This window comes from Carassius auratus, chromosome 40 (genome assembly GCF_003368295.1).
Source record: "Carassius auratus strain Wakin chromosome 40, ASM336829v1, whole genome shotgun sequence".
Lineage (NCBI taxonomy): Eukaryota > Metazoa > Chordata > Actinopteri > Cypriniformes > Cyprinidae > Carassius > Carassius auratus.
In genome coordinates, this window is record NC_039282.1 from 18180131 (window position 1) to 18252049 (window position 71919).

At 38.3% G+C, this 71919-nt stretch overlaps 4 protein-coding genes and 1 long non-coding RNA gene across 11 annotated transcripts in view; 3 read left to right on the top strand and 2 right to left on the bottom strand.

Moving 5' to 3' along the window:
* The first annotated feature begins 9087 nt into the window (after nucleotides 1–9087).
* Nucleotides 9088–21543, top strand: LOC113058755 (mannan-binding lectin serine protease 1-like). Of its 3 annotated transcripts, XM_026226944.1 has the most exons (12): nucleotides 9088–9243; nucleotides 9815–10037; nucleotides 12562–12739; nucleotides 12822–12953; nucleotides 14085–14281; nucleotides 15263–15410; nucleotides 15517–15635; nucleotides 15744–15822; nucleotides 17708–17827; nucleotides 17917–17988; nucleotides 18144–18215; nucleotides 19722–21543. In XM_026226944.1, exons 1-12 carry the CDS (start codon nucleotides 9230–9232, stop codon nucleotides 20597–20599), a joined length of 2232 nt encoding a protein of 743 aa, XP_026082729.1. In that variant the 5' UTR covers nucleotides 9088–9229; the 3' UTR covers nucleotides 20600–21543. The 3 variants fall into 3 exon arrangements, with proteins under 3 accessions (XP_026082729.1, XP_026082730.1, XP_026082731.1); XM_026226945.1 differs by lacking the exon at nucleotides 18144–18215; XM_026226946.1 differs by lacking the exons at nucleotides 17708–17827; nucleotides 17917–17988; nucleotides 18144–18215; nucleotides 19722–21543 and adding an exon at nucleotides 15926–16173.
* A 253-nt stretch (nucleotides 21544–21796) lies between these two features.
* On the bottom strand, nucleotides 21797–29049 carry LOC113059036 (osteocrin-like). Its single transcript, XM_026227273.1, has 5 exons — nucleotides 28834–29049; nucleotides 26698–26796; nucleotides 26094–26314; nucleotides 22350–22465; nucleotides 21797–22213 (listed from the first exon to the last, which is right to left on the bottom strand). Exons 2-4 carry the CDS (start codon nucleotides 26794–26796, stop codon nucleotides 22381–22383), a joined length of 405 nt encoding a protein of 134 aa, XP_026083058.1. The 5' UTR covers nucleotides 28834–29049; the 3' UTR covers nucleotides 21797–22213; nucleotides 22350–22380.
* LOC113059037 (uncharacterized) lies at nucleotides 26227–41001 on the top strand. Of its 2 annotated transcripts, none has more exons than XR_003278052.1 (3): nucleotides 26227–26346; nucleotides 26662–26749; nucleotides 40805–41001. It is a non-coding gene; the product is annotated as an uncharacterized LOC113059037 (long non-coding RNA). The 2 variants fall into 2 exon arrangements; XR_003278053.1 differs by lacking the exon at nucleotides 40805–41001 and adding an exon at nucleotides 38425–38779.
* Nucleotides 41002–50358: 9357 nt separating this feature from the next.
* On the top strand, nucleotides 50359–52242 carry LOC113059038 (geminin coiled-coil domain-containing protein 1-like). The gene is made up of 3 exons (XM_026227274.1): nucleotides 50359–50658; nucleotides 50761–50877; nucleotides 51187–52242. Exons 1-3 carry the CDS (start codon nucleotides 50359–50361, stop codon nucleotides 51985–51987), a joined length of 1218 nt encoding a protein of 405 aa, XP_026083059.1. The 3' UTR covers nucleotides 51988–52242.
* Nucleotides 52243–58240: 5998 nt separating this feature from the next.
* LOC113058759 (GTPase IMAP family member 8-like) overlaps nucleotides 58241–71919 on the bottom strand; it is a 17921-nt gene continuing 4242 nt past the window's right edge. For 3 of the 4 annotated variants that reach the window (XM_026226953.1, XM_026226954.1, XM_026226952.1), the window contains 5 exons: nucleotides 71297–71437; nucleotides 66789–67454; nucleotides 60425–61129; nucleotides 59678–60346; nucleotides 58243–59586 (listed from right to left, as the gene is read on the bottom strand). In XM_026226953.1, the coding sequence (XP_026082738.1) occupies nucleotides 59513–59586; nucleotides 59678–60346; nucleotides 60425–61129; nucleotides 66789–67454; nucleotides 71297–71327 (2145 nt within the window). In that variant the 5' untranslated portion in view covers nucleotides 71328–71437 and the 3' untranslated portion in view covers nucleotides 58243–59512. Of the gene's footprint in view, nucleotides 59587–59677; nucleotides 60347–60424; nucleotides 61130–66788; nucleotides 67455–71296; nucleotides 71438–71919 lie in introns of all 4 variants that reach the window. The other variant, XM_026226955.1, reaches the window with a different exon arrangement.

The window sequence follows — 71919 nt, forward strand, 5'->3', positions numbered from 1 at the left end:
GATGATTAATGTCAAAATTTCAGTTAAAGGGGAGTATCCCTTCAACTTTGATTAAGTTGCCATAAAAACAACATCGCCGCAAAGTGGTGATTATTATTTACAACTAGACATGTACATTTTCTGTAGAAAATGTGAGTGGTGCTTGCCAGAGCAAAACTCAGCACTATGTGGTCGCAGAGGTGTTCTGGGTGGTTGCTAGGTTGTTGCCAGGCAGTTGCTAGGGTGTTGCTATGTGCCATGCCATAAAAATGAATTTGATAAAATGTTGATATTTGCATTCGCCAGAGAATAACTCAAATTATGCACAGTGATGTCCAGGACACAATAAAAATTGGAGAAAAGAATGTTTATTATTATTTTTATTTATTTATTATTATTTTATATATTTTAATAATGTTATGATATATGCTTTAGAACACTTTAGAAATTGCTAGTAGATTTCACAAAGAAATGGCAAGTAAAAGATTTAATTAAATCTGACACTTTGAAGTAGAAAGAATGAAATACAATTTTCTTCCAATAATCTTTGTTTTATTTACAACTTCAAAAAAAATAACAGTGTAAAAATTATATAAAATAATATTCAATGTTTTAATGTCACTCTACAGCCTTGATATTAAAGTGATAGTTCATCAAAAAAAAAAAAAAATATGAGATAATTTACTCATTATTCCGTGGAACACAAAGAAGATATCAAAACTACATATAGTCTTAATCAAACTCATAACCTCATAACTCATTCTTTGTTATAAAAAAACAATATATATATATATATATATATATATATATATATATATATATATATATATATATATATATATATATATATATATATATATATATATTGTTTTTTTATAACAAAGAATGATTACAGATTCTTTTCTGGGTGAACTATTGCTTCAAGTGTTTTAAAACTCTGAATACCTTTTAACATGGCAAACTTTGTCAAATCCATTATTTCATGCCCAAAAGCACTTGACAGCATCTTATAAACAACTTTTTTTCAAACATGCATGCTAACACATATACGCTCTTTTTTTTCTGAATCTATTAAACGCTGTTTCTTGAAGGGAGGTGTGTTCCCTGAAACATGGGGAGATTAATTTAGTTCCCCGTCAAACTCAAAAGCATTCTTCAGATCTGCTCATGTTCTCGCATCCCGGAGCAGTTTCATGTCTCTTTTGGGGATTCAGAACTGATTCAAATTTGAGTTGGATTCCTCTCTCTTGAGAGCCAAAACTGCCAGTATCAGAATAATTGGATGCAGGTGTGAAGAGAGCGCAGGCCTCTGAGTCTTTTTGGGGGAGCAACCAACGTAAGAGAGACCCCAAGAGGAAAACATCCAAACTTAGAATTTAAAAAAAGTCAGAAACAAACTCAGAGAATGACACACTGCTGTGTGAATGATGAGAAAAGGCCTTTGGCTGTGTGAGTTCTCATGGAAAAACACATAAGTGTCTTAGAGTGTTAAACCGATCTTTCGCCATGCTTTAATAATGCGAACAGATAAGCATTGTCTGTCTCATACACAACACATGCAAATACACAAAGTGCAATCACGAGAATCTAAATCTATGATGGGTTAGTAATGATGTCTACAGAGAGCTGAAAACTCAATCAGAGCCTCAGCAGGTGTGTGTGTGTGTGTGTGCATATTTGCATGTGTAGTCTTTACAAATGCGACCAGGTTGGTCTGCCTGCGTTTTTCTCCATCATTAGCAGCTCTCGGGGGGCAGTGGCCTGCGGGTTGTGTGTGCTGATGACATAGCACCCCTTGCGCTTTCTCCTAATGGGATACGTTCCTCATAACTCATTAAATCTCTTTTTCTCTCTGTGAAGGGTGTGTGTATTTATTTCTGTAAACTAGCCTTTGAAATCTCTGAGATGAGCTTGACACCCCCGCTCTATAGGGCTTTTCACACTTGAAATAGTTAACCCTGGGTCATTCTAAACCCTGGTAAATGGAATCACGGGTTATCTTGCTTTATGTTTTACAGTGCCTATAATGTTAAAAGTTAATCCTGGGTATTCATAAACTGCCATTGTGATTGAAATGATAAAAATGACATACATTTCATTTCTCTAGCCTGCCCATCTATGGTATTTCCCCAGCAAATCAAGACTCGTTTCAAGTCTTGTCAAATGAAACATTTTCATTAGCTGTATTTACATACCATTTGCATATCCATTATCGCAGCTTACTTAAAAGCATTGTGGGTAATAGACAGCAGCAGCGCCAGGCTGGAGATCCTCATTTCCGCACAGTATGTGTTAAGGAATGGTATACGCTTAACCGATAAAAATTTAGACCATTTTTACAGGGATCCACTGAAGTGACTTGTTTATTTGTATTTCTCTTGGAATCAATTACTGACGTAGCCAATGAAGCCTCTTTCTGACACAATATATATTGACACACAATTTAAAATGCAAAATCTTGAATTGACAATTAATGTGATCTCACAATTTTTTTGCACCTATAAAAACCTATTGTTTTATTTGTGGAATACCTGAACTGAATTTAACATCAAATGTACATTGTTCAGCACACACACTTACATGATCTCAATATATAAAGCCAATCACAGACCAACAAGAGGCTTATCCTGGATCTGCCTGAAGATGATTGTCTCTGATCGCTACAGTGATGAGTGGACCGGGGTTGCTGGTGAAAAGCATTATGGGAGCAGATAGAGATCAGGCAGGACGTGCCTCATGACTTTATCTGAAGGAGCACAAGGATAAGATCATCAGATATTCTTTCTCCTAATACTTATCATCATTATCTTCCTCTATGCCTTTTTCCCCGAGGCCTCGGACAGTGATGTGAGGTGCTGCTGTGCTTGACCTAGACAGAATTATGGGATTCAGCAAAGAGGCTGAAAAGGGTAATAGAGGTGAACATCTCCACTGGGGCACACTGAGACTTTTATTAGCCAAACACACAAATGACAAAGAGAGAAAACTGAATCTGTTGACTTCCAACTTTTAGTTGATGAATGGTGTTCATCTCAGCTGGAGACGGCACGTTTTTTTTTTTTTTTTTCAATAAGCCTACATTTTGGAAATATATTTAATATATATAAAAATCGAGAGTGAAATAAAAAAAATAAAGGATTAACCCCTTGTATTATGTTGTAGATCTCCTTGTCCTGAATTGATGTTTTGGGTTTTTGGAAATAATGGTAAAATGAGAAGTCATATTTTGTCACTTTTTCCTATTTAGGATCATGAACATGCAAGCTATTTTTCAATATATGTATATATATATATATAATATCTAAAATAAATTTTATTGTATTTTATGTCAGTTTCTCAAACTCCTAAGGGTGTTTTATTTACATTAATGCATTTATGCTTTTATCTGAATAAGTTTGCCCTACACTGATGGTCTTCATGCAGTAAATGTATGTTAATTTCCCTTGGAATCAAGCCCATGGCGTGGCCACTGCTTGAGCTTGAGGAAAGTACACAGAATAAGTGCTTTTCCACACTTCTAATGTATACAATGTTAAATTAAATTACATTAATGCATTTAACAGTGAATTCAGGCTATCAATTTTTACCTATCATGTGTTTTAAAATTAAAATATAATGCAATGTTAAAATGTTGAAAAAAAAAAATTCTACATTTGTTCTAATGCTTTTTATAAAAACGACATTATGTGAAAATATTTTAAAAAATAGTTTTAACTTAATTTTTTTATTCTTATTTGTATTATTATTATTATTATTATTATTATTATTATTTATATATACTGTTTTACATTATTTCTTTCATATTATACTTTTTGGTCAATTATATTGAATCTAACTAGGATACCATAAAAATTGTACCCAGAATTTAAGCGTAAATTAAGCAAACAAAGGACTGACAGAAAGAGAGTGACATTTATGTAAACAAGTGTTGGATGATGTCACGTTTTCCTGAAGGGTGAAAAAGAGGCAGGCAAGGAGAAGTGTGGAAGATAAATGACAGAAGAGGTAAAAGGTGGGAGGGGGTGAAGGGTGAGGGATGAGGTTCCTCTGTTCAGTCTCCATTGTTGTGGTGCTGTTTGTGTGAAGGAGGCATTACCCTCACAAACGAGACAAAGTCCTTTAATTCAGCCATTCAAGCAGACAATGCAGCCACTGCTTCAGGAGCCTGCTGATAGAATGCCTCTTTAACCCTGAAGCTTCCTACACACACACACACACACACGTAATCAAAACATACACAAACATTATACATCATACTTACAAACAAATCACATCGCCCACTCATATCATATTTATATATCATAAATTAATGTCTCACACATTATCAATATTTGATTCCAGAATGTTTGTATTTGTGTGTTTGAGTAGGCTACCATATGCTAATCATCCATTTGATCATCTTTATTCTCCAAAGCTGTGGTAATGAATGCCTAAAACCAGATATTGAAAAAACCCAGCATTTTCATCATGGCCAAGAACAAACCCATCATCTTTCACAACTAAAAAGTTCTTGTGACTGTTGACGAGAAAACACTTCACCTGTACATTCACAGCCACTGACACACACACACACACACACACACGGATTGGGCTGAAAGATCAACTGGCTGATAGTGTTTGACAGGCCTAAATATGTGACTAATGTGTGATTCATTTCATAAAGTCAGTCATGACTCAAAATGAGAAGAATATTGAGCAGAACTGTTTACCGTGTGTGTGTTTGCCTGCTGTAGAGTCATTTATCTTGGATAGTTATTGATTAAAGTATTAAGCTTCTGATGGAAACAGGGTCAGTTTAATGTGTGGTAAAATAGATTAAAGATCTCTAGACCTGCACACATACAGCTCATTAGATGCAATTAAACTTTAGCACTGTAATAAGAGTAATTAGCTTTCAATGGAGTTATTGGAAATAAAGTTTTCTAAAAGTGCCCCAGGTCGGACTAAAAGAGATAAAGTAATACAAAGACATATTATAAACACAATGAAAGACAGGTGTGCATATGTAGAGGTGGACATTTAAAAAAAAAAACTCTAACATGCGTGTTAGCCAATCAGAGGACTTGATGACGAATTCTTCTCCTTGACATGAGTTAGGGGCGGGGCTACATGTTCAATGGCAGTACCTGAGGAACCTGCTATAATTTTTGTTTTATTTTATTGCAGACACAGGTCCATATAACACAACATATAGTATAAAAAAGAGATACAAAAATACATAAAAATTCCATAATAGCCTTTAGAATATACAGGCTATTACACCAGTGTCGTCTAAGCCTGGGATTGTATCTATAACAGCTTTTGAGAGGACTGATTAGGGCTTCGATTATATGGTTCACTGAATTGTCCAGTCACAAGATTATGGGGTTAGTATTGTTGCATTATTCCAAATAAATAGATTATGATCCATAAATAAATATAACGAGATTCACAAAAATATATCAAATTCACAAATAAATGTAAAGAGTTTCACAAAAAAATATAAAACTCACAAATAAATAAAATGAGATTTGCAAATAAAAAAAAATATATTTACAAATGTGTTTAATGTAACAAACACAACTCTACCTGGCATTTATTTGTGAACCGCTGTGAACCGCTGTCTAATCCACAAATAAGTGGACTCCACCCACCATCTACTTAACCCAATCAGACAACGCCCATGTTGCACTGACCAATCGCAGCACGCTCTCTCTCCAACCAATCACGTTTTGCCTAACAACCAGGGCGGGATCAGACACATGAACGCGAGTCACTCGCTACTGTCTCTTCAACATGGCCGATCAAGAGGAGTAAAGACAGGTGAGTGATGCTAACACAGTAATTAACTGAAGTTTTACCAGGTTCTTGATATGTCATCATTTGTCATAACTAGTGAGGTAGTTTGACAATTTAAACCATGATTTAATAAGTTATTATTTGCTCTCAAGCAAAATTTCGAGGACTGTCGCATTTGTCTGCCACATACATCATCAAGGGTGTCTTAATTCTAAAATGGACCATTATTCATTGTGAGGTGTAAATTGTTGTAATTTCTTTACTTTTGAATTTCTTTACTTGTGGCCTACAAAATGCGACCTCCTTGAGGAAGCAGCCCTCGAAACAGTCAGCGGATTTATTTTACATTTAGAATTACTGAATTAGTTTATTAGATTAAATAAACTATTACTTAATATTGAGTGCAAGATGAAGAATATGTGAAGCTGCGGGTAGATTCGATGTGCGCCTGTAGTAAGGTTGCCAACTGCCCTAATTATACAGACATACGTTTGGGGTAAGATCTTCCACTGCATATTACGTGAGACTCGGTTTTATTCCCCCTTGTCACCCCCCGCAGTGGCATCGTCTCAGATACTACGAGTATGTGTGAACTGAGGGTCTGATTGGTATGTCTGATTGGTATGTCGGTAAAACTTCAGTTAATTACTGTGTTAGCATCACTCACCTGTCTTTACTCCTCTTGATCGGCCATGTTGAAGAGACAGTAGCGAGTGACTCGCGTTCATGTGTCTGATCCCGCCCTGGTTGTTAGGCAAAACGTGATTGGTTGGAGAGAGAGTGTGCTGCGATTGGTCAGTGCAACATGGGCGTTGTCTGATTGGGTTAAGTAGATGGTGGGTGGAGTCCACTTATTTGTGGATTTATCTGCACGTCGACGCTAGAAGTGTTTCAAATCCACAAATGCAAAGGAAGCGATCCACAAATGCGTGCAGTGATTTACAAATGCACAGACAGCGGTTCACAAATAAATGCCAGGTAGAGTTGTGTTTGTTACATTAAACACATTTGTAAATATATATTTTTTTATTTGCAAATCTCATTTTATTTATTTGTGTGTTTTATATTTTTTTGTTAAACTCTTTACATTTATTTGTGAATTTGATATATTTTTGTGAATCTCGTTACATTTATTTATGGATCATAATCTATTTATTTGGAATAATGCAACAATTCTAACCCCATACAAGATGGCACTCTATTAGACACAAACAAATGACAGGCACTATGCCACCTAGGGACACGGAGCAGCAACCTAATTGCATCATTGTATGCTACCTTTAGTATACAATGATATAGCTATAGATTAGCTATATATTAGCACAGGTTTCATTAGGGTTGAAGCTAAACTCTTCAGAACACCAGCCCTCCAGGACTGAGTTTGGGCAACCCTGGTTTAGCAGAAATCGCTTTAATATGCTAGCTCCTACAATTAGAGTATGACTCTTAAGCCCAGTCCTAGACCTAAATGTAAATCTGAGCTGTTTCAACTGAAAGAAACTTGCACTGACTGATCTCAGTAGCCTACATGTCAGTGTCTTTGTTTTGTCTTAAGATGCACACCAGTAAAGCTTTCTTAGGCATGTTTATATAAATTACTTAAATGTCCTAATTGAACTATGAAACCGGGCTTTAGTGTCTGGCATTTTATTTCATGTCTTATTTCAAGGGTGGCTAATTGCATGACAAATCAAGTTTCTTATGATCTTTATGTACCAGACGATCTCCCATGTTTTAGTTTTGTGAAGTCCTTACCTTGGTCTGTTTTGTTAGCATTATTGGCCAATTCTAAACTTGGAAAAAAAAATTCTGTCTTCCTACTTTGTCATGTTTTCTTTTTCAATGTTTCAAACATGTTTTTTTTTAACCATCGTGCTATTTTCTTATAAACATTTATGAGAAGTAGGCTAATCTCACAGTGACCAGTAGTTCGCTCATGAATATTAATCTTGCAATGCTGTGTTGTGTAATAACTTTCCTAAAGCATCCAGTCACGATAACTAATTAAACTTCATGAGTCAAGCAGTCAGCACAGTAAACGGAAGCTTGCAGAAGTGGTCAACACTTCCCTCTAGAGGTCAAAAGGCTAACTGCACTCCATTCCATTGTATTGACGCTGTCACCCATCCACTGCAATTACAATCTTACAGTGACAGCTGCCATTTAGAAGACATTCTTTATCTAGAGTGACAGTGCTATTACTCTATCCTCCTAAAGCACATGGGGTTAAGTGCCTTGCTAGTAATGCTGGATTTTGATCTTAGTTACTCACTTATAATGACCTGTGACTGGACCTTCACCCATCAATGATTAGGCAACACACAACCAAGTGATCTAATTTTACAAAGTTCATATTTACAAAGATCATTTTGCCTTTTGTACCCTTTGCTCTTTTGCGTTTTCAGTGTCTCTCATAAACTCTCATTGCTTTTCTCACACAGCTCATTACCCACCCATCGACTATAACAGTGTTGTTCTAACAGTCCAATTACCTCTCTCTCGCTATATCTCACACTGAGAGAGAAAACAGCAGGATATGGATCTTTCTGGAATTAAAGAACTTCTGGTTTAAACACATTAATCAGCTCCCATCATCTACAGTGATAATCTATTAGAAATCTGGATTAGACACAAACATACACGGAGGTGACCTCAAACAAGGACAGAAGTTAGCTGCCATTGAACACATGACAAAAATTTTTATTTGAGAGCTAAAAAATAATTGAGGGCTGTTATGAGGTTTATAGTTTAGATTATATATGTGTGTTGTAATATATGTAAGTTTTTCTAACTGTAATCTTGGCTGACTAGCATAAATATCTTGAAATCATATGAAATATGATTATAATATAATCTAAGCATGTCAACATATGGCTTGAGGCTCTGGAGGCCCCTACCAATACTGGCCACACAGGCCCAGTGTATACTCCAGCTCTGGTCCTAATTAGAAAGTGACACAAAACCATGATAAATATAGAAAATGAATGCAGATATACGTCATCCAAATCCATCACATACAACAGTTTAATTAATCTACACGCGTCTGTTGTTGATAAGACAGATCTGAACATGAACGCTTTCTGTTCATAATATATTATTTTGTGAGGATCACATACTGAGACGGGAACATGTTTGGCTGTTTTTTATTTGTTCAAATGCATAGATATAATTTATCCTGCCATGATGTCTTTCTCTTTCTGCAAATCGCTAAGTTGTTAAAAACGCCATCCACGTGTTGTTGTTATTGATGTTTATATTGAAATGTGGCGTCTCTTTTGTAGCTGCGTGAGAAAACAAACTTCCACCCCGCCACGAATCCCGACTCACACACACACACACACACACACACACACACACACACACAGAGTCCGTGGGGGAGAACTCATTGTAAACATGCAATGTGACTTGTGGAGAAAAACTAGAGTTCAGACGGGAACGCAGCACCTTTCCAACGTACGGAGAGAAATAAGTCATGGAGCTTACACGGTGAGAACTTTCTTACACTTCTTCAACATTTCTTCTTCAGTAGGGTATAGCCTGCAGATTCAAATTAAGTGGTCTAAGACGTAGCGAAAATAAAATCAGTCACTGCTGATAATCTTCAGCAAACAGCTCGGAATGAATGATTAACCATGACGTATTTAGTCAGCGTGGGGACTATTCCTTTTAGGGGGTCGACGTCATTTAAGAGTAAAGTTATTTATGTCAGAATTTTCCCGCTGAAATTGTGTGTGTTTTTTGTATTTTAAGAACTTACAGTACTGATGCTGTGGTTACCACTTATTTATGTTTGCTTGCGAATATTGAGCGCATTTGAACAACTTGTCATCTATATCTTTGGTTATCAAGGCTTTACTGAACACTAATTATTCCCCCTTCACCTAAACCCCCCCCCCCCCCCACCATACGCAGATTCTTACAGGAATTAGCCTAATTCGATTTGACGGAATTAAGCTCACTTAATGGAATATTTGACACATTTTGTTTAATCTTAATGCTTAATGTTTCAAATGTTGAATTTTATGTTATGGTTTAAATAAAATGCCTTTATACACAGTGTCATTGTGATCTTGGCCCAGTGTGTATGGCCCTCGTGGACTCAATTCATCCACCTCACAGACATGTATGGGACCATCAAGTCTCCAAACTTTCCTGAATCCTATCCAAAAGAGATTGATCTACAGTGGAATATAACTGTGCCAGAAGGATATCAAATCCGACTCTATTTTATGCATTTCGACATTGAGCCCTCATACTTGTGTGAATATGACTACTTGAAGGTAAGTCAATATTTACAGATTTTCTCAATCTCCCTCAACTACTTGTGTAGTACTAGTTGTACTACTTATAAATGTTACAAAATAACATTAACCGTACCAGATTTTCAAAAGCAAGTGATAAAATGCTGTCTGGTATAGATCTTAATTAAATGTCATATTAAATTTAATGTGAGGCTGTGAAGGAAGGTCTTACACTCTGTAAAATGGCAAACACCATAATGATGATTATGCCATTTTCATGAATCACAACTTTTTTTTTAAAAAGTAGAGTAGAATCTTTGTCTACTGAACTTTTTTTTTTTTCTTCAGAAAGCAAGACTTGGACCTTTGTGAATGTCTAAAACACATACAGTAATAGTACTTTGCCACATATATGTTTGTGTTTCAAAAGTTTAAATGACCCATGGTGGTGTTGATTTCAAAAGATTTCTTAATTTCCGACAGATAAAAAGAGCAGCTCGATCTGTCTAGACGCACTATCAGACCTTTTATAATAAGCATCTTATTTCCAGTCTCAGGATCTCATTGTTTAAATGGGTAAGAACGGGTGAGAATAGGGTTTGACGGACAGGTCTGTGGCAGATGCCCTGGTACCCTGGGTGGATGGAGTTAACAGCATGTATTACACAGGAGCCAGTGTGTTACCCCCTCACCACAGGGGGGCATATTCATATTCAAATACCCTCAGTGGGTGCCACAGCAACCTGCTATGGTAACAAGCCATGCAGTGGACCAAAAACCGGATGGCTGACAAAAAAGGACACAGACAAAAATCAGATACACATAATGACCGTTACACGTTAGGGATTTAATGTATAGGGTTTTTATGCATTCTGTGTGAGATTGCAACAAAATGCAGCATGTCCTGAACTTGAACTCTTTTGTACTTTTACATGCGTTAATAAACTACCTGCTTTTGCCACCATTTAGCTTGAGGTGTGTCTGGTGAAATACTGTGTTGTTAGGATTCTTGCATCGGCTTAAGCTTGTCTTCCACTTATATTTGTTTTTAATTGCTCTATCTCTTGAATTCTTTGTGTGTGTGTGTGTGTGTGTGTGTGTGTGTGTGAGGATGTTCGTGTATTGTGCTCAGGAATTAATTGCCTATGGACATCTTTGGTAACCGTAGGTTACCCTGCGTTCAGTGACATGGGTAAAGTAAACACTCAAGCTGCGAGCCAGATAAGAGACAAATTTAGGGCTGTTTGTGTGAATATGTGTGTGTTTGTGGGAGCACAATGAAGACTTGGCTGTGGTCTTGGTCTGCAGTGTTTGTGTGAAAGTCTTTTGCTTGATTGACAGTTTGCCTGTCTGCTGAGTGTAATTGTGTTCATGTGGTTGCCAGTTTTTGTGTACTTTGTGCAGATATTTCTTAAATTATGGGTTTGGCAGCATTCTTTTGGGTAATTTGTGTGGGTATGTCCAAAGCAAGAAGCTGGGAGTGTTTAAATTGTGTGGCTTTTTATATGTTCATGCAGGTACATTTAGAATATGAGAACAATTTCTGTCCTCTGATTGTGTCATTTAGGCCTACTCACCCTCATGTTTGATTTACTTCTGTAGAAAAGGGAAAATGCTGTGTAAAAAACAGCATGAACATTCTGTACAACATATCCTTTTGTGTATAAAGAAAGACACAAAGTCATACCAGTTTGTAACAGCATGAAGGTGATTAAATGAATTTTAATTTGTGGGTGATCTATTCATTTAAATTGCATAGTTGCACAGAAACCTATATTTTTGTACCTATATTGTTTAAGTATATTTACAGAATCTTTCAAAAGTTGATGTTGGTAAGATGTTTTTGGAAGAAGTCTCAATAAAACTGGATTAATTTACCGTATTTTCAGACTATAAGTCACACTTATTATCATAGTTTGGCTGGTCCTGCAACTTATAGTCAGGTGCGATTTAATTATCAAAATTAATTTGTCAAATGACCAAGAGAAATGAACCAATAGAAAACATTACCGTCTCCAGCCGCGAGAGGGCGCTCTATGCTGCTCTGTGCTCCTGTAGTCTACACTGAAAACACAGAGCGCCCTCTCGTGGCTGTAGATGGTAATGTTTTCTCTTGGTTCTAAATAAATGCGACTTATAGTCCAGTGCGACTTATATATGTTTTTTTCCTCATCATGACGTATTTTTGGACTGATGCGATTTATACTCAGGTGCGACTTATAGTCCGAAAAATATGGGTAATTAAAATTGTAGTAAAAATAAAAATCATTGTTTTCTATTTGACTATATTTCCAAATGTAATTTTTTTTTCCATGATCCAAAGCTGGATTTTCAGCATCATTACTCCAGTCTTCAGTGACACACGATCCTTTAGAAATCATCGTAATATGTTGATTTGCTGCTCAAGAAACATTTCTTATCATTATCAGTGTTGAAAACAGTTGTGCTGCTTTATATTTTTTTGAAAACTGTGATAGATTTCTTTCAGGAGTCTTTGTTGAATAGAAAGTTCAAAAGAACAGCTTTAATTTGAAATAAAAGTCTTTTGTGTTAATTCACAAAGGTATACTCAGACACTGAAGAGCTGGCCGTGTTTTGTGGAAAAGAGAATACAGACACAGAACAGGTCCCCGCTGGTGATGTCATCATGTCCCCCAGGAACGTGCTCAGTGTGGCCTTCCGTTCAGACTTTTCCAATGAGGAACGCTACTCTGGCTTCGAGGCTCACTTTAGTGCGATTGGTGAGTGTTTGGAGTAACAAAACCATTACATTTTCCCTCATCCTATTTCTCTTTATTCTATTCTCTATTCTTCTTTCTGCAGATGTAGATGAATGCAGAGACCGGAATGATGAAGATCTTGCCTGTGATCATTTCTGTCATAACTACATTAGCGGTTTCTACTGTTCTTGTCGTTACGGGTTCCTGCTTCATTCTGACAACAGAACTTGCAAAGGTAACATTTCAGAATAAAAAAGTTGCTATATTTTCTATGTTTGTCCAGAAAAACCTGTTGGATGTTCCTCCATAACAGGAACTTGCCTGTTCAATACATGTTGTAATTCACCTCAGCCAAAAAAAAATAAAAAATAGGGCACTGCCAATGGTGCCTTCAGACTATTTTCACTAAAATAGAAGTTTGACCCATTTTCTTTTTCTTCTTGGTGCCAAAAGGTGGAATAGTTTAAACATTATTTATATGTGGCTTGATGAGGAAAATCCTTTAAATCTCCTAATACTCCTGAAAATGTTGGTTAGTTAAGTTCATGTCAAAACTAAAGAGATCAGTCCTTTTGTATGTGTGTGTGTGTGTGTGTGCACGTGCATGTGTAAGTGTGTGAATGTGCACAATCCTGTCACCTAACACACTTATAAGTGCACACTAGCTTTATACTTAGATTTAACATCAATATAAAACACAGACTTATTTGATTACAAGTATGAAAACCAAAGGCAGTATAGCTGTGTAGGTGGGCACTTGTCAAACATTTGCTCTAAATTGCATAGATTTTTGTAATAAATCTCGTACCATTGGATTATCCAGGATTAGTTGCTGGAATTCCTAATTATAAAGCAGTACTTTAGGAAAAACCTTGCAGCAGGTTGATTTAAAACCACATTATGTAAGTCAACTAATTACAAATATACACACATTTATATAAAGTTGGCTCACGTAGAATTAAGCAATTTTATCTTGATTTATGTTGCTGTAATGTGTTGTAGTAGTAGTTCATGTGTGTGTTGGAGTGTGTCTGTTTTATGTCTAGCCTTTGCCCCCTCCTCAGCTGATTGTAGCTAAGCAACAACGACTAAATATTTACATTGTGGTGGTCGGTGAGATGTGGATAAACTTGTGAACTTCAAACACCCGATTACAACGGGAGCAAGTATAGCAGCTTTCATGCATTTCAGTGCAGTGCAAACATGTAATTCTTATGTTTGAGAAATTTGTAGCTGAGTATTTAATGAGTAGAAAAAAATCATTGTTCAGTAATTTTATGATCATGTGTGTGCACGCCACTTTTGGTTGCTGAACTGAATGATAGTGAATTATATATATGTGTGTGTATGTTTGCAATCATTGCAGTGGAGTGTAATGAAAGCGTGTACACAGAGCGCTCTGGAGTGATCACCAGTGCTGATTTCCCTAAACCGTACCCCAAAAGCTCTGACTGCATGTACCGCATTGAGCTGGAGGAGGGTTTTCAAATCACTCTGGAGTTTGATGACACCTTTGACATTGAAGACCACCCTGAAGTCACCTGCCCCTATGACTTTATCAAAGTGAGAACCCTACTGCATATCTGTGATTTTTTTTTGTTGTTGTATTTTTTTATTTTTTATAAACACATATACGGTTTAGCCATCATCATCATATAGAAATATTAACAGAAAATTCTTGAAATTAGTTAATATATTTAGTTTTATTATTAACATAATATAATATGTCACTTAACATTACCTTTACCTCAGGAAAGCCATTCAATGTCCATAGCTTGTTAGTTAGTTTTTTTTTATAATAGCATTTTTTTTTTTAATAACTAATAATATGCCTTATGGTCTATTTAAATGTTTACATACAACTTTATTTGATTATTGAATATTAAATAAATTTGATCAATTAATAGATTACTACATAAATGTTTTTGCTGCCGGTTTTTGGTTAAATATTTTTTTTATTTTCAGTGTTTCGTAAAAAAAAAAAATCATAATAATTTTATATTATGATAAATAGTTAATATGCTTTTAAAACACTGTTCATGAAGCTTTAAAACCTTTGTGAATCATTTGTTTCAATCCAGTGATTTCGGAGTGTGAATTAAACCACCAAATTGGCATCATTTCAGTAAATCAATTGAAATTTCAATGGTGAACACATGAATTGTTGTCTATATGGTGTTTTCTATATGTCTATATATTTTCATGACACAACTGTATTATACAAAGGAAGAATTACAGTTCAGTCTTTTATTGACCTTGATTAACCAAGCATTCCATAAAACAAACACTTTAACACATTAATAAAATAATGCATATTATACAGATTTAATGGTATTAGATTAGATTAAATTGCATTCAAGAGAGTTTTAATAAAACTTTTGAAGTTGGTTTGACCCCTTTGGAAATGCAAATGATGTTAAACACCAACTGCTTCAATTAAGTCAGTGTTTCAAAAAGCTTAATTTCTCTTATCACTTATGATAAATATTGACAGATTTAGTTTAAAAGATAAACTTTGTGATGATAATGATGCTTTATCCTCAGATTAATGCAGGAGACAAGGAGTTTGGCCCGCTTTGTGGTGAGCAGTCACCAGGGAAGATCCAGACAGGAAGTAACGCAGTCAGCGTCCTGTTTCACAGTGACAACTCTGGAGAGAATCTCGGCTGGAAACTCACTTACACCTCCACTGGTCAGAGACTGACTGATGCATATTCCTGCTAAAAAATTAAATACATCATTTTTATTTCTTTGTGTATATGGTGCATTGGCAGAGATGCAAATGTTGTTATCTTCAGGTTCTGAATGCTCTCCTCTTGCGGCGCCCCTCAATGGACACCTGGAGCCTCTGCAGTCTAATTACGTCTTCAAAGATCACATTATGCTGACCTGTGACCCTGGATACTCGCTGAGACAGGTCTGGGAAAGGTTGCCATTCACTTGTGCTGATAAAGCCAGTGACTGACGCGAGCCAGTTGAAACAAATCAGTACTGTTTTTCATCACACTCACATTCTCTCTTACAGGGTGATAAAGAATTTGAGCACTATCAGATTGAGTGTCAGAGGGATGGGAAATGGAGCAGTGACGTCCTGCTGTGTAAAAGTAAGTCTTTTAACAGAGACTCTAATTCTGTTTTCCTCCTGTCTTTTTTCTCACTTGCCCTTTCTTTCTCTTTTCTTATTCTGCTCCTCCTTGCTGTCGCCAGAGAAGGAATTTCAAAGGAGGCATCGTTCCCTACCAAGCATTTTAACCAATCAGATACTGAGTTAAAATCTGAAGGGACTGCCTGGTAGTCAGTCACCTTTCACTGCGAACTACAACCCCCATAGTACATTGTGTATGTAGAGATTGAAATATACTCTATCGATAAAGCTTTTTCATTAAATTTATAAAATGGGACAGTAACGACATTAATATTGTTACAAAATATTTCAAATAAATGCTGTTTTTTACTGTTTGTTTCATTTACTCACCCCCACTTGTTCCAAACATGTATGTATTTATTTCTTCTGTTGAACACAAAGAAGATATTCTGGAAAATGGTGGGAAAATGGTCTAACATTTTTCAAAATATCTTCTTTTGTCAAATCTGAAAGTGAACTACTCCTTTAATGCCCAGGCTTAATGTTTATGTTATATTACTGTAACTAGCACAGCTTTGTGTTTCTTTTTCATACTCCAAAGCATGCAGGTATTCTTCACGCATATTTTAAGTATCTCTTGGCAAAGATAAAATCTTAAATGTCTGTATTTGTGCTAACTTTGCTTCCCAGTTTACTTCTCATATTAAGCCTAGTCCTGGACTAGATCTGTATTTTGTTTAGGTTCATTCAGGCCTAGCCTTATAGCTGTTCTTATTCAGAATTTATTGTAGTTTGAGGCTTGGATCTGTTGCGAAAAAAAGACAAAAATGCATTTAATAATAATAATAAAAATAAATAAATAAATTGATGAATGCAGAGTTAAATAAATAACACTCAATTCAGCTGTCTATGAGTATGTAAGATGCATTTTTATTTATAAGCACAAATTTTGAAAATTTCACAGCATCAAAAGCAATCTGTCAATTTTTTATTAAATATTTTATATTGCATTTTGTTACTACAGCTAATACAAACCGTCTATGATAAACATTATGAATATAACATTTTATCCTTCATGCCCAAGTCTAGTTTTGTTGTTCTGCCAGTGAAAGTGGTTGTAAAGGCCACATTGAGTTTATGTATCAGAGAATGTCCCCATCTACTGGTTATTAATGTCGTTTCATAAATAGGGCTTCTATAAAATAAGCCAGAGAGCATCTACATGTATGGATGTGAATGTGATCTTTCATCAGATATTTTTTATATATATATTTATACATCCCTTAATCAGTAGTGCACAGTCTTGTCACTATTCGGTTCATTTTAAGACAGAAATACATACACATAAATGCACTTAGACTTTCAGACAGGACAGACTACCAAACTGCCTCACCTGTTGGGAACGGACAACACATGTTGAAGAGTGGACACTTACTGTTTGGTATGACTGTGATCTTCACTATTTAAATGGTTCAAGTGGTTCATCCCTTCCATTAACAATCCTATCATTATATGCATGGCATGTCCTACTGTAAATTCCACCAATCACATTTGAGAATTCCTGTAATTATAATTCATGATTAATTCTTAACATCCTGTGAATCATACAGTTTTCATCTCATCTTCTTCGAATAAATCCTCCCATCTAATTCATTAAATAAATAGTGGCATGCTGGCATTCTGTCAAAACTGTACTTTTTGTTACTTTTATATAAAATATAATTTCTATATTTCTATATTTTCTATATTTATATATCTTTTTTTTTTTTAAGAAAATAAAACATCCAAGAACTAAAGAAAAGAATGAAATTAAAATATGAATCAAACCAAAATCGTCATCCAACGAATCCAAAAATAAATACTATAGCTCTCTAACTCAGTTTCTTTCTCGTTATCTCCTTTAGTGGTCGACTGTGGTCCAGTGGATGTAGTTTTGGGTGAGGTGGTTTTTGAGAGCTCTGGAAACAGTACTGTGTTTGGATCCAGAATCCAGTACAGCTGCAGAGACTCTCGCCAGCTCAACAGTGAGTATTTCACTGTCAGACACTGATGCATTTAAGTCAAGTTATAATAATAGATGTCACTGTGGATTTGACTTTGATTGTCCTTACAGACACTTACACCTGTCATCAGAGCGGGGAATGGGTGAGTGAGGATGGGACACCACTGCCCTCCTGTCTAGCAGGTATGGTGTGTTACTCATTTTAAAATCTCTCGTGCATTAATTAATGACTTTTCTGTTATGTTTAATCACTTTATTATAAACAGACTTCATGTTCATAGTTTTGGATGGTTCTAACCTACATGACAGTATCTGCAACTGTTGTTTCTGTACTGTAGGAGATTTAGAAAGAACCTTAAGTACCAATCCCGAATCTCAACTTCCTACTCCTCTAGCAAACACTTCTCTTGGTAAGACTCAAACTTAGAATGTAAAGCTTTCTAATAGACTGAAAAAAAAAAAAAAATGATTTTCATTCAAAATCATTACACAGTTCATAACTGACTCGACTGAGACTTGACTGGGAACAAATATTGTGAGTTACACATTAGGTTCATGAGACATCATTCTGTTTACTGTTTATTGACAAGTAAAGATGCAACTTTGTTTTACTATATATATATATATATATATATATATATATATATATATATATATATATATATATATATATATATATATATATATATAATACATATTAAATATATATTAAAGGCAGGGTAGGTAAAAAAAAAAATATAAAAAACTTTTTTTCCAAATTTGTTTAAACTTTATTTATATATCAATACATAATTAAAATGTAAGTACTCTGAAAAAGAAAGTATAAAAATCGAGTGTCTGTAGACCTCTCACGACTGTTTTAAAGACAGCTCATTATTTCCATTCACTCCACCCCCTCCCTTCTGGGCTCCTTCCAAAGCCACGCTATAGCTATCATCTTGAGCTAGGCCTATAGATTATTTATCGTCTCTACTACGGCTCGCTAAGTAATGTTATGTTAGCTATATTATGCAGCTACGTGTGCTAATGACACATGCTTCATGAAAAAATAAACAAAAAAATATGTATGATCAAAATACAAAAATAAAGATTTACCTGTCCAGCAGAAATAAAGCCATCAAGGAGTCACTTTTCAGCCCCTTGAGTTCCCTCAGTTCTCGCATCGCTGGAAAGCCACGCCGATATTAACTCACGTTTTATTTCTTTGTTTATCCAAAGACTTTTTGTTCATTGCCTTTTCTTGTACTGTTACTGTCTTCCTTTTTTTGCCTGGTTTGCCTTCACTAACTGCATAGGCCGGTACTGTGAATTTTGCTTGCTGTTTCTCTACAATTGTTTTGGTATTCCTAGGATCCGTGCCTCTTGAATTCCTCAAATCAAACGTACGCGCGCAAGTGGGCAGTTCATGTGTGGCAAAAGTGTGGTTGCCATGGTTGCGAGAGAGTGACAGTCGCCTAAGCCAATCCTATGTTTCGTCCCGAATGGAAATAATGAGCTGTGTTTAATACAGATTAAACGGTCTAGAGTCACTCGATTTTTATACTCTTTTTATCAGAGTACTTACATTTTAATTATGCATTGATATATATATAGAAAGTTTAAACGAATTTGGAAGAAAGTTGTTTATACATTTTTTACCTACCCTGCATTTAAACTAAACACTACTTTTCGAAGGTTTGAGGTCAATAAATACTAAACTTTGCCTTCATCAAAGTACAACAACTGTTTTTATCCAGTTATTCCATAAATTTGTCAACTAAAAAATAAATATGTCTAATAAAATGTTAAAATTTAGCAGCCTTATCTTTTTTTTTTTTTTTTGGTCTGAGACCCTGGGGGTCTCTGTTTTTGTTAACTCACTTGTATTGTTTCTAAGATTCTTACTCATATCCAACTTGCACATGTCTTTGTTTCAGCATGTGGTGAGCAGTCACAGCTCTTCCCAGCCCAGCAGAAGCGAATCGTTGGTGGGAGAACAGCATCTCCAGGTCTGTTTCCCTGGCAGGTTCTGCTCTCAGTAGAGGACATGTCCCGGGTCCCCAAGGTCTGCTTGTTTGGCAGCGGTGCTCTCCTCTCCTCAACCTGGGTTCTCACAGCCGCTCATGTGCTCAGATCTCACCGCCTTGATCTTTCCGTTGTACCTGTTGCTTCTGAACACATTCGTGTGCACTTGGGCCTCACAGATGTACGGGATAAGCACTTGGCCACCAACCGGTCCGTAGCAAAAGTCATCCTCCATCCTCATTTTGATCCTAAAAACTACAACAATGACATTGCTCTGGTTAAACTCAGCCAGGAGGTGGCGCTGTCTGCGTTAATACGGCCCGTCTGTCTACCAAGGCCTGGTGTAGAAGGTCATGCCCTAATGCCTCTGCCCAACACATTGGGTATAGTTGCCGGTTGGGGCATTAACATGGCCAATGCTTCTGCCTCCTCCAGTGGCTTGACTTCCGATTCCAGCACTGTTTCCGAGCTGCTCCAGTATGTGAAGCTCCCGGTTGTGCCGCAGGATGAATGTGAAGCCAGTTATGTGTCACGCTCTGTCAACTACAACATCACCAGCAATATGTTTTGCGCTGGCTTTTATGAAGGCGGTCAGGACACCTGTTTGGGGGACAGTGGGGGAGCGTTTGTCACCCAGGACGCCCGCAGTGGCAGATGGGTGGCACAAGGACTGGTGTCCTGGGGTGGGCCAGAGGAGTGTGGCAGTCAGAGGATGTATGGGGTGTACACTCGGGTGACAAACTACGTCCACTGGCTACACAGGCACATGGATGTGGACCGCTGGTGGTGAAGAAGTCTGAAAAGTGCGCTGGAGCTGGAAGTCTCTCCTTATTATTATTATTTTTTAATTTTGTCATTTTATTTTGCCATTCTTATAATTGAACTCAATGTAAGGCAAGAGTTACACCCAGAAGTGTTCATTCTTGTATTTGGTCAGATTTCTTTATTATGGACTTTTTTTTTAATTCAAACATTTATGCTAGCAGTTTATGAATTTATTTGTAGTACAGATTATATGAACTTGAAACTTAAAATTGTATCATCCTTGAGTACTGGTTAGGGACTTTAGCCTATCAAGACAGCATCCATATTACACTAATGTTCAAAAGTTTGGGGTCTGTAAGAGTTTTAATATTTTTTTAAACAAATTAATACTTTTATTCAGCAAGGACACATTAAACTTATCAAAAGAGACAGTAAAGACATTTATAATGTTATCCATAAAAATAGTAAGCAACACCATTTTCAAGACTGATAAATGTTTCTTGAGCATCAAATTCAGCATATTAGAATGATTTTTGGAGGATCATGTGATACTGAAGACTGGAGCTGAAGCTTCACCATCAAAGGAATAAATTACATTTAAAAATATATTCAAATATAAAACAGTTATTTGCAATTGTAAGGATACTTTGAATTATTACTGTTTTACTGTATTTTTGCACTTTCAAAAACATTGACGTTTCTTACCAGTTTTTTAAAGGACACCATATTGTACAAAAAAATAAGCAAAAAAAAACAAAAAACATTATACATCTTTCTAATGATATAATTCATTTAAACCTGATGAAATTTGTAGTTTTATACACATACATAATATATCATCACAAGTTTAAAATGATATAATTAATAAAAATGGTTACACTGCTAATAAAAGCCACTAAACATTTATATATGAAATGAACACATTCGCATGTATTGATATAATTTGAATGAAATAAATGTTTTAAGAAACTTGGTTCTTGATGTATTTTTCTAATGCTGTGTGTCAGCTTTATTAGTAGCTAGTGTTTGTCTTTGTCAACTTATTAAACACAAACTAGAGTCCACTTTTAGTATCATTGTCTTCTTCTATTCCGTAAGAAAATATTTACTCAAAAAAAGAAGAAAAAAAAGAAGAAAAAAAAAAGCCTAGGTATGTTCACTAATTAAATCTCATTTATTCTGCAAATATTTTTCCAGCTCACATAAGTTCAAATAACACAGACAGATCATAGATTTTCATTTGTTTTATTGTCAAGGCTGAACAGCCTCCGGTCAAAGTGAGAACATGACATTAGTTATGTATTTTACAGCAAGCGAGAAGTCATGAGGCACTGGAGTAAATATTGTGATGTGTAAAAGAGGCCATGAGCAGATTCCTCTCTGATTGGCTAATGCTTCTGACATCATAAACGGAACTCATTTCATGAAAGCAATACAGTTTAGCCGTTGAATTTATAAGATGAGTTAGAACTGGAAATAAACCGTTTGAATGGGTCTAAATCAGAAATCAGTGAGAAAGAACAGCTCTGGGGCAGCGATGTTTAAAAGTGTGTTGAGGACGCTGAGATTGTTCATTGGTTAGTGAGATGTGTTGGCTGGTGTGCTTATCATGCATATCATCTACCTTCGATATTACCCTCTGTGGAACAAAGAACAAACAACATATGTGTGGTTTTGATTACAATGTGCAGTATATTCGTCATATTTTCATTTTGTAACACATTTTACATAACAGGTGAGAATAAATAACCGTGACTACCGTTAATCTTACGCACCTGTGTATCGGGGCGTGGTCAGAGGCGGAGTCTATCCTCGGCTGCTGGGAAGACGGCCTACACCAATCCGGTCAATCGGATTGCTGACTCGTCGCCTTGGCAACTCAACGGCCTTCCTGTGGGACATAACGCAAAGTAATCAGCCATTTCATTAAGAATTACTGCTTAGTCGATTACTCATAATTGTGGATTACCAGTTTCCCTTTTTCCTTCACAATAATACAGAGTGGAAAGACAGGTCAGTCAAGCGAAGTTAAGGCAAGTATCACGAATACATGATTGGAAAAAATCTCGACGTGATTTTCCAGAAACAGTTGAACATGTTTCAATAAAGTGCAAAGGATTTGATAATGAAAGATTACAACTTACAGAAGCACTTTTCACAGAATCAGTTTTCACTTCAGAAGTTGTTAAACAAAGATTGCAATTGAAAAAGTGTATAAAAGCCTATACTGTTGAAATATTGCAAAGATTTAAAACTGGAGACGCTTTTTGTTTTGTTTTTTAAGTCTTCCCTTAAAGGGGGGGGGGGGGGGTTACAATGGCGTTTCATGTATTCAGAGTTGTTCACAGTGTTAAAGAGATGGATTTTCATGCTAAACATGGCAAAAGTAAAAAAAAAAAAAAAAAAAATTCTGTGCCGAAAATCTTACTTCCGGGTTGGTACCAGTTTCGGTATTTTTTTTTTTTTTTCGATTGTGGATTTAAAGGGGGTTGAAATGCTATTTCATGCATACTGAGTTTTTTACACTGTTAAAGAGTTGGATTCCCATGCTAAACATGGACAAAGTTTCAAAAATTAAGTTGTACGTTTGAAGGAGTATTTCTGTTCCAAAAATACTCCTTCCGGTTTGTCACAAGTTTCGGAAAGTTTTTTTTCGAGTATGGCTCTGTGTGACGTTAGATGGAGCGGAATTTCCTTATATGGGTCCTGAGGGCACTTCTGCCGGAAGAGCGCGCGCTCCCTTATAGCAGAGCAGACACATTCACTGATCAGAGCGAGAGCGTCGTGAAATGTCACAAAAGAAGTGTGTTTTTGGTTGCCAGGGCAAGACAACCCTGCACAGATTACCAAAAAACAGCATTAAGGGACCAGTGGACGGAGTTTATTTGTACATAGCATCAACGAACCTGCAGACGGTGGGTAAAACTGCTTGAAATATCTCTGCCTTCTTGTTAGTGCGTCCGCCTCCCATGCCGAGACCCGGTTCGAGCCCTGCTCGGAGCGAGCCGTTGCTGCTGCTGCTCTCGTTGCCCATGGTTTCTTTTGGATGTTTTTTTCCTCACGGTAATGTCACAGCTTCCAAACGCTTTCAACGCAAAAGCCTACTGGAGCTCGTGATTCTTTAGTTCCGCCCACACGTCACGCCTCCAGCCGGTTGTGTTTTTCCGGGAAAAATCGGTACAGACTATCTTTCTCTTATGAATATAATAAAACTAAATACTTTTTGGAGTTGTGAAGGATGCAGTACTACTCTATAGGTACTCAAGATTAACAGGATGTTGAGTGAAAACGAGCATTTCACCCCCCCTTTAATGACATAGACGAGAGTGGAACTCCTTATATGAGCATTTATCTAGCGAAAGTGCGCCCATGCACACGTTGACCAAAGGAGAGCGAGACTGCGCTTCCTCTAGAAATCGTCGCCAGCGCTGCATAGGATTTGTTCGAGAATGTCTCCAAGTAACAGCGTTTTTGGATGTGAGGGAAAGTTTACCGCGTTCAGATTCCCAAAGAACCCAGCGTTACATGAACAGTGGATGCAGTTTGTTTTTCTGGGGCAGCAACGGAGTGTATCAAGTGCCTTTGTGTGTTCTGGTCATTTGAGTGACGAATGTTTTATAAACAAGCCCAGGTCGACGCTGGATTTGCACATTATTAAAACGAGCCGTCCCTGTGATAAAAGACCCAATTCATGTAAGTACAATTGCATCAGATTTCTGTATTTTGTTGGAAATCAGCACATAAGTGAATACATGTTAATGGAAACAACACAAAATATCAGTATTATAGCCCGCACGCCTCCAGGAGCTCGGCTTTTTCCGGAGGGAATCGGAAAGCTTTATTTAAAATAAAAAATAAAAATGATAAAACTAAAAACATTTTGGATACATGAAGGATGCAATACTACTCTATAGGTACTCAAGATTAACATGAGATTAGGTGAAACTATTTATGTTATGTAAGGTCGATGCTCCAGACTCCATCCCAGTAGGTGGTGGTATATGCACCTAAAGCTGGTTTGCCAACCACCATAAAAACGATAAAAAGAGGAAGTATCATGAGTGGGCATGGCCATTTGTTACTTGAATGTGCGAGGCTTCCAGTTTCATCCACTTCCATTTTTTTTTTTATCTGTACAATACACCTGGTTATGCTACTTTATATTTCTAAGAAACTGATATTTCTAAAATGATATTAATGTATTGCCATAATTGTAAACACACTGGTTTGTAGCACAAATATTTTTACCATTTACTGCACTTCCTTATTCTTCTAGCTGGTTATCAATAGCAGCCAATTAAGTGAAATCAAATAGGCCTACTATATACAAAGTATGGATGACTTGCAATGCACTCAACTTGACCTTTCATTTCCAAAGTGATGAATCAAAATAAACATATTTTTGTAACATTTCATCTTAGTGAAAAAAAAGTAAAAAATAAATGAATAAAATCCTCAACAGTATTGAATAAATGGCTTGATCAGTCACGTGCATGATAAGGTTCAAGACACCCCCCACCCCCACCACCCTACAGGTTTTCTAGTAAGGTGGGTGTATACTTAAGTATTTTTAAGTAGTATTCCAGTTTACCAGTACTACTAGTAATAGACTGTTAGCATTGCTATCTACAGTCAAAGGTTTTTCTTAAATCCATATTTGTTCTACAGTAATGTCTTGATTTGTATCTCATAACAGAAGATTTGGGGGTTGAGATTTGATAATGCATGGCGTGGTGCTTTCGCTGCTGTTCTTGGCTTCTGTCCTGATCTTATCAAGTGCTGAGGATCATTTAGATAGAGCCTTGTCGGAGCCTCAGGCCATGCTGAGTTACACTGCATGTTCTGTCCAGCAGGGAGATCAAATCATTCACAGAGATAAAACAGTTTTGATCATTGACTGGAAGTCCGATGGTACAGTCATCAGCAGCACAGTTGGACTGTCCATTCCCATAAATCAGCATCAGACACTTATTATGTCAAACAAAACCTCAATCCACACCACAGTGACTCCACCCAAGAAATAGAAGTAACTTTAACTGTGGGCTACAGACAAAACATTAATTGCACTTAGTGAACTGTAAAAGCACAAACAGGTTCACGCAAAGCTATCAAGCTGTGCATCACAGACTTCTGCCAATAAAAACTGTATATGATCGAGCCAAAGCTACCTACGGTTCATCATCTGTTCGGGATCATAGCACATAAAAAATGTGTTTTTGTATGATTTTCAGACTTAAAAAATTAAATTTACAGTGCTATGATTCATTTGAGACAATATGCATGACATATACAGTATGAACAATTATTGTTAAAGAACACCAATAAGGTATCCAAAGTATCTAATTAAAAATGTACTACAAAGTGTAAAATATGGTTTCATTATTATTAATTAAATATTTTAATAATAAAAATAATATTGTATTATTTATTTCAATTATTTTGCAGTCTAAGGAGGGAATTATTTTTATTTCTGTTTCCATACAAAAAGATGATAGTTTCCTTTTACTCCTGTCTCTTACCTCTGCTTGTTGCTTTTGGGATCCATATTGCTGATTGACAGGCGATCAAGAGGCGTGTTGGATCCAGGAAAGCTCCGTTTCCTCTTGGTCTCAATGACATCGTTCTCCAGTCGGACCAGCTGGTCGTGCAGGAGGAGTTTAGCGTTCACGGCTCCTGATGTCTTCTGCTCGGTTTGGCCTCGCTGGACACTGCGGCCCTCCACAACAGATGATTCCACATACTAGATGACCAAGAAATGGAAATACTAATCATGTAAGACACAATAATAAAGTTTTATTTCACATGGAGAAACAGGGAGACTGGGTGACCACGTGGGTCAGTTGTCAGACAGGTAGCTTATGTTCAGGAGAAGGTGATGTTTGCGTTCTCCTGGGGAGACTTTCTAGGGAAATCCCTACTGTATTTACTGAGCACTCAGACTGATGACAGTTTATCATCTCTCACTTGTACCAGTTAGTCTCATCACCTACATGAAGTCTGTTTTTGTGTTTCTGAAGACAGGCAGGGGGAATTTCCCTCACAAAACAAATAATATAACCTAATTCTCTCTCTCTCTCTCATATACAGTATGTATATTTATATATCAGCGAGACCTGGACTCACCTCTGATCTTTCTTGGGGTACGTGAAGGCCTTCTGCACTGCAGTGGAACAAGGTCAGTGTCAGCAGACCGGAGAGCATCACACATCCACAGCCCATCATCTACAATACAATTAAAAGACAATTAACAAGGTGATTATTGACAACCAATATTATATAAAACTATGAAAAAGTTTGGGGACTTGAGTCTCCTATGCTCAGCAAGGCTGAATTTATTTGATCAAATATACAGTAAACGGTAATATTGTGAAATAGTTGTACAATTTAAAACAGCTGTTTTCTATTTTAACAGGCTAAAAAAAAAAAAAAAAAAAAAAAATCCTGCGATGGTAAAGCTGAATTTTTAGCAGCCATTGCTCCAGATCCTTCAGAAATCATTCTAATATGCTACAACGATTACAATGATTAAAGTTTTTATTTCTCTGTGTCAGTGCATTGTAAATTGAGCGTGCATACACACACACACACACACGCACACACACTTCAGCTTCAGCACCGTGTTGAATTACTGTGATACAGGGCGGTGTTTACATTCATCTAGACTCCATCTGTGAAAATACACTCTGACTGGGCGGTCCGGCAGCCGTGAGAGTGTGAGAATGCTTCTAACACACACCCTCTACACAAACACATGAACTCAGCCCAAACACACACTCTGACCTGCACCCCTACCTGTCTGTCCCCAAAACACACTCTTAACCACAATCACACAAAAACATCCTTACGGCGTGACTGCGTGTTACTGTAGTTTCGCATCACTTAAGTAAACGTTTTATAGTGATGATCAATTTATTAACAGCAAGTATAATATTAGAAGACCAATGTCTTAGCCATTTCACTTATTTAGATATTTGACCACAGTATTCAGATTATGATGCTGCACTGAATCTTACATTTTGACTGCCGCTTACTGGAGAAGTGCTAAATTGCAACTATAGAAATTACATGATATTTGTGACACTGTCCTTTAAACATTTATTTTTAAATGACTTATATATAAATTAAATAAATGCAAAGTCCAGTGACTTGTAAGAACCTCTACCACATAGTAATAGGTAAACTAACAGATAGATAGATAGATAGATAGATAGATAGATAGATAGATAGATAGATAGATAGATAGATAGATAGATAGATAGTGCTTAACAGTGTCTGCTAAATGCATAAATCTATATGTAGATACTTTGTAAAAAATATTTTTCTAAGTTAGAAATAAAATAAAGATTGTTAGAGTATGTTTTAGCATGCAAGAAAATATGATTTATTTCTACTTTAAAGTGTTACTTACCATGTGTTTGTAATTAATTGTGAAGTTTGCTAGAAATGTTTTAGTGAACATTGTTTCTAAATAAATTATTTTTTCAGCATATAGATAAACATAGCTTAGATAGACAAATATCAAAACAATTTGTGAAATTCTGACCTTGAATCCTCTAATCCATGGATTTCATAACCCATTTTTAGTTTTGTCCTTTTATTAATTGTTCACTGTATTTTTTTAAACGAGTATAACAAATTTTCGCACCAAATATGAACACCTGCCACAGTATTCCTCCTAAAATTTTTTTGAATCTCTTCTGCAGGATTGTAGATTATTTTACAAAAATGCCCAATAATGCATTTCCACCTATCATTCGACCCAGAGTGTCCCGTCCTTGGCATTTGAGATGCAGCCCCTGTCCTGCCCCACGACTGGGAAAATGCATTGTCCAGCAACATGGGCTAACTTTAGCATTTTCCGTCCCCAAAAATAAACAACTCCAGTCATCTCCCATTGCCCACACACACTTCACTGGACACCCTGCACACACACAAACTCGCTCTCTCAAAGACACTCAACAGTTCTCTGATACCAGACATGATTTCACACCTCTGTGTCACTATTGCAGTAATGCAACATCAACAGGATGTTTCCGATACTGGCTCATCTGTAACCCTGGAGCTCAAACAAATTCACGGTTGCTTATCAAACAGCAGATTCTGGACCAATAACCAGCATTATTCAACTGCGACTCCTAACAAACATCTTCAAATACATCTCCAACACCTGTCTGCTCACCTTTCCACCCAAACACACACACACACACTCACACAGCCCTGTAGGAACATGCGGGTTGGTCTTTCTCCAAGGCTCCTTACCCTTAATCTGATTCGGTTTCAGTCACACGGGGATGGACAGATGGACACTGTGCAGTTCCTGGAATTTCTCACGTTCTCTGCCTTTGCTGGTTCCTGCTGTTGTCTTTCCCGGTTTTATAGGCTCTCGCCGGGAATCTCCACTCCAATCGGTGGTCGCGGTTGCTCTGACATCATTTCTGCAGGTTTTCCACTGTGGCTCGCCCTGAAGTCGCTCTCCCCAACTCTCTCATCTTCATTATGATTACCAACTAATAGCAACCCGAGGGAGCAGCTGGACACGTTTGAATGTGCGTGTCACTTCTGTCTCTTTCTGTCCGTCTTTCTTGGCTTACACTTGCACAACCAAAAGTTCCCGGAAGGTCAGCTTCTAACTGAGAACCTTCTGTGTTTCCACAGGTTAGAGAGAGAGTGTGTGTGTAGGAGGACAGGGTTTATAGGTAGTTTATCTCTCTTTGGCATACAATCCTATCTCTTGTGTATAAACTACACTGTATCTGGCCACATGAGTGTGTGTATTGATGGTCCTCGATGACCTGCATCTTGTAATTCACTCAACTTTTCTCTTGGAGTGAGAAAGTTAGGTGGTGTTAGGTTGTGAACAGTTCCCCAGCAGACTGCCTGTTCTCACACTATATTTATCTGCACACACAGAGCTCATCTCTCTTTACTCCCACTGTTAAATAAAGAGCAGACCACGCAGGCCTGTCTACCACACCAAAATTTCCACAGAGACCCTACGATGATCCCTCTCTCGCTCTCTCTCTCTCCCTCGCTAAGATGTTTTGGAAAATCAGAGGACACCAAAGAGGGGAAGCCAGGAGACGTGCATGTGTGCGTGTACTGATATAATCAGTGTCTTTGTCTTTACCAGAGAAAAAATGTATTGCTCTTTCATCGCTTAAGAGGCGCAATGGGGTTCCAACAATTCCTTAGAAGACGTAAAAATAGACAAAAATGTTAATAAGACAATAAAAAATAGACAACAGTTGTCTTTTCACAACAACTGACATTATACAGTCAGTGCAGAGCTTAAATGGTTCACATAGCTCTGATTATTTGGTCTTGGTATAATTTGATGAAAAATCTTTGATGGTATACTTTGAAATCTTGAAAACTGAGGATAGTATGGGACTTCAAACTCGGATATCTTTTGAAAATCTGAAGAAATTTGTGAGATTAAAAGGTATTTTCTCAGAATAATAACCTGGATCAAGTTATGGTATTTTTTACTACAAAGGACAAGGTCAAAAAATGTTTTCATTCCATACCAACTTTAAAGCAAATGTGTCCAATTGATGCACATCTAATTTCATTGCTGTCTAGAAGAACCAATTAAAGTAACAGTAGCAATGTTTATAATCTGTGAAAGAATTATTCTTTTAAAAATATATATTTTCAATTAATCATTTAATCCAGTTTGTGAAACCTGAATGATTCACCAATTAATTCACAAATCAGACTGTATCAGTTTTCAAACTTACTATTCAGTTATTTGGTTTCAGCCCATTAGAAGGGAAAAAGATCACCAAGTTAAATCTGGTCTGTTTGGAACACAAAGCTATTGTACAGCTTTAGATGTCTAGCACACACATTTTATAACACCTTTATGATGCTTTTAATGCTTTTGAAAGCTCCTGTCTCCAACTGAATTAAAAAAGTTTGTGTTTTAGAGAAGTAAATAAAAAGTCATGGTTTGGAATGGGATTATGGTGAGTAAATATGTTTTTGTTTTATGGGTGAATTATCTTGTTTTCTTTAGTTAAAACCTAAGTCTTATGGACATGATACAGAAAAAAAACAAGATGAAGAGCAAAATCTGTTATGGTATGAGAAAAGTGAAGAGTAAGAATTGAAAGAAAGAAACAGGATGAAACGAGAGAGCAAGAGAGAGGAAACCTGTTTCTACACTTATTGAGATGTGGATCTGCAGTGTTCCGTTACCCAAAATCCTTAGGGTGAGGCCAGATCTGTGTGTATAGCGACCAGACTCAACACAACCCCATTTAACTTTAATCAGACATGAAGATGCGTGAGATCGAATCTGTTTTTGATCGCTTATCTTCAAGTCCATCAGTTGGCAAGCTTCTCGCTGAGACTCTTGCATCCAGGTGGATGTGAAATGAAAAACACCTCTTTAATTGCACGCATTTGCTATTGTGTGTGTGTGTGTGCAGCTGAATATCTCTTGTGGCTCTGCCATTTAATGCTGTGTGGTGTCGGAAGCGTCTCCATGACGATGCTCTTTTAAAAGAGGAAGACTGTCATGTCTGGCCCGAGCTTTCAGGATCCCCATGCTCTCTTGAACATGATAGCTTTCACAGTGATCCAGGCGTCGCATGAGAGTCCAAGTGATTTTGGGAGTTTTGAAAGTACGCTAAATAAGATAATTCTCGGGTGCACCAACATACACAAGCATACATCAGTCTACATCTCAAGATCTGAACAATGATCCCAAAATGATGGTCATATAACAAAATCTATAATCAAACATAGACAATAAAGTGAGGAGTTTGTTACTTTTATATGTTTAGCTTCATATAGATAATGTTTTAATATTTGGTTACATTTTTCTTACTAACTAAAATGTACTAAAATAATATATGATAAAACACCAACTAAATATGAAGGATTTTTAAATGTATATTAAACAACAACAATGTACAAAAATGAATACTGGCATACTTATACATTTTGTGTCACCAATAGTGAAAATGCAATGCAATGGCCCAATGGCCCATAATGAAACATTTTGAAATATATGATATTATTCATAATCAAGTCAGGATTTTGCATAATAAATAAAATGTTTAAATATTCATTTTAACTTTGCACTTTCACATAATTAAAATAATTATTTTTTGTATAAAAAAAGTAAAATAAAAGCTTATATATAAATATTAATACTGGAGTACGGTAGATGAATAAATGTACATTATGTGTCACCAAAAATGAAGAGGAGATGGACCATAAGGAAAAATGTTAATAAAACATACTGTTGGCCAAAATATGACAAGAACAAATAATACAGCATGATCTAGAAAATATGTTTTATATATCCAATGAAGTCAGGAACTTTTTTAAATGTTAATGTTTAAAGTAATATACAGTACAGACCAAAAGTTTGGACACACCTTCTCATTCAAAGAGTTTTCTTTATTTTCATGACTATGAAAATTGTAGATTCACACTGAAGGCAGCAAACTATGAATTAACACGTGGAATTATATATGGAATTATATACATAACAAAAGAGTGTGAAACAACTGAAAATATGTCATATTCTAGGTTCTTCAAAGTAGCCACCTTTTGCTTTGATTACTGCTTTGCACACTCTTGGCATTCTCTTGATGAGCTTCAAGAGGTAGTCACCTGAAATGGTCTTCCAACAGTCTTAAAGGAGTTCCCCGAGAGATGCTTAGCACTTGTTGGCCCTTTTGCCTTCTGTCTGCGGTCCAGCTCACCCCTAAACCATCTCGATTGGGTTCAGGTCCGGTGACTGTGGAGTCCAGGTCATCTGGCGCAGCACCCCATCACTCTCCTTCTTGCTCAAATAGACCTTGATGCCTTCAGTGTGACTCTACAATTTTCATAATTGGTCAGTACTGAATATAAAATGTTTGAATATTCGTTTTATTTTATCACTTTATTATCAAAAGAAAATGTAATTTTATTGAACTGAAATGAATTTTTATTTTAGTTAGATTAAAATGAATTAATATGACAAGGGATATGTTCATCTATACATAAAAATAACGACTAAAGTAAAAATAAATTTGTAAAAATGAATACTGGTGTCTGTGCACAAATGCACATTATGTATCGCCGTTTCGAAGATGTTGCATTTGTGAACTCAGTTTGACTTTTGTACATTCATGGGACATGTGCGTGTGAGAAGACTCTGATGCTGGCAAAGCGGCACCCTGTCCCATCTCATACTTGGCCTACATAGTGTCCATTCAGAGCCACGAAGGGTTTGCTCACTGTGAAAACACACCTGGCCTAATAATGACCCTACTAATACAACAATAATGTTCAGGTAATGTCAGAATAATGTCGGAAAAAACAGCCAATCCCCCTGCTAGTCATTAATGGGACCCTCTCCGATGATGTCATCCATCCCAACTGCTGTAGCAAAGAAAGGACTTCCGTGTGCTCCAAGGAGACGGGGGTCATGGGGTCAACCACTTAGTGTTCGCGTGAAAGGAAGGCTAAGAGTATCCAAACTGGTCACCGGAGTGATGTTCCCGCACACAAACACACTCACGGTAGCCCGAGCTGGAAAAAGTGAGCATGTTACGTGCTACGCTGAGCATGTAAAGGTGGCTACATCTCCCAGCTTCTGCCTCCCAGCTCTTTGCTGTGTTGTTTTAGTGGTCTGATCCTAATCTCCTTTAAAATGTCAATTTTCACGTAATCAAAACACCATCTATATTTAGTTTCCTGCAGGTAGGGTCATTATGTTTTATGTGCTATGCTTGATAGCCTAGCCGGACACACTCATTCGAACATAACCTCAGCTTTAAAAACTATTAAGAGCTTGTCTTTTGGATGCACTCTGTAGCAACCTTTAAGAAAGGTCTCGGTGGTATATTTGAGTCACTTTTGAGGCAAATTTCTTGTAAAGTTCACTGTAATTGTGGCAACTGACAGGATGTTAGTGCTAATGCAGCTAGCTAGTTTCTATGGTAATTCCGCCCATGTGTTTACAATCACAGATATTTTTTTTCCTTGATTTCAGTTGGTGTTTTCAAAAATCCTGGAATGCATCAATGGGATTCTCTCTTAAAAATGCTCTGTTTTCTTGGTGATCTTTTAAAATACAGATGATAGCGGTGTGTGCGCGAAAGGATTAAAAGAAGCGCGCAGCTGTGCCGAGTGACTCTGGGAAGGAAACCTGATCGGATGAGAAGTCCGGACAGAAGAAGAAAAAGGGTGCAGAAAATGAGAGAAAGAAGGCTCTTTTTTTCAGTCTGCAGATACAGCGAGATAGTTTTCTCAGGCTGTTGTTTTAGCCACTGAGAGAAAAACCATGTGTGTGTTTTTCCATTTTTGTGTGAGAAGACCCTGAGAAGCAGAGAAATTCCCACTCTCCACTTAATACCTTTGTATGATGGGACTTGTCATTTGGCCGGCTGCAGGATTCTGTGCACCTGTCCGAAGCTTAAGCTTAAGAAACGTCATTCTGTAGAGCAATGGTGCTCAACTGCTGGCACGCAGGTCTGGTCTGTAAGGGTCATGGACAGAAGAACAAAACCGGTTGGAAAGGTTGCCCATTATTGCATTATGACCTCCTCCTCAAAAACCATTAACAAAACTACACAAGATAAAAGACAATACAAGCTAGATTAAACTTGAAACGAGGTTAAAGAGTCCAGGAGCATAGGAAGTGAAAAAAAAAGAAACTGTGCATATTTTTTTTTATTATCAGTGTCAAGGTTAAATGTGTTAAAATAGACTACCATTATTTTTTTTAGGAGATGACTTCGATTAAGCAAAGATGTATTAAATTGATCAAAAGTTGGCAGTAAAGGCATTTACTGTATAATGTTACAAATGATAATAAATAAAAATGAATTGTTTGCAGCACAACTGTTTTCATCATTGAAAATAATAGTAAAAGTGTCTTGAGCAGCAAATCAGCATATTAGAATTATTTATGAAAGATCATGTGACACTGAAGACACTGAAAATGTGGCATGGAAGGCCAGGTTTCTTTGACAGGGGCCTTCAACTCATCATTTGCATTTTTGGTCAATAGCTCATAAATTCTCTTTGGGGTTCAGGTCTGGTGAGTTTGCTGGCCAGCCAAGCACACCAACACCATGGTCATTTAACCAACTTTTGGTGCTTTTGGCAGTGTGGGCAGGTGCCAAATCCTGCTGGGAAAAGAAATCAGCATCTTTAAAAGCTGGTCAGCAGAAAGAAGCATGAATTGCTCCAAAATTTCTTGGTAAACGGGTGCAGTGACCAACACCAGCAGATGACATTGAACCCCAAATCATCACAGACTGTGGAAACTTAACACTTGACTTCAAAAAACGCGGGCTATGAGCTTCTCCAACCTTCCACCAGACTCCAGAACCTTGGTTTCCAGATGAAATACAAAACTGGCTCTCATCTGAAAAGAGGACTTTGGACCACTGGGCAACAGTCCAGTTCTTCTTCTCCTTAGCTCAGGCAAGACACCTCTGATGTTGTCTGTGGTTCAGGAGAGGCTTAACAAGAGGAATACGACAACTATAGCCAAATTCCTGGACACGTCTGTGTGTGGTGGCTCTTGATGCCTTGACCCCAGCTCAACCCTTTCCTTGTAAAGTTCACTCAAATTCATGAATTGATTTTGCTTGACAATCCTCATAAGGCGGTTCTCTCGGTTGGTTGTGCATCTCTTTTTTCCACACTTTTTCCTTCCACTCAACTTTCTGTTAAAATGCTTGGATACAGCACTCTGTGAACAGCCAGCTTCTTTGGCAATGAATATTTGTGGCTTACCCTCCTTGTGAAGGGTGTCAATGATTGTCTTCTGGAAAACTGTCAGGTCAACAGTCTTCCATGATTGTGTAGCCTAGTGAACCAAACTGAGAAACCATTCTGAAGGCTCAGGAAACCTTTGCAGGTGTTTTGAGTTGATTAGCTGATTGGCATGTCACCATATTCTAATTGGTTGAGATAGTGAATTGGTGGGTTTTTGTGAAATGTGAGCCAAAATAATCACAATTAAAATAACCAAAGACTTAAACTACTTCAGTCAGTGTGCATTGAATTTATTTAATACACAAGTTTCACAATTTGAGTTTAATTACTTTATTGAGATGCACCTGTATGCACGGAAATTATAGATTGCATTGACTGAAACCAGTTGATGTAGAGACTGAGATGCTTAAAAATAATAACACACACTAGCATTGATTATTCATTAAACATACTTGGTGTTAGGAGGAATACTAATACTGATGCATGCCTTGCTAACAGTTATAAAGGACAGAAAGCAAAATAAAAAAAGAAGAAACAGAATGAAGGATAAGTGTGGTGGCAGTCTCAATAATAGTACAGCCTTTCAGAAGAACAGACAAAGTGAGAGTGAAGCCATATGTCATTGCCAGAAATGGAAAAATAAGCAAGCGATTATCGTGACACACTTTTCCCCAATCTGAACTCATAATCACTTGCTCCAAACCACTGGGGACTGAGTCCACCTCACAGAGAGAAACTGAATGAGAGAAATGATGATGACACTCGTCACCCTGGAAACGGGCAGTGGTTACCCCAGTTTAAGGTAAACTTCCCATCCACCCACCTCCCCACTCCAGCTCTCTGCTTCTCTGGGAGGAAATTGGGGTTACGCTCTCACCAGAGGGCCAAATCTAAAGTTTCCCCACATTTATTCTGAGGGGAACCAAAGCCAGAGCAGTGCCTCGGGTTACAGCTCTGACTGAGAGAAAGACACACAGAGAGAGGTAAGGATGGAGTGAAGGCAGTCAAAGGGTGTAGAAAGGAGTGAAAGAGGATGGAAATATCTGAGGATTGTTCAACTAAATGTGTACCATTTTTGTCCTTTGCATAAATATGGGTATAAATGATTATAACGATTAGCTGATGCCAAACTCACAATGTATTTGTACAGATAAATAAATATGAATACACTATTTGAGGTTGGTAGGATTGTTTATTTATTTTTGTTTTTGAAATGTCTCTTAAGCTCGCTTAATATCAAAAATAAATTGTGAGATATTATATATTTAAATGCAATATATTTCTGTGATTCAAAGCTGAATTTTCAGCATCATTACTCCAGTCTTCAATGTCACATGATCCTTCAGAAATCACTCTAATATTCTGAGTTGGTTCTCAAGAAATATTTCTTATCATCAATGTTGAAAACAATTTGAGCTGCTTCATATTTTGTGGAAACCATTATACTTTTTTTCAGGATTCTTTGATTGATATAAAACAGCATTTATTTGAAGTAGAAATCTTTTATAACATAAATGTCTTTACTGTCACTTTTGGTAAATTCCATACATGCCCTATTGACTAAAAGTGTTAATTTCTTTCAAATTTCTCAGTATTCATTTTTTTCAATATTTTGAATAAATAAATAAAATATTATCTGACTTAATGTTTAAAAGGCACAATTTCCTAGAGTGACCCAGGAATGAGAAAGAGAGGGAGCTCAAGGTGCAGTCAGGGTCCTGAGGTTCGTCAAGCCATTGAGCCGTGTGATTGCACTCATTGTTGAGTAAACATCGGCTGACAAGAAAAACAGTAATGCTTCCTCTTTCCCAGAAACCCACTAGGGCTCCTCAAAAACACTGATGGACCACAGTGTGTGGCTGTAGAGCCAATCAGATAACTCATCATGTGTGAGGGGAATTTTGAGTAGGGTTACAGGATAAAGATGTGCACATGATCGACGGCAGGCCTGAGAGAGAAGAGAAATAAATAAAGTTTCTCACAAGATGTGAAGATAAAGGACTAGTGCTGATTAAAGTAAAGGTTATAATCCAGACAGATTATGGTTGCATTTGATAACAGAGGTTTTAAAAATCAATATGATTTTGAGGTATTAGGTACAGCTATTAGATTATGGCATCATATAACAAAAATAAATAAATAAGTGATGCTTATTTAATTACAGATACAGCACTCAAAATGATCTCTTACTTTTAGAAATCATTATAATATGCTGAATTGTGCTCAGAAACATTTCATATTATCATCAGTGTTGAAAACAGTTGTGCTGCTTGATATTTTGTGGAAACTGATATTGATACTATATACTGATACTAAGAGTCTGGGGTAAATAAGATTTTAAAAGAAAAAATACTACTTTTATCCAGCAAGGGTGCATTGATTTAATCAAAAGTGACAGTAAACACATGTATGATGTTACAAAAAAATTATATTCCACATAAATGCTGTTCTTTTCAACTTTTGAGCACAAAAATAAAGAAAATGGTTTTGTAAATCAGAATGAATGTCCTTCATGTCCTAAAGTGCTATATTTATTACAAATCACTGTGAGGCATTTAGGTTCGTAAAGTATAGCCTAAACACAATGCATTTCATTCACATTTCAGTTTAGAAAATGGCTTTTGGCGTCCTCTATTGGTTACAAAAATAGCCTAGTTAGCCTGCTAAGAGGATTTAAATTTGTCGAAATGTGTAAATTATTGTAGCAAAAGTCAAATATCCAAAGGTTTTTAAAAGAAACACTTTTTTAAATATACATTCCACATAATAAGTGAACAAACCCACAATAAAAAGTGTTTTTATTAAGTCAACCACCGATTGAGATCATATTGTGCTATTGCTATGCGTACTCAGGAAAAAGCGACTCATTGTTTATTTTATGTAGTTTTCTGCTAATTTGTTCTTCTGAAACATACATATCACATTTGTGTTAAAAAAAATCGACACCCCAGTCTTCGAGAATAGGAGTTAAATTAGGGGGTTTAGATTGTGTCGCCATGTAGGCTACTCTCTTTCTATGCTAATATATGATAACATAGTCTACTGATATAATATAACGTGTAGGCTACTAATTTCAGCTGACATTTCTGAAGGTGTTTTATTTTCTTGTTTTGTCAGGGTGTTGATGCAGAACTTTCCACCAGCAGATGGAGACATATCACCTGCATATCATAATGGCATTTCATTCATGTTATGTGTGTGTATGTGTATGTGTGTGTGTGCACGCGTGCAGGTGTCGGGAACGTTTCCCATCAGGTTTGTAAAAGGCTTGTAATTTCTGGATTGGTTCTTTTTCCTCCTCTGAGTCCTTCTCTTTCTCATGTCACCCCTTCAGACTTGGCCCCTGTCCAGATCTAACCCTTTTAAATCTGGCACACTTGGCATCCAAGACGCACGCACAAGGTTCAAATTCTAGTACACAACATGAACATATTATTGTCCAGGTTTGTCTATATAACAAGAGTAACAATACATTTACACGGAACCCCCTGAATTTAATTTAGGACCCGGACGTCTACCAAAAACAATGTTTCTGGCTTTTTAATCAAGTTGAAACAATAACACAGATTGAGCCACTATAATTGTATAAAATATTCTGAAATACTTTAGAGACTATTCTGCCTCACAAATTATCTAATTTAAGGTGTTACTATTGCAGTTTTAGGCCTGATTGTTTTGTTTTGAAGATGTTGTGATCTAGGACTTATCATGACAGACTTGAGGACATGAACAGCGTGAAGGTGCTTAAGTCTTCAATTGGACGAGGGATTTTTGAGATTTGGCCTGGTTTTGGGTCTTGGGCTAATGGAGGTGCAGCTGGGGTCGATGCCGTAATGGTTTTTATACTGTACAAACCGTATATTGGCCCTACACCAACCATACACCTAACCCTCACAGGAAACGTTGTGCATTTTTACTTTCTCAAAAAAAAAAAAAAAAAATTCATTCTGTATGGTTTATAAGCATTTTGAAAAATGGGGACATGGGTTATGTCCTCATTAGTCACCGTCTCATTTTAATACCTGTGTCATACCCATGTCATTATACAGAGTTCTGATGTTGTGTCACAAAAACACTCCAACAGACACACACAGATGCACTATGAATATAAAGTGAGGTCACCTGAGGTCGTTAAAGCAGAATAGTCTACTAGTAACACACATAACGCACATACAGTAAATGCACAAACATTAATGCAAAGCATTTAGTCATTCTTTGATTATATTATTAATTGTATGTGTTTACACAGCCTTTTAAAAGTTTGCCTTTTTTAATTAACTTATTCAGCAAGCATGCATTAAATGTACAATAATAATAATAAATAATGAAAAATTATCTTAAAAAATAATTATCTCTGTTTTCACAAAATATTGAGCAGGATGACACTGAAGACCGGAGTTAAGCTGCTCCAAATTCAGTTTTGTCATCACAGGAATAAATTACATTTAATTATTTATAAAACTGAAAACAGTTATTTTAAATTTTTAATAATATTTAACAATATTACTGTTTTACCGCAGTATATTTGAAAAAATAAATACAGCCTTGGTGAGATAAAGAAAATACTGACCTGAAACCTTTGAAAGGGTAGGTAACAGGAAGTTTCAACAGGGAGGATAACCTCAGCTTTCAAGAAAAATCTTAAAGGATAAATGGTTTTATCCATTCAGACTGAGCTGTAATTTTTTTTTAAGAATATAAATATATAAATAAATTAAAATAAACTTTAATTTGATTATAGGAAAATACCAAAAATAAGATTTCAGAAAGGGTGTGTTTGCAGTGATGCCATAAACTTAATATTAAAGAGTGTTATAAAAAAATTAAAATAAAAAAAACCTACGGTTAGAAAAGATGATTAAGACCCCTGGAAGTCTATTAAATGTAGAACCTTTTAGATCATTTAGACAACTTTACAAAACATTAACCCTGTGCTTTGTGCTTCTGCATCTCAAAACATTATTCTGTTATGCCATCAAATCAAAGAAATATATGATCCATAGACAATGTAACATAACACTTGAGAATTAGCTTTACATGTCAAACATCAGGGTGGAGTCATACAGAATTATAGAGTAATTGTTGTTCAAAAGCACTTGTCATTTACCTTTCATTAACTGTCCGGTGACTGTGAATGCCATGTGTGAAACCTCAGTTCCAGTTCAGCAGCATAGCATTTACACTCAAGACAAATATTCAGAGGATTCAGAGCTTCGAAAACGATGGAGAAGCAAGAGAAAGGGAATCAGACTGAGCCAAGAAGGATGCTGTTGGAAGATTAGAACGATGAGACAGTTAAACTGTCATCCTCCCCCTGTCAAGACACTTTCTGCATCATTTGTTTTTCTCTAATGTTCAGTGATCAGTACAAGTGTGTGGGATTTGCAAGCTATCAATTATGTGATCATGTTTTCTCTAACACTTTCAATGCAGTCTAAAATCTTTTATGTCGTGTCATATTGTCTGACTGAAGGATTTCTCTGTCATTATGTCTCAGAGACACTCCTGGAGATCAGATAGATGGGAGATCATCCCAACTGCTGACGTCCCAAGACGGTGTGTATGACCATTCAGGAAAAACAGACTCTTCAACAAGTTGCTCAAATGGCAAGGGTTGCTAAAAGGTTAACCTCAATAAACAAACCTCAGAAGTGGTGCAAGTCCTCCCCATTAGGGTGAAAAGGTTATTCTTTAAAGTTGAAACAGTTCATCGCTCATGACATATAGGGATCCTGAAGCCAATATGGCAGTTTTGTCACAAAATACACTTTCAAAAATAAAAGGTTCTTTAATTATATCAATGGATCCACAAAGAACCATTAACATACATGGAGCCTTTCCATTCAACAAAATGTTTTTCACACCATGAAAATATTGATTCTTATAAGAACTCTCATTGAAAAGTTATTTGGAGAACCAAATATGGTTATGGCATCATTATAATTTTTTAAAAATCTTTAGGACTGTATGCAACCTTGAATAAAGTATTTATATCAACTTAATTCTAAGATGACACAGTGACTTTAAGCAACAACTAAAAAATAAACGATGCATAAAAATACCAATCCAATTAAGATTTATTTTAAAGGAAGATTGCACAAGCACACTTTGTCAATGTCAAATGTCAATTTGTGGACATTCTGGCGCCAAAAACGCATTATATATTGGCTCTAGCTAGAAACTTTAATCAGTTTGAATTATTGATATATCTATTCAAATAATCACAAGCTTCGGCCTGTTTCTGTGACTGTTGATCTAACGGCTAGCTCATTGCCTGACTGTTTCCACTTGCAACGACAAACTCATTGTCATGTTCAGCATAACTGCATTTATGCTGAATATTACAGTGAGCAACTCTTGCATTTTGTTTCTCGTATCAAACATTCACCTCTTTTGTTCCAGTCTCATCACAAGTCACCTAAATGGTGCCTTAACTTAAATGTCTGAAAAACTCTTAAAATTTCCATACATTAGATCAAAAATATAGTGAAAACAATAAATATAATTCTAATGATGACAAACTTTTCAGCAGCCATTATTCCACTATTCGCTGTCGCGATTCTTCAAAATTAATTCTAATAATCCGATTATTTTAACATTATAGAAAAATATACATACATATATATATATATATATATATATATATATATATATATATATATATATATATATATATATATATATATTTATTTATTTTTGTAATATTGCCTTTACTCTCACTTTTGATCAATTTAAGGCATGCTTGCTAAATCATTTGTTTCTTTGCATAAAATAAAATGTAATCTTACAGACACCAAACATTGTATGCTGAAGAAGGCTCTATGCTATTGTGATGTATTTGGGATTAACTCAATCGGGAAACTCCAGACGCAACTACTAAATCGGTAAATTATGTTTGACAATTTGACTTTCATGGATCAGTACTGAGTTCAGGTTTTCAAAAATATTTTAAGACCACTAAATAAGAAGAGATTTGTGGGCAGGCTTGAGAGTTTATAAGATTCTTTTTAGGATTAGAACGGTTGCATGACTGTTATGAATCCCTACAGAGAAACAGGACTGCAGACATAAAACAAAATCTTAAATCAAGTGAATTAAGTGGTCTTTAAAGAAATTGAACTAGATTCAGCAGTATGCATTTTCTCATCATGGAAAACAACCTAATCTCAGGAGCTCATAGAATGCTTCAGTGATTATGTATTTTTGAAGAGTATCCCGAAAGTTTGCATCACCCTGGTTCCCTTGACAAAAACCCAATAGGATCTTTCCAAAGGCTTTTGGTTTATTGCAGAAAATAAGCTCTGTGATCTACAGAAGTTTATAATTCTTACACATTTTGTACATCATGATAGCATTCACAAATTAACAAGACATTTATGAATTTTGAATCCTAACTATAACCATCAGAAGTTGGTTTCATGACTTCAGTGTCATCACCACTAATCTTCCGACAACTCTCAGTCTTCATTTAAAAAATGATAATAATAGTAATAAATCCCTGAAAGTTTGAGTTTGAAGGTTAGATTAGTTTGCAAGAGCAAGATTATAATTACAGCAAGGCTGTAAAAGTAGACTAGAGATTATACTCCCATTTAGCTGTTTGTCAGCAACCACCTTTTTCAAAAAATAAAAGCTTTAAAGAAATCAAAAGGGGTTATTATGATGTATTCTATTGCCATGCAATAAAATGTGAAAATATTTCAAGCTTTAGTGAACCACTTACCTTATTTCAGGCATTCAAAAAAATAAAGTAAGAAAAAAAAAAAGGACCAAAAGTGCTTAAATGTGAACTCATGTCATTCCTGCTGCACACTATTGCAGCTTATTGCAGCTGTCCACTTTTTTATATGCTTTAACGATAATAGACTGGCATCGAAAGATTAAATAATGGTAAAAAAAGTAAATAAATGTGTATAGCAGACTTTGTAACTTTAGGCAGCAAACCACAATATACATTCTGTTTAACGTCATCTTAATAGTTTGATACTAAATGTAAAACTCTTAAGCCACAAAAAAACTTTTGACAAATGTATTTGCCACTATCTCTCCAAAAGCACACATCAGCCAGTTACCTTCACAACACAACGTTGGTCAGGCCAGTACAAATGAGGCCTTCATGATGTGTGTTTGCAACTGATGTGATGTGAACTAAATGAATTGATATGCTCTTTTTTCATGCCAGTCAATGTTCATCTGGTCTTTTTTAACAGTCAGAACATTATGCTCCTTCATTTCATTTAGTATTATATCTTGGGCTGACCTACATCCACGTATTTTTGACTAAATGCCCAAGTGAATGACCCTAGAAGAGGAACAGCATAACCCGAACACAAACACACTTGCACACACCCTCAGTAGATTAAAGACAAAGACATCACTCCGGTCGTGCTCTGCTGCCTATCAAGTCTTCCAGGAAGTTTTCTATTCCTCACGCTCCGCTGCTCCTGTAGAACACTTTGTCTATTAAAAATTTCAACCTGCAACCTTCTCTCTTATCTACATCATATGATCCGTCTGGCAGCCAATCAGAAGCCAAGGAGAGGATTATGTAATGGTTAGGCGGCAGGCCCATTGTGTTTGAGGGGAACAGAGTGGGCGAGCGGAGGTGTTGTCGGGTGCTGGGTGTCACCTGAGATCAGGTGTGTTCTCGGTGAAGTTTATGTTGTAGGTGCCAGACTGGGGGAAGGTATTAGACATTCCACTGTAATCTGTCTTTTCACTGATCATCTAATGGTTTCATTAGAATAAAGAGAAGAAATGAAACACAAGCACATAATCCCAGGCAGTGCACAGGGGTGGGTTGTGTTTCAGTAATGCTCACATTCCACACTTAAACACTCGGCCTACACACATCTATACCTGCCGGAAGCCAAGAGTGACTGAGTTATGCAAGAAAGGTGAAGTAAGTTAATGAAAGTGGGTTAGAAACACATTTTGATTTTACACTGGGTCTTAAAAGGTGCAAACTGTCCTATACATTACTGTTCAAATGTTTTGGATCTGTAAGATATTTTTGTTAATGTTTTTAGAAAGAAAGAAGCCTTTTATGCATACCAAGGCTGCATATATATATATATATATATATATATATATATATATATATAAAAATATTATTATGATTTATTAAATGAATTCAGTGCACACTGAGGTAGTTTAAGTCTTTGGTTCTTTTAATTGTGATGATTTGGTTCACATTTAACAAAAACCCACCAAATCACTGTCTAAACAAATTAGAATATGATGACATGCCAGTCAGCTAATCAACTCAAAACACCTGCAAAGGTTTCCTGAGCCTTCAGAATGTTCTCTGACAATCATTGACACCCTTCACAAAGAGTGTAAGTCACAAAAATTGATTGCCAATAAGCTGGTTGTTCACAGAGTGATGTATCCAAGCATCGTAACAGAAAGTTGAGTGGGACAAAAAAGTGTGGAAATAAAACATGCACAACCAACTGAAAGAACCGCAGCTTTATGAGGATTGTAAAGCAAACTGGGTTTAAGAATTTTAGAGAACTTCACAAGGAATGCACTATTGCTGGGGTCAAGGCATACAGACGTGTCAAGGTATTTGGGTACAGGACTCTGGTTTCCCACACTGCCAAAAAGCACCAAAAGTTGGTTAAATGACCGTGGTGTTGGTGTGCTTGACTGGTCAGCAAACTCACCAGACCTGAACCCCAGAGAGAATCTATGAGGTATTGTCAAGAGGAAGATGAGAAACTAGAGACCAAACAATTCAGATGAGCTGAAGGCCCCTGTCAAAGAAACCTGGGTTTCCAGACCACCTCAGCAGTGCCACAAACTGATCACCTCCATGCCACGCTGAAATGAGGCAGTAATTAAAGCAAAATGAGCCCCTACCAAGTATTGAGAACATGTACAGTAAATTAACATACTTCCCAGAAGGCCAATGATTCACTAAATGTTTTTTCTGGTTTTATGAAGTATTCTGATTTGTTGAGATTGAGGGTTTTTGTTAAATGTGAGCCAAAATCATCACAATTAAAAGAACCAAAGACTACTTCAGTCTGTGTGCATTTAATTTATTAAATACACAAGTTTCACAACTTGAGTTGAATTAGTGAAATAAATTAACTTTTCCTCGACATTATAATTTATTGAGAAGCACTTGTATTGTTCAAGAAACTTGTATTATTATTATCAATGTAGCAAAAACGGTGCTGCTTAATATTTTTTTTTTCTTTTCAGGTTTCTTTTGATGAATAGAATTTTTTTTTATTTTTTTTACAGCATTTATTTGAAATAATCTTTTGTAACATTGTACATGTCTTTAATGTGACTTTTAATTAACTGAATGCATTATAAAAGTATTAATTTCCTTAAATAAATAAGAGAGAGAGAGAGAGAGAGAGAGTCGCCCCAGTCGTTTGAATGGTAGTGGTGTATATCTTGTTTGAGGTTAGTAATTTGACTCTTTAAGACTAAATGTTTTTAAATGGCAGACTTCAGCCTCATTGTCTGTCTAATGTGCTTAAACTTTAATAAATGCATTGTACAAGCCAATATATTACTCAGCACCAGCCAAACAAGTTTGTCTGCTGATATGCATTACTCAGACAGAATGAAATCTCAGATTTCAATTTATGAATCATTTTATTTCTGATGCTAAAAGGCTGTTATGGTGTGCACGTGACATTGGTTGCGCAAGAGGCTTCAGTCTACACCCTCAGAAATGACATCTACATTACTGAAGTGGCATATGAAATGTAAAAAAAATGCATTTATACATGTTTTTACATTACATATGCCATAATAACAACACAATAGTGGCATAATAACACTCTAGTGAAAAAGTCCTTCCCCTGTTGTACTTTTACAACAAAATCCACCAGAATATTTGTTTTGAACGGGATTTGCTTGTGGATGGTGCTTGATCTCTTTTGATTTAGATGAAATTACTTTTACAGGAGAAAGCAATATTATGAATAAAGGACTCATATTCTAGTTGAACGTAACAGTTTGAAATTGAGAAGGTCTTGATGCATTTGTTTATTACAAAACATGCAGATATTTAATCTAAAAAATATGTTAATTCTTGGACTGGTGTTATGTGGATCACTTATGGATTATTTAGATTTATATCAGCTATTTGGACTCTCATTCTGACACCACCCATTCACTGCAGAGGATCCATTGGTGAGCAAGTGATGTAATGCAAAACTTTTGCCAAAACTGTTCCTGTGACCAAGCAAACTCATCCACTGTACATCTCGGATGGCCTGAGAGTGAGAACATTTTCAGCATATTTTTATTTTTGGGTGAGCTTTGTTAGCTCTGATGCAACATTTCATTTTCTAAGAACCAGTAAAAGCAGTGAATAAATAGAAAAATAGACATACAGTAACTCGGGTATTGTGGTTTACATAAAAAAAGGGACATATTACTTTACTCCAGCACACAAGCAACAATGCACACAAGTACTTTGGCAACTTTTTGACTACAGACTATAACTCTCTAAACTGACGTTTACATGACATGGGAGCTTTTATACAGTAAATCATGTTTTGGGCTGCCCTGCATGTCTCTTTAGTGAGAGAAGGGACCTTCGAGATCGGGCCAGAACATGGGCAGTCACGGCGGTTGGAGTAAGAGCCCTGGGCTTAATTGGCAGTGTGTGCTCGGCTGGAGACCATTGTTCAGGTAAAAGAGGCTTAGTATCGCAGCACGCTAACAGCACAGTCTGCTTTGACACGCGTATGGAGCGTAATCTCAGTGGAAGGGGGGCAGATTTCTCTGAAGGAGGGAGCAGGTAATAATGTGATTGAGTGAAGTGGGGAGGGGATGAGGACCCCTGTGAAGAAGTTAAGGGCTCGGTGGACTTTGTTTTGACTTTACATTGATGTGTGATTCTCAGATAATTGGCCCATCAGTGTTCCACAGGTCCAAGGACCCCATAAAAACTATTTTAAACATAATTCTGAATTTAAAAAAAAAATTGCAATCTGTTCTCTAACTCATATTCACTCTCAGGTTGGCAAACAACCAAAAAAAAAAAATCCACAGAAACAGAGCTGAAAAATCAGACCTGTCAACAGACAAAACATCAGACCTGAAAAAAATAAATAAATTCTGTTCTGCCAGCAGACTGACTGCTAAACAGTTAGAGCAGCTGACAGCAAGGGACAGAGGCCGTTTGAGGTAGGACGAGAGTGACAAACTGCCATTCATGTCATATTGAGGCACCTGACAACAGCTCCGCTCTTAATTACCCAAGCTGCCTCCTCTGATTTAGTTAACACATACACGTGTGTTGGGTGCACCAACACACACACACATTTAACACTCCACAAGAGTGACTTTCTTCAATAGACTCCCATCTCTTGCATATTCTACCACACACTTATATATTCTGTGGTTTGTATCATAATTTTATATATAAATTGACAAGTTATGCAGGACTGTTTAGGAAAAGTTTAAGTTTAAGTTCAGACATCATTATTTGTGATCGGAGCACATTCTGTCTATTTTCTATCATCTTATTTATAATCACAAATAGCCATAGCTCACATACAAAGATTAGTGCACACTTCTGCAGAATTTGAGCCACTGGGTTTTTGTATCTCTGGTATCAGGACTATGAGAGAAAGAGAGAGGGTGTGAATGAGGTTGGACAGAGGTTACAGATGAAATGACAGAGTGTTTAGCCTGTTTAATTGGCAGTTACAGTTAGTGAATTAAACACTTTCACCATGTCCCTCCTCTCCTGCCTCCGCATCTCAGCTCCTTTCTACACACAGGCAAAGCTGCTCACGAAACCTGCATAAAGTCATTCTGAAACCCTGCAATTAGTGCCCACAGACCTCTATACATCTAAATGGGGACATGCCACAGACTTCTATTGCTTTTTTATATAAAGCTGATAACAATTATTTTATACACTAAACCTAATCCAAAAATCTACTCCTAAAAGAAGAAGAATTTTTTTTTTTTTTTTTTATTAAACACACCTAAGGAAGTAGGGGAAAAAACTAAATTACCCCCAAAATACTGCATTTAAAGACATTTTGCAAACAAAATTTCTGTGAATAAAATGAAGACCTCAGAGTTTAAAGCACAGTGTTCAATGGAGAAATCTGGTCAAATCGTTGATATTGGTGGATGCCCTCTTTAAGTATAGCATAATAAAGTTTTCATCCCCATTATCTAAAGTCACTAAGTCCCGTAGTGTAATTTAAATCAGTCAAAATATAACATATAAGAATAACAGATAAGACCTTATGGCTTTCATTAGGAAAGTTAATTGATATCTGTCCCTGTAACATACACATGCGAAACATTGTTAAAGTGTATTAAAAAAAAATAATAATAAAAAATAAACCCTTTACCAAAACCAGGTACAAAAAAAATCCCCCTAAAAATATATCACAGATTGCAAATATCACCCCTTAATTAAATTAAGTACTGTCATGTGACAAGTATACAGTTTAACATTTAACTTTAATATTATAATATTGATTAATATTATCTTAATGTTGAAATACATTAATATTTCATTTAGGAGCGATTTTTGCATCCTGGAATTCCAGGATACATGTAGGCCTATATACACTCTAAACAAACATGATGCTAAATAGCACTATAATCATAGGGGAAACACTTTAAATGAAATACAGCACCAATGGTTGTCAAATTGTGCTATATACAATCATAAGAAGAACCCATTCTTCTCCTTAGATTTAAGATATGCTACTTCACTCTCATATGTTTGCTATGGGAATTAGATGCAATGACAAAAGCTTCTGAATCACATGTTTTCCTAGGTCAAAATTATTATATTCTGTGTGCATATATATATATATATATATATATATATATTCAGTATAATCAATACATGTATTTTTTCTAGCCATAGCTTCATTTGGTGATGTCTTCCAAATCAGGTGCAAAGTACAAAACCCACGTGAACATTAACATTATAATCTCTCAGTTTAATTTGGAATAATAATACAAATAAAATACTGACATAAATGCTCAGAAGTGTGTTAATATGTCACTCTGTGGTATGCAACTCTCATTGAACTCCGTGAGAGGGGGTCATGAACATGTCCTTTAGCTCGTTTGGTTAAATTAATTCATCATGCTTCTAAACTATCAGTTGAACAATTATACATTAACCCACTAGACAGCGCGCAGCACCCAGATGCGCAGAGGAACCATCTACCTCTCCATCCCAAAGCAATAAAACCTTGCGCGTGGTTCATTAGTACAGTCACGCATCGCTTTCTGCTCGAGCGCTTGCTCATTGCGCATCTGCGAGCCAACAGTTGAACGCGTCACGTCATAAATTTGACAGCTTCCCAGCGAGTCAGGTTCCCGCTGAGCTCTGGAGAGAGTGTCAGAGCAATTTGAATCAAGTTTTGCGCACTTGTTTTTCTAGGTCTTTGGAGAGCTCGCACCTACCCCTGCCACCCTGCCCAAATAAGTGGTAAGTGCTTCTTATTATGTATTCACCTGTTAATGTAAAGCAATTGGTGGGCTGGTTTTACGCGCACCTGTGAGAGTTTTCTTTTTTTTTTTTTTTTTTTTTTTTTTTTTACTGTGTCTGCGAGTACCATGTGCATTTATCTTTATGTTTACATGCCTCTGATACACTGACACATAGATATGCATAAGTAATGCTCAAAAGCAAATGCCAACGCTAATAATGACCCAATACAAGGAGAGCTGGCTTTTGGAGTCAGTGCAACACGTGGGTATTGTATGGGGCATAAAACATGAAATGGATGTCAATTTTAATAAATCATCGTCTTGCTCTTTGATATGGAGTTTTTTGGATTTTTTTTTTTTTTTTTTTTTTTTTTTTTTGCAGTTGCATGTTTTTTTTCATTTATCGTGACAAAATCATTTGTGTTTTCTTTTATGTTTCTTTTTTTATAATAATAAATTAAACTGGATTAATCAGATAGCCCTATTAAATAACAATACATTAAAAATGCAAATAACTTTTCACTGCAAGTTGTAACTTTGGCACCATTTTGGAGACTGACATTTACAGTGCAAAAACTGTGATGGATTTTGTAGAGCACCATGCTGTCCTGCCAAGACCTGAGCTTTGCAGGAGGGCAGCGCTATGACTACTCCGCCTCCACGTCAGCTGACGGCAGTGTTGACGTTTCCACAGCAGCGCTCTTCTCCCTCTGGGACGCCGGTCCCCTGGACAACGCTGCCCGCCAGCACGAGCCGCCTCGGCGGGGTAAGACCTGCAATATGCCGCGACCAGAGGCGCGAGAGGCTTCCCGCCTTGACAAACTGGAGTTTTTCCATCTCCAGTGTCATCGGCCCATCTGGCCTGACCAACTGTCACCTCAACTTCAACGAAACAAACAGGTATTTAAACAGATTGAAAATAGATTATAATATACTTATCCAAAGCTACATATTGTAAATAATTGTGCTAAAAAATAAAATAAAAATAAATTCCCCATAAAGCTTCAAGATACCCTAATGCAAAGAGAAGAAGAGCTGGCCAGACTTCAAGAAGAGAACAACAAGCTCAAGGAGTTTTTAAACTCATCATATGTTAAGTCTTTAGAGGAAAAAACAAAGGTAAGAAATCTCACAACTTATCACATATCTTTACACTATTGTGTGTATCATGTAATGTGTCATTTTTTTTTCTAAAACTAAAAGTTTACAGAGAAGGATTATCTATACTATATATATATATATATATATATATATATATATATATATATATATATATATATATATATACATACACACACACAGCCAATCAGAATCCATTTTCATGTGTTTGTGTGGACGGCCCTTTACTGTCGCTTATGTCAGATCTTTCTATTTTTTTTTATCAACTCTTACATTCTGTTTTCCACTTTTCCCTTCTTCAAATCACAGAGACTCCTTCCTAACTGCAAGGTTCCAGATGGTCCAAGACATCGAAAGAGAACTTATGATGATTTCCAGAACCTAAGCAAGTTACTTCAGAACAGTGAGGGGAAGCAGACTTGCCGCAATCTCTCTTTGGAATTTTGCTCCACTGAAGATTTGGCGGCCACCCCACCTCTAGACTCATGGATACTAGAAACTCTTGGCCTGAGAGACGAGAACACCGTTGACCCAGAACACAGTTTCAAAACCCATTCTTTCAGCTGTCCAATCCCTACAGAAGATCCTTACAGTACAACAAATGTGAACAATGCAGTCGGCTTCAGCCCCAATGTCGAGACACGCTGCGATTACAGCTGCATCGTAGAGTCATCGAGCAACTGCAGTCTGGACACCTCCAGTGACTACAGCACCTCCCAGAGCTTGGGTTCAGATTATTCAACCCTTGACCACTCTGCTATTTACACCATCACAACTACAGGCTCACTGGTCAGCTCTCCACCATTGATGACCCTCGCTCAACACTTCACACCACCACGAGCTGCCTCGACTCCATTACATACCGAGGATGTAAGCCCGGGTCCATATTACAACACACCAGGCTGTGATGCCTCCAGTCCACCAGGGGGCAATAGTCAACTTTTCTCCACACCTCATGTGTGTCCTAGCAGGACAGACTTGGCATTTAGCATGTCACTTAGTCCACAAAACAGTGTGAAGACACACAGTTTCTCTCAAGGACAAGCTTTTACACGCAGAGATGCACAAGGGGGATGGAACTTCACCTGGGTTCCTAAACAGTGTTCCTAGAGACATTTTTTGAGGAATGATAACTCAGCCTGCTCCATATTAACAAGAAAAACAAGAACTCTTCACTTTTACAGGTGATATATTATATATTATATATTTTTATGTCATGAATTTGTATATAGTGTTTTTTATTCATCGTGATTGAAAGGCTTTGATATTAGATGCAGGATTATGACTGAATTCATTAAAATCTTTTTCTAAGTAAATTTTTTATTTTTTCCAAGATTTTGGTACTTTCAAATTGTAAAAGAAAACATTAAGACTCACCCCTTAAATTAACATTGTCAACACCCTTTTTTTTTTTTTTTTTTTACAGATTTTACAAAGCTGTCTAATACACAAACACAGCATATGTCACTAGATTTAAGACACCTGGATCAAAAACATTTTGCATGTCTTCTGTTGAAAATAATAGCTCACTGAAACAGAACAAATATCTCTTTAATTGTGAACTGATGCATTACAAGTATCAACATTGTGAGTCCCAAATCTTCTCGTGCTACACTATTAGCGCTAACCTCTCATTCCCACAGCTGTCCAGCTTTCCTTCCCTCTTTCCCCTATCACTTTCCCTCCCTCTGTTACTCTCTGGTACGTCTTCTCCATTTTCCTGCCACTGCGAGACAAAAGAGAGGGCTGGCCAGTCTCGAGGGAGACTTCCTTCCTGCTCCCTCTGCCCAGTCTCTTACTCTCTGCTCAGTCCTCAGGGAGCTGGGGATGGTAGGGAAAGTTGGGCCTTGAGTTAGCCATGGAGAAGCCAGGATGAGTGGTCTATCTCTAATAACACGGTTAAGCCCCCTGCAGATGGCCTCCAGATTGAGAACAGGAATGAGCACCTTGAGGAGCCTGGAAAAAAACGGAGACAAGTTGAAGAACAATTAAAAGGAGATGATACATGGTTGGGGTTTAGGAAAAGGAAATGTGTTCAATACATAACATTTACCTACAATAACTCAGAAATTGTAATTCTGTAATTCCATATTATACATAAAACGTACATATACTTGCTTATATATTTTGTCTCAGATTAAACAATAGCCTGTTCCCATTCAACCTCAAAGTTTTGGACATTCAATTAAGTGGAAAATAGAGTCCTGCAGCGATGATGCATATTTGTAGACCAAAACCTGATTTTGTTGAGGGAACCAGGGTGATTTTTACTTTTACTTACTTTTGTGTTAGCCTACAAAAATTAGCATCACTCTATATACAGTACAATGGAAAGGAGACCAAGCCAGCCAGTACTTATTGCCTAGGGTCGTAGTGCCTTCACAGTTTGTTTGTCATGATGGGGTGGATAAATCTGTGTTCCAAATTGGAAACAATCATTCCAGCATCCGGAGATTTGAAACCAAAGGATGGCCAGTTTTTGATTGTCATACAGTATAAAAAAAATACAAATAAAATATGAATAAAAAGTATATCATAATGGATAATTCTCAGAGGTGTAACAGTAGGCCTCCATAAAATGCACACATAAATACAGAAGAACAGGTGTTGAAATAAAATACACCATAACCCTATACCTCAAAAAAAAATTGGTAAACCAGACACATGATGTCTTATGATGGTTATTAATTATCTGCAGGCTATTGGCTGTTCCTTGCACCTCTTCTATTATAACCAAGAACACCATTTACACTTTATCAGCCATAATACAAAAAGTACTCTATAATTCTACTTCTAACTATGCTGTCAAACTAATATGGGTTTCCCTTTGGCTAACTGAATAGAACAAAACTGTTCTACAACTCCCTGGATCACAATTCACAGTTCAGTAACTATTGTGAGGCATACTAATTCAGAAGCAGCAGCTATGCTTATATTTGAGTGTAAGCAAATAAATCATACCTGTAGTAAGTTGGTTTAGGTGTTAGACATTGGGAGAATACGCAACAGAGTTAAAGTTAATGTGTAAGCAGGCCGTGTGTGCATCTCTAATTAAGGAAGCCCTGTTCTCTTGATCTCTTGTAGGCCTGAAGTAATACATCATGTATAAAGTAGAGAGAGTATGCTGGAATGCTGTTCTGCCCGCTATAATAGTTAATGTGTTTCTATGGTTGTGAAGCTTGAGTAACTGTATACTGTAAAGAAATCTAAAATGTTTAGCTGCAGCTACTGAAATATCTTCAAATATTGCTATGATATATATATATATATATATATATATATATATATATATATATATATATATATATATATAAATAAATAATGGAAGACTAGTTTACTTCTTATTGAGTGCTGTGCAATAAACACTATTCAGTATATTAACTACTTTTGTTGAAGCACAGTCAGTCAGTTAATCACTGGTGCAGTGTGCTGAGATTGCTACTACACATCATTTCCCCCCCCATGCTTTCACATTCTGCACACAATACTCATACAATGTACTGCAAAAGTAAAAGTATGCTACTCTGAACATAGATCTGGTTTAAAGTAGTCTTCAATATAAGATAAATATTGACTGTCAATAACATACTCACTGAACATTGCACAGCATAAACCATATGATGCTAAAAATATTAGCAGGAAAACAGTATGCATTATTCTATTATAAATGTTGGCATATTAATTCAGTGAACGCCATCCAGTTTTCATCTTGTAATTATTTTTTTATTTTTATTTTGCATATTTAAATAAAGTTTGCAAGACGAAAAGTAATTTACAGCTGATATCACTTCAATTGTATTTGTCACTGGAAATGAAAGGTCAGGTTGAGCATACTGCACTGTGGGTTACACTATTCCACTATACAGTATTGTGCTCTGAACACTGCACATTTTGTCAAATGCTAAATTTTCATACTGTAAATAGTTTTCAAATTACATACCTTTAATGAGTTAAATATTAGATCATTAACATTTACATTTTTTTTTTAATAAGAACAAGTTGAGATTATGGGAAATTTAGAAATGTCATATTTTGCAGGTAACTGAAGGAACATGTTTGATCTGTTATTTTTTATATTTATTTTGTAAGGACTATGCATATTTTCTAATTTTTATTTATTTTTTATTTTTTTTGCTTCATTTGTTGTGTGCTGATACACTGTGGATAAAAAAATTCTAAATATAAAAAATACAGAACATATACAGTACAGACCAAAAGGCATCAAAACTATGAATTAACACAAGTGGAATTAAATATGGAATTATATACATCACAAAAAGTGTGAAACAACTGAAAATATGTCATATTCTAGGATCTTCAAAGTAGCCACCTTTTGCTTTGATTACTGCTTTCACACTCTTGGCATTCTCTTGATGAGCTTCAAGAGGTAGTCACCTGAAATGGTCTTCCAACAGTCTTGAAGGAGTTCCCCGAGAGATGCTTAGCACGTGTTGGCCCTTTTGCCTTCTGTCTGCGGTCCAGCTCACCCCTAAACCATCTGGATTGGGTTCAGGTCCGGTGACTGTGGAGGCCAGGTCATCTGGCGCAGCACCCCATCACTCTCCTTCTTGCTCAAATAGCCCTCGACGCCTTCAGTGTGACTCTACAATTTTCATAGTCATCAAAATAAAACTCTTTGAATGAGAAGGTGTGTCCAAACTTTTGGTCTGTACTGTATATATAACCTACTTAAGCGCCGACAATAATGTAATAATTATATTTTAGTATTCTATTCCGAAAATAACCGGCTCACAGCGACATCTACTGGACACACACACACACACACACACACACACACACACACACCACTTTCAGCAATCTCTGAAATAAGGCGATCGTAATTGCTACAAAATAAAACGTTACTTTTATTAGGAAAAGTTCAGAGAGATGAGGATTTGTGTGATAGAAAATCATTTCGTTGGTGGCAGATGGAGGATTTTGGTGACCGCACAGAACACACATTTGTCCCTGTAATATAATGAAGCGCGCAGAGAAAGCGTGACAGAGAGCAGTTAAACTATTGTGTGTGTTGGTGGGTGTGTAGTGTTCCGCTCCGGGGATCGTGTTGCTGCTGTCGCGTGGCGAGTGTCTGACTGACTCGAGCCACATGACTCGAGCCCTCACGCAGCTGGAGAGCTGACATCGTCCCACATATTCGCAAATACAAACAATTATATTCTTACAAACACAACTATTACATGTATAAATGATAATAATATTAATAATAATAAAATACATTAAAAAGAGCAAAAAGGTGCCACTGTCCAACTTTTAATGTGATTTTTGGACGTCCAAAATCGGTCCATTGAATTTACTGCACCTGTTATAGACGTCCAAAAAATTACCCAGTTCAAAGGTCAAATGTTGGAACACTGGTTTACTTCTTATTGAGTGCTGTGCAATAAACACTATTCAGTATATTGACTACTTTTGTTGAAGCATAGTCAGTTAATCACTGGTGCAGTGTGCTGTGATTGCTACTACACATTTTTCCCCCATGCTTTCACATTCTGCACACAATACTCAATATACTGCAAAAGTATAGTAAAAGTATGCTATTCTGAACATAGCTCTGGTTTAAAGTAGTCTTCAATATAAGATAAATATTGACTGTCAATAACATACAGTATTGTTCAAAATAATAGCAGTACAATGTGACTAACCAGAATAATCAAGGTTTTTAGTATATTTTTTATTGCTACGTGGCAAACAAGTTACCAGTAGGTTCAGTAGATTGTCAGAAAACAAACAAGACCCAGCATTCATGATATGCACGCTCTTAAGGCTGTGCAATTGGGCAATTAGTTGAAAGGGGTGTGTTCAAAAAAATAGCAGTGTCTATCTTTGACTGTACAAACTCAAAACTATTTTGTACAAACATTTTTTTTTCTGGGATTTAGCAATCCTGTGAATCACTAAACTAATATTTAGTTGTATGACCACAGTTTTTTAAAACTGCTTGACATCTGTGTGGCATGGAGTCAACCAACTTGTGGCACCTCTCAGCTGTTATTCCACTCCATGATTCTTTAACAACATTCCACAATTCATTCACATTTCTTGGTTTTGCTTCAGAAACAGCATTTTTGATATCACCCCACAAGTTCTCAATTGGATTAAGGTCTGGAGATTGGGCTGGCCACTCCATAACATTAATTTTGTTGGTTTGGAACCAAGACTTTGCCCGTTTACTAGTGTGTTTTGGGTCATTGTCTTGTTGAAACAACCATTTCAAGGGCATGTCCTCTTCAGCATAGGGCAACATGACCTCTTCAAGTATTTTAACATATGCAAACTGATCCATGATCCCTGGTATGCGATAAATAGGCCCAACACCATAGTAGGAGAAACATGCCCATATCATGATGCTTGCACCTCCATGCTTCACTGTCTTCACTGTGTACTGTGGCTTGAATTCAGAGTTTGGGGGTCGTCTCACAAACTGCCTGTGGCCCTTGGACCCAAAAAGAACAATTTTACTCTCATCAGTCCACAAAATGTTCCTCCATTTCTCTTTAGGCCAGTTGATGTGTTCTTTGGCAAATTGTAACCTCTTCTGCACATGCCTTTTTTTTAACAGAGGGACTTTGCGGGGGATTCTTGAAAATAGATTAGCTTCACACAGACGTCTTCTAACTGTCACAGTACTTACAGGTAACTCCAGACTGTCTTTGATCATCCTGGAGGGGATCATTGGCTGAGCCTTTGCCATTCTGGTTATTCTTCTATCCATTTTGATGGTTGTCTTCCGTTTTCTTCCACGTCTCTCTGGTTTTGCTCTCCATTTTAAGGCATTGGAGATCATTTTAGCTGAACAGCCTATCATTTTTTGCACCTCTTTATAGGTTTTCCCCTCTCTAATCAACTTTTTAATCAAAGTACGCTGTTCTTCTGAACAATGTCTTGAACGACCCATTTTCCTCAGCTTTCAAATGCATGTTCAACAAGTGTTGGCTTCATCCTTAAATAGGGGCCACCTGATTCACACCTGTTTCTTCACAAAATTGATGACCTCAGTGATTGAATGCCACACTGCTATTTTTTTGAACACACCCCTTTCAACTAATTCAACTAATTGCCCAATTGCACAGCCTTAAGAGCGTGCATATCATGAATGCTGGGTCTCATTTGTTTTCTGAGAATCTACTGAACCTACTGGTAACTTGTTTGCCACGTAGCAATAAAAAAATATACGAAAAACCTTGTTTATTCTGGTTAGTCACATTGTACTGCTATTATTTTGAACAATACTGTACTAGCTACTCACTGAATAATAATAATAATAATAATAAAATACATTAAAAAGAGCAAAAAAGTGTCTTTGTACAACAGATGATTTCACGGAGCAATGTGACATCGCAGTGACGTCTTTTAATGTGATTTTTGGATGTCCAAAATCAGTCCATTGAATTTACTCCACCTGATATAGACGTCCAAAAAATTACCCAGTTCAAAGGTCAAATGTTGAACGTCAAGAGGACGTCCAAGTTGGGTCATGTTTGGACGTCCAAATAGTGGACCTAGTTTGGACGTCGAATAGATGTTCAGAAATGGTCATGGACCGATGGACCTAATTTAGACATGATCTGCACATCTATCCGACGTCCAGTGTTTAGTGGGAGAGTGCGATAGTCCTGATTTCGAGTCCAATGTGAACAGCTCCAAGTAGAACATCGACATGTTTTCATCTCAAAGTTACAGTAATTATGACATGATGTGAATGCAGCATTAGTTTTGAGTTTCCCACTCATAATATTGACTTTGTGGTGGCTTTCTTGTGTGTTCAACTCATAAATATCATCTATACAACATGACTTGAATGCACCAATAGAGCAACACATTCCATAAGCCGTCATTTGCACCCAGGCTCTAATATAATCTGTTTTAGACTAACAAGAATGTTTTGAGTTCAGAAACTTACAGGATGTCTTTTACTGTACAGTGACTTCTTATATGTCAAAAGTTCAAGGGAATTTTGGTTTCTCAGTTAAAGATAAAAGCTAAATGCTACATGTAAGTTGAAAAGAAATTATTAAAAACGTGATAATGGGAAACACGTTAAGTCACAAGGTTTCAAAACAAAATTTTATACTATTAATATTGCTATGTTACATGTACAGTACAAAGCATAAAATAAATACCAGTGTTACCGGTCTAGATAAAGTGTGCAATTACAAAAGCTGTTTATGGTTAGAGCAGCCAATCACAGTGACATCACGTGTTCAATCATATAATAGTCTGGTGTGCTTTTTCAAAAACATAGATCCATACACCCATTTAAAGTTGGGTTTTCAAAATCTGAAATCATATTTTACTGAAGAATTGTATACAGTGCGCGTCTGATAAATTACATATTCACAAAAATCAAGCCATCAGTTGTGAAAAAAAAAAATACTCAAAACATGTTCAGTAAAGATTTGATGATACTGATTAATGAACATAAGTGACCTTTTTGTTCCCTTCTGTTCTCTATGTACAGATCTAAACAGGTAATAAAAATGTATAAGATAATAAAATTAAGCAAACAAGACAATGTTAGACTGCATGTGTATCTGAATCAGAATCCAGGCCTCAATCAAACTCAGGAATAGAGCTAAGAGACTCCACTCCAGAGCTCATTTTTGAACTTGACTCTTCAGGTGCTTCTTGGGATCTCTGGGACACCTGTCCTGAACCTATCCCCTGAGGAAAAACTGTGTCTTCCAGAAACTAAAAAAAAAAAAAAAAGGAATTAATATCAAAATCAGAGAAGCCTTTTAAATATTGCACAATATATAAAAAAAGCTTAAGAACATCTTACAACTCATTGGATCATCCATACTGTGTGATCTTGTAATGGGTATAGCTATTGTTCTTTCAACCCATTTTAAAGTATCTTCATCTAGTCTAAAATGACATCCTCTATTTCCTGCCACCGTCTCCTCAATCTTCTCCAGGAGTTCTGCGACCTGAGATCCATCACTCCAGTTCTTAGTGTTGAGAACATGATACCTGTTCCCACATTTCTCAATGAGCCACTGGAGAGCGTCACCTTCACTTGCAATGAATAACTCTATGGGAGTTTCTCCTAGTTCCTCTCCAACAGCAAAGAGAACCAATATATGATTCCAGATTCCTTCACCAAAAGGCTCCATGATTTTCATTAATGCACCTTTCTCTTCCTCTGCAAAGGAACAGTCAACACTCTGGACTAAAATGAAAGCATGTGGTCCAGAAGACTGTTCTGCTAGACTTTTCAGAAGGTTGCGTTTAGCATCCTCAAGTCTTTTCCCAATAAGGAAATCTTTCTCAAAACCCGGTGTACAAACAACAGAGAGTTTCCTCCCGGCAACTTCCCCATTATTACTTAGATTCTCTTCCATTCTTCGGTCAAATACTTGCCTTCCCAAAATTGTGTTCCCTGTTGAACTTATGCTGGAATGGTGAGGTCCAAGCAACACCAACCTCATTTCAAAAAGTTCAGCAACCCCTTAAAAAAAGATCGAACACAGACTGTAAATATTAATATTTACTTCACATTAAAACAGTGTTTTCAATGTTTACTCACCTGATGTTGAATGTCTCAAATCGTTTCTTTTTTTAACTTCAGCCTTCATCTGTTTTGCTAATTTCTCAACTTTCATCCTTCTGGACTGTACCTCTTCCAAATTCTTTTGCTGTATTTTAAAACAGCATCCTTTGTTTCCTGCAACCATCTCTTCTATCTTTTCAAACAGCTCTGTCACTTGATTGCCATCATCTGTGTTTCTGTTGTTGAAGACATGATACCTGTTCCCGCATTTGTCTATTATCCACTGAAGAGCTTCTCCTTCACTCTCAATGAACAGCTCAATGCTTGTGTCTCGCAACCAGTCACCAAAGGTAAAGAGAACAATCATGTGGTCCCAGACATTGAGACCAAGAAGAGCAACATGTTCCTCTACTGCCTTTCTGTACACTTCAGTGAAAGAAACATCCACTCTTATGATAAGCAGAAAGGCATGTGGTCCTGGAGGACAGTGAGATGAACACAACACAATCTCATCTTTGTAGAGTCTGGGGGTGTATTTTGAGTGGTAATTTCTTCTTCGGCCTGGAGTGTCGACCATAGTGATGTGTCTTCCTGCAACATCTCCTTCTTGTACTGCAGATGTCAATGATCTTTTGGAATCAAATACAGATTTTCCCAGGATGGTGTTTCCTGCTGAACTCTTCCCAGATCCATTATAACCCAGCAGCACCATCCTCAGCTCTGAGACGGGATGCTTATTTTCTGCAGGCAGACATACATATTTTATTATGGTAGGTCTTTGAACTCAGTTTTTTTAAACTTGGAAAGACAGAAATCGTCTCTGGTAATTGACCGTAACCCTGTTCCCTGAAAAAGCCGAGAACAAGATGCTGCGCTCAATAGCGCTAGTGATAACATTCTTTGTTCAGCTGGTTGTGAAGCATGTGTGTCAAACAGTGCGGCATTGACGTGCAGCATCTTGTTCCTGCTTTTTCAGGGAACAGGGTTACAGTCAAGTAACCCGAGACGTTGCCTTATCAAAAGCTACTCTCGATGCTGCACTCAATAGTGCTAATGGGAATGAGAATACCGATGCCGCCTCACTGTAACTATAGATGTCTGGTGTCCTGAAATGTGGCAGGAAGCAACAGAGCATGTATCATTTCACTGGAGGTCACTGCCCCCCGAAACACCGGTGGTGGCGGAGGTTGTTCAGTGATCCCCTAAGGGTGCCAGGAAAGAGCCTTACACTTCTGATGGAATTTTCCATGGCCCTCCCTGAGGGGACAAACCCTTTGTCCTGGGCACAGCTTAAGGCCATTGCTTTGGTCTTGATGACCTTACTTTAGTCCAGCTCCATCAGAGGCTGCAAAGTGCTACAAGCTGCTCCCCAGTCTTATGAGAGGGTGCACAACTCGCCACACTCTTTCTTTGAACCTCCTACCCCAGAGGAGCTTGATCAGGTCGGGACTGATTTATTTGTTTATTTTTTGACAGCCCCGATACTTGAGCACAGTGAGTGAGAAACAAATTAAAATTCTCCTCCTGGCACTCAGATTTTTTTTTTTTTTTTTTTTTTTTTTAGATCAGCCTGATATGCCTGCAGAACCCATGGTGTGTAGGGCAACACTAGTCTGACCCTCAGCATGAAATGTGTTCCATCCAAGTGTAGTTATTGCTATATGGCTTGGCAGGGAACAATTGCTTTCTTTTTGTGTGTATATATATATATATATATATAAATTGTAAATTGTAAAAAAAAAAAAAAAAAAAAAAAAATGTAATGATGTTGCTCCTGTTGGGGAGAGATAGCTGCTAGCGTCTCTCTTACCCATCAAATCCACCCCAGCAAACACAGAATGTTGTGAGGACGTCGCCGGTTCGTCATCATTTGGTCTGCGGGACATTACCTTATAGCGACTTTGTGAGGACGCCGTGGTAAAGTTCCATTTTTGGGAATCTCGGCTAACGTCCCAGAAAAGTCGTGTGCACTTTCTCAAAAAACGTTACTAGTTAGTCCCATTGGGGACGTTGTAGCAACGTTGTCAGCTAGTCTCCAGATAACTTTTCATATTATTGTCATGATCCTGCCCTCGTGTCCTTGATTTTTCCTAGTCTTGAGGCAGGATCATGACAGACCCTTGTTTTGTGTACAAGCGCATGGCCTTGTCTTTGGGCCATGTGCTTGTGTTGTCTCGTTCCCTTGCCCCGCCCCCCTTGTTAACCTAGTCGTGTCTTGATTGTCCCATCTGTGCCACCTGTCGTGTCTTGATTGTTTCCCCTATTTAGGTCTCCAAGTGTGCTCTGTCTTGCGTCGGTTCATTGTGATTTGTGTACTACTTATGTGTTCTACACTTGTGATTGTACCTCTGAAGTCCCTGTATAACCGTGAGTGTTATTTGTAGTTAGTGTTCTCTAGTTTTGAGTCTTTGTTTATCTTGTCTGATCAGTCCTGTTTAGTATTTGTTGTATCTGCCCTAGTCCTGTTTTCCCCCTCGTGGGTTTTTGTTTTCCCCTTTTTGTAATAAACCCTTTTGTGTTGAATCCTGTCTGCACTTGAGTTCCTCCCTTGCAAACCCTGACAGAATGAACCGACCAAAAAGGAACTCAGCAGGCAGGAGGTCCCCCGAGCTCCAACACTTGTTGGAGTTCCGTCGACAATGTTGGATGTCGTCTCCCACCGACAGGAAGGGGGTCACCCTCCCATACTCGCCCGAGGGGGAGTGGATCCTTCGGAATTATGCCCGGCTGTGGGAGAGCATCTCCCAGGAGGAGCCACAGAGGTCCCCTCCACCTACCCAGCTGCCGGCGATCCCGGAGGGTCGTGTCCTGGCCGTGGTAACCCTGGGGGATCAGTTAGGTCCCTCCCAAGATCCTGAGGCACCTTCCACTACCTTAAGTCTCCCCAACAAGCGAGGGAGACGGCTTTCATGGGAGTCAGCTTCAGAGTCTTCGGCGTCCGAGGCTGCCCTGCCCGAGACCAAACTCCCCCAACCCGCCTCTGACCCAGCTGTAGCCTCTGCACCGCGCCCGAGGAGGAAGAGGAGGAAGAAGGGGCCTGCCGGTCCTGTGACCCTGTCTCCTCCCGTGCCAGCAGCGGAGAGCGTGCCCGAGCCAGCAGCGGAGAGCGTGCCCGAGCCAGCAGCGGAGAGCGTGCCCGAGCCAGCAGCGGAGAGCGTGCCCGAGCCAGCAGCGGAGAGCGTGCCCGAGCCAGCAGCGGTGAGCGTGCCCGAGCCAGCAGCGGTGAGCGTGCCCGAGCCAGCAGCGGTGAGCGTGCCCGAGCCAGCAGCGGTGAGCGTGCCCGAGCCAGCAGCGGTGAGCGTGCCCGAGCCAGCAGCGGTGAGCGTGCCCGAGCCAGCAGCGGTGGGCGTGCCCGAGCCAGCGGTGGTGAACGCGCCCGAGCCAGCAGCGGTGAGCGCTGGCGTGCCCGAGGCGGCAAAGAAGAAAGCCGTATTCAAGTCTGCAGTCGTGAGAGCGGAAGAGAGAGCCGCGGCCGACTCTGCAGCAAAGACTCTTGTACAGTCTGTCTCATCTCGTAAGGAGATGCCAATTGTCCTGGCTGCTAAAGCCTTTTCTGATTATTTGTCCCGTCTTGTCCAAATCCTAGAAGTCCCCGTCAGTCCTGTTTTGTCCCCTGACCCTGTCCCCAGAAGTCCTAAGTGTCCAGCCGTTGTCGCCCCGTGTCCTGTTGATGTGGCCCCGTGTCCTGTTGATGTGGCCCCGTGTCCTGTTGATGTGGCCCCGTGTCCCGTAGATGTCGTCTCCCCGTGTCCCGTGAGTGTAGCCCCCCCGTGTCCCGTGAGTGTAGCCCCCCCGTGTCCCGTGAGTGTAGCCCCGTGTCCCGCTGATGTAGTCATGTGTCCTGTGGATGTGGCCCCGTGTCCCGTTAATGTTGTCCCCCCGTGTCCAGTAGATGTTGTTCCCCCGTGTCCAGCTGTCGTCTCCCCGCGTCCTGTAAGTCTTGCCCCGCGTCCCGTAAGTGTTGCCCTGCGTCCCTTGTCTGCTCCTGTCATGTCCCCTGTCAGTTGTCCCGAGACCCCTCCCCGCCCCTCACCACCCAGACCTGCCCGTACCCCCCGTCGTCAGCCTTCGTCCTGTCCTCCTAAGATTCCTACCCCACCCCCCCGCCCTGGTCTGTCCCCCATGAACTTTGTGGTCCCGCCCCCTCCCCTTCCCTGTTTGTTTTTTTTGTTATGTCACCCTAACCCTGCCATTGTGTTTTCATGTTTGCCTTTGTTATTATTAGTCATGTCTTGTTGGTTTGTGTCTGTGTCCCAGTCTGTCATGTCCCGTGTTTGATGTTCCCTTGAGGAGCGTCTGGAAGCCGCTCCTTAAGGGAGGGGTTCTGTCATGATCCTGCCCTCGTGTCCTTGATTTTTCCTAGTCTTGAGGCAGGATCATGACAGACCCTTGTTTTGTGTACAAGCGCATGGCCTTGTCTTTGGGCCATGTGCTTGTGTTGTCTCGTTCCCTTGCCCCGCCCCCCTTGTTAACCTAGTCGTGTCTTGATTGTCCCATCTGTGCCACCTGTCGTGTCTTGATTGTTTCCCCTATTTAGGTCTCCAAGTGTGCTCTGTCTTGCGTCGGTTCATTGTGATTTGTGTACTACTTATGTGTTCTACACTTGTGATTGTACCTCTGAAGTCCCTGTATAACCGTGAGTGTTATTTGTAGTTAGTGTTCTCTAGTTTTGAGTCTTTGTTTATCTTGTCTGATCAGTCCTGTTTAGTATTTGTTGTATCTGCCCTAGTCCTGTTTTCCCCCTCGTGGGTTTTTTTTTTCCCCTTTTTGTAATAAACCCTTTTGTGTTGAATCCTGTCTGCACTTGAGTTCCTCCCTTGCAAACCCTGACAATTATTGCACTACATGTATTATTATTATTATAAAGATACCATTTGAACAGCCTATTATTTGTTATTACATAACAGAAGGATATCCAGACCACCAAACTGAGAAAAAATATAATTAGGAATAAAGTTCCACAGACCCTGGATTCTTTCTAAACTGGTTCAACCAATTAATTTTAAAGGTATAGTTTAAAGTACTAAAATCCAAAATATTGAGATCACCCTTTTCACTTATGTTCATTACAACGGATTTTCTAATATAATGAATTTAGTTTTTCCACAAAAACTTAAAAAGGATCTGGTCAATATTTTTACCGAGCTTTGACTCCAACTGAACAGATTGAGCAGCATAAATAAGCCTTGAGAGGCCTTCAGCCTTTGTAAGAAGTACCCTGCCTCTCAAAGAGAGATCTCTTTGTAGCCACTGGTTAAATCTCTTCTGAATTTTATCTGTAAGGAATTGAAAATTAAAGAGGCATCTTTTTTTTGGTCCTTCACTATATAAACTCCTAAATAACAAACCATTTCTTTCACAGGGATACCATGAATAAAGGAGTCATTGCAGTTTTTTATGGCCAAAAGCTCAAATTTTTTAAACATTTAAATGCAGGCCAGAGGCTTTGGAGAAAGATTTAATAACACTTATTGCCAAAGGGATCTGCATAGCATCCCTAAGAAAGAGGGTTGTGTCTTCAGCAGGGTCCTTTCAGATTGCTGGATTTTATATGAGCACAGAGAAGCTGAGCAGCAAGAAGAAAAAGATAAGGTGAAATGGGGCAGCCCTGCCTTATTAATCTTGAAATTTAAAAACAGTGGGTAGCACCATTATTTATAATAAAAGAACTACTGCCATTTGTGTATAAAGTTCTTATGGCACTACAGAAAAAAATCTCCAAATCCAAGTGTTTCAAGACACTGAAAAATAAAGCTATGCTCTAGAGTGTCGAAAGCTTTATCAAAGTCCAAAAGAAGCACAAAACTATCATCAGCAACTAGATAGGAATAATCTAAGATATGTAAAACTAAACGTATATTAATTGATATGTGTCTATTACTAATGAAAAAAACCCTCTATTTATAACCTGAAGGTGCACGTTATCAGTGACATCACCTACCGAGGTTATTTAAGCCAATTCTTGGCGTGTTTGACACACAATGGGTCGACTCACAATGGGTCGAACAAAGAATGTTCTCATTAGCGCTATTGTGTGCAGCATCGAGAGTAGCTTTTGATAAGGGAACTCTAAAAATGATTGTCAAGGTTACATTTCAATAATATTTCAAATGAACAAATACTGACAACAATGGTGTAACATAAAAGTTTATTTAGTAAAAATCTGCTTAAAACTGGCAGACCCTGTTAATGTGTAAACTCTAGATCAGGTTTTGATTGGCTCATTTAACAGAAAAGTAGGTCTATTCTATTCCATTCTATTCTATTCTTAGAAGTGCCATTTTGTGTGCTACAAGTTCTCTTATTCATTAATATATATATAAAGGGCCTTGTTCTTTCTCCCCTTAAACGGTCTCTGGTTAAACATAAAATCAGTATAGAGAGTCATAAAAAAGCTCACCAGTTGTTTTTGTCGCATCTTTCAGTTGTTGATTTTTGATCCTTCTTATGTTTGCTCTCTTCTCCTGTTCTCTCCTCTTCTCCTCCACCTGCTTCAAAATCTCTCTGTTTAATTCATAATGTCCACCTCTGTTTCCTTCTACCATCTCCTGTATTTTATTAAGCAGTTCTATGACTTGAGATCCATTGCCCCAGTTTTTAGTATCAAGCTCGTGATATCTGTTCCCACATTTCTCAATGAGCCACTGGAGATTTTCATTCTCAATAAATTGTTGAGTGCTTGTATGATGATCTTCACAGGTGAACAGGACTATAGTGTGCCTCCACACTTCATGACCAAAACATTTCATGTTACCACATAGAATGTCTTTTTCATTTTCTTTAAACGGTGTGTCTACATTTAAGACCAGCAGCAGCACGTGAGGTCCTGGAGGACATTTTGTCACACTCAGGATAATTTCCTGTTTGTACAGTTCAGGGTTTTCTTCAAATGGTAAATTTCCCCACCACCCTGGAGTATCAACCACAGTGATCTTTTTGCCAGCTCTTTCACTGTGTTTCTCCACACATTGCAAAGTCTTCAAGTAAAACTCCTTTTTGTCCAGGATTGTGTTTCCTGCTGAACTTTTCTCCTCAAGTTTTGGACCCAAAAGGAGAATCCTCAGCTCTGTAAAGAGAAAATCGAAGCAGAGGTATGCCAGTATGTACTGTATTAAATAAACAGTCTAGATAGAACACCAAGCTTTTTATGCCATTTCTATTAGGGCTACACAATTAATTGTTACATAATGCCATTACAATAATGGCTGCCGTCATTAAATAATCATGTTGAATATGACATTCTATTTTGATCTACTCCCATTGCTGGGTTCTATTTAGTTTCAGTTTTAATTGTACTGGAATGACTCATGGTGTAAGTTATAAATAATGTGATACAGGAAGCATTATATAAAAGCTTTATGTATATAATTTATAGAGTTTGTTTTTAATGCTGCTTAGATGCCATTAAGTCTTGATATGCTGATGCATGAAACGAGTAAACAAAACAGTTCCCTTTCAGTCGGTGACGTTCTATGCTACGTTGGGCTTTCAGCATGCTGAGACTGTGTTTGTGGATGACTCATGTTCTCATTGCAGGGACATGAACATCTCGGGGTTAAGATCGAGACTCGGTTATCTTAAAAGCTATAGAGTCCCCTTTGCCACACCCCGTTCTAGCTCCTCTTCTCCTAAAAGGGCTACTTCGGCTGGTGGCCAGGGTGATCTGAGGGTTACCGTGTGGGCTTCCCTGATGAGCCAGCCTCCTCGGGCCACACCCCCATCACAAACTCCGCAGCCAGTTGAGTTTCCGGATGAGTTTGCTGGACCCTCTCAGGCTCCTGACATCTCATTCAGAGCTCAAGAGGAAGACCTTATGTCGATCACCGCATGACAAGGTGGGAGATGAGGATTCGGCTGCGTGGCCTCCCTCTGGAGTGCCAGCGTTGCCCGAGACTCAGCTCCTCAACTCACTGGTCTCCCAGGTTGGCCTCTTCAGCGACGTGGTAGAGAATTTTACCCAGCAGTTCTCTGCCGCCCAGAAGCAGTCTGAGGCCATCAGACACATCCTCCCCTGGCGGCCCACTGCTGCCTCCACTCTGCCGCTGGCGCAGCCGCCTCACCTACTCATCGCTGAGGGTGCCCCCCTGTGGTCTTCACCACTCATGCTCGGCCACAGCAGCAGCCTTCACCCCGGCCGCAGCAAGGAGACGGCCGCTGAAAGGTGGTGCAGCCCATCTTTGCCCCTAAACCTGACAAGCTTGTCAGGCCAAGCGGCGTTCCTTAGACGGGCGACCCGGAGTTGGGGACATCAGCTCATCAGGAGATGGTAGCAGGACCACTCCTTCCCCTGGAAGAGGGCCGGGGGAGAATCCTTTGTTGTCGTTTTGTTTTTGTTCTGCCACTGGCCCCGCGACCAGTGGTACCCAATCCTTCATTAAAAAAGCAATTTCCTCTAACTCCAAGGCCCAAGAGACCGCGAACGACAGTTGGCGACATGTTTCCTCGCCGCTTTCTTTCTCCTCTCCCCTTGCCAGTTTCCACGCAAAGCCGGCTCGAGAACGCATTGCCTTCTCATGCCCTCTTTGCCACTTGGAGTCAGATGAGTGCTTACACTCTGCCCCTGCTAAGGGACACTAGACCTCCCATGCCGGGGTTGTCTGCCCCACCTCGCTGCCCCACGGTGTGTACACCTGTAGTTCCCTTGACCCTGCTGGATTGGTTTATGGGAGCTGCCCAGGCAATCCCGTTGGCTCATCTGAATGATCAGGCTCGGCTACGCGATTCAGTTCACCCGGCGTCCCCCCAGGTTTCGGGGTAATTGCAAAATGATGGTGGACAAGGATCCTCCTGTCATGCGTGTGGAGGTCGCGACCCTGCTGGCAGAAGGCGCGATAGAGCCGGTCCCTCCAGCCGACATGAAGTCCATCTTTTACAGCCCCTACTTCATAGTACCCAAGAAAACAGGTGGGTTACAGCCAAAACTGGACTTGCGTGCCTTGAACTGAGCTCTTCACAGACTTCCATTCAAGATGCTAATGCCCAAGCACATTTTTGAATGCATTTGTCGGTTGGATTGGTTTGCAGCAATCAACCTGAAGGATGCATATTTTCATGTCTTGATTCTTCCTCGACACAGACCGTTTCTCCGGTTTGCTTTCGAGGGGCAGGCTTTTCAGTACAAGGTTCTCCGGGTTGGCCCTGTCTGCCCGTGTCTTTACAAAAGTCGCGGAGGGAGCCCTGGCTCCTCTCAGGGAACGAGGTGTCAGTATCAGTACCTTGATGACTGGCAGATTCTAGTTCACTCTTGAGCGTGGTTTTGCGAGCACAGGGATCTGGTGCTTAGACACCTCGCCCAGCTGGGTCTTCAAGTAAACTAGGAAAAGAGAAAACTCTTCCCTGTGCAGAGGATCTCTTTTCTCTGTATGGAAATAGCTTTGGTCTCCTTGTTCGCACAGCTTATGAACGAGCACATGCAGTCACCACTGAATTGCCTGAGACAATTTGAGGACAAGAGAGCAGTTCCAATAAAACTGTTTCAGAGGCTCCTGGGGTATATGGCATCCGCAGCGGCAATCATACTGCTCGGGTTGCTCCATATGAGACCACTTCAGCACTGGCTTCACGACCGAGTCCCGAGATGGGCATGGCAACAGGGCACACTCAGAATGACTGTAACTCTGGCCTGCCTCTTATGGTTGTGCCTTTTTGGCCCAGCCGGACCTGGTTCCCCAAACTTGTACTCCTCATGACAGCCCCTCCCTGGCCAATTCCTCTGAGGAAAGACCTTCTTTCTCAGAGACTGGGCACTCTCTGGCACCCACGTCCTGGTCTTTGGAACCTATAGTACATGTGTGGGTTCTGGGTGGGTCACGGAAGGTTTAGGTACCTTGCCACCTCAGGTTGTAGCTACCATCACTGCATATAGAGCCTTGTCCACCAGACACGCCAATGCTTGAAGTGGAACCTCTTCATCACTTGGTGTTCTTCACGTCGTGAGGAACCCTGGAGATGCCCGATCGGGTCAGTGCTTTCCTCTCTTCAGGTAGGGTTGGAATGAAGGCTGTCTCCTTCCACCCTGAAGGTTTTTGTGGCCACTATTTCAGCTCACCATGACCCTGTTGAAGGTAAGTCTCTTGGGAAGCATGATCTGATCATCAGGTTCCTGAGAGGGGCCCGGACGCTCAATCCGCCACGCCCTCAGCAAGTTTTCTCTTGGGACCTTGCAATGGTTCTATCTGCACTGCAGAGGGCTCCCTTCAAATTTTTGCTCTCAGTAGAGCTAAAGTTTCTATCATTGAAAACTGTGCTCCTATTCTGCTGGAATATGCTACCCAGTGTATTCTGTGTCAGCTATAGGCCCTCACTCGTGTTGGCCTCATGACAGGGTGCTATCACTCACATGGGTCAATGGAAGGTAAGGAACTTTGTAAGGGACCCCATTTGTCAGTCTCTTTCTGATGTAACATAGAACATGACCGACTGAAAGGGAACGTCTCGGTTACTTATGTAACCCTCATTCCCTGAAGGAGAGAATGGGGACATTACGTCCCATTGCCACATCGCTGTTCCTCTGAACGGCCAGGTCACTGGGGCTGGCTCCTCAGCAAAGACTTGAGTTTGAGTTGCTCGCGCTGCTCCTTATATACCCGCTCTGCGGGGTGGAGCTCGAGATGTAAATACCGCAAACCAAGGTATTCTGTGTACCATTGGCTCATTTTGTAACCACTGGAAGGTGGTTGGGCTCTCAGGTGAGATCCCCCATTCGTCAGTCTCTTTTTGACTTCTTCAGGGAACGAGGGTTACATACATAACCGAGACGTTCTCAGCTTGTTAACATAAAAAATATGGAATCCAAAAAGCATTTAAATCTAAAATTAACCAGCATTATTAATCATGATTAAAAAACCAAGAACATTGTGCAGCTCTTATTTCTAGAGTAAAGTAAATTCAAATATTTATCACACTAACCTGAGGAACTATTTGAACTGCTTGGATCCATGATCACACTGAAATTCTTCTTCGAAAATTCTTCTTTAATGTAAGGGGTTTGATCTCCGAGCTGAAGCTAGAGCTGCACAGCCTTCATGACTGATACCAAAATGCCTTAGTCTGCAGAAAATAAACAGCATACAGCATTGATTTGGCCTAAGACCCACACAAACACAGATTGTGTTTTCACACTTTTTTTTGGTGGATCGTCTATTCTGTTTGTGACACTGTACGCTACAAAACCATGCCTTTTTTTTACTACCAAGATGCAGCTTCTGAGGGTGAGTTATTCCATAACGGACACAAACAGTATTGGTTTGTTGGACTAAACGTGCTTCATATAATTTCATTCAGTGGAGCCTTACTCAGGAGCGGAGCTAGGGGGTGGCCAGGGGTTGCCATGGCTACCTTGGAAATAATCACGGTCACCCCACTGGTCACCCCGATCGTAATTGCGATCTATTATAAATAATAATAAAAGTTTCTTTGATTTTGATAAAAATGACCTTGGTCGATCATGGCAAAATGATTAAGTTCGGATTGCGAAACTATCGCGTTGAATCACTTGTCACTTACAGGCAAATGCCCTATGGCGAGAGTTT

Excerpts from the sequence above, each read along its gene's own strand:
- LOC113059036 (XM_026227273.1), bottom strand. The coding sequence starts at position 26,796 with ATGATGGGCTGTGGATGTGTGATGCTCTCCGGTCTGCTGACACTGACC. Across the intron at positions 26,315-26,697 it reads TACCCCAAGAAAGATCAGAG|TATGTGGAATCATCTGTTGT; the intron begins GTGAGTCCAGGT and ends TTGGTCATCTAG. Across the intron at positions 22,466-26,093 it reads CCCAAAAGCAACAAGCAGAG|GAAGGCCGTTGAGTTGCCAA; the intron begins GTAAGAGACAGG and ends TATGTCCCACAG.
- LOC113059038 (XM_026227274.1), top strand. The coding sequence starts at position 50,359 with ATGCTGTCCTGCCAAGACCTGAGCTTTGCAGGAGGGCAGCGCTATGAC. Across the intron at positions 50,659-50,760 it reads AACTTCAACGAAACAAACAG|CTTCAAGATACCCTAATGCA; the intron begins GTATTTAAACAG and ends TTCCCCATAAAG. Across the intron at positions 50,878-51,186 it reads CTTTAGAGGAAAAAACAAAG|AGACTCCTTCCTAACTGCAA; the intron begins GTAAGAAATCTC and ends TTCAAATCACAG.
- LOC113058755 (XM_026226944.1), top strand. Across the intron at positions 17,828-17,916 it reads AGACTCTCGCCAGCTCAACA|ACACTTACACCTGTCATCAG; the intron begins GTGAGTATTTCA and ends TTGTCCTTACAG. Across the intron at positions 17,989-18,143 it reads ACTGCCCTCCTGTCTAGCAG|GAGATTTAGAAAGAACCTTA; the intron begins GTATGGTGTGTT and ends TCTGTACTGTAG.